We start from the raw sequence: 72,089 nt of genomic DNA on the forward strand, positions 1-72,089 counted from the left end.
CCTGCAATGGTATCTTCCAGCCTTTTCCCAGGCTGTGATATGTAACTGTCTCTAGGCTGCCATGGTGTCTTTCAGCCTTTGCCTAGGCCGAGATATGTAACTGTCCCTGCACTGCAATGGTATCTTCCAGCCTTTGACCAGGCTGAGATATGTAACTGTCTCTAGGCTGCAATGGTATCTTCCAGCCTTTTCCTAGGCTGAGATATGTAACTGTCCCTGCCCTGCAATGGTATCATCCATCCTTTTCCCATGCTTAGATATGTAACTGTCTCTAGGCTGCAATGGTATCTTCCAGCCTTTGCCTAGGCTGAGATATGTAACTGTCTCTGCACTGCAATGGAATCTTCCAGCCTTTGCCTAGGCTGAGATATGTAACCTGTCCCTGCACTGCAATGGTATCTTCCAGCCTTTGACCAGGCTGAGATATGTAACTGTCCCTGCACTGCAATGGTATCTTCCAGCCTTTGCCTAGGCTGAGATATGTAACTGTCCCTGCACTGCAATGGTATCTTCCAGCCTTTGCCTAGGCTGAGATATGTAACTGTCCCTGCACTGCAATGGTATCTTCCAGCCTTTGCCTAGGCTGAGATATGTAACTGTCCCTGCACTGCAATGGTATCTTCCAGCCTTTGCCTAGGCTGAGATATGTAACTGTCCCTGCACTGCAATGGTATCTTCCAGCCTTTGCCTAGGCTGAGATATGTAACTGTCCCTGCACTGCAATGGTATCTTCCAGCCTTTGCCTAGGCTGAGATATGTAACTGTCCCTGCACTGCAATGGAATCTTCCAGCCTTTGACCAGTCTGAGATATCAAAATACATATTTGACAGCTAGGGGGCCCAGTGGGGCATTGAACTAATAAGTGGTTTTAATATATAGCTATGAAAAATGTCAAATTGCTAAAATTTAGAGGGGCCTAAAATGACTTAGTGCCCAGAAATTTTATTCATAAACCAATAAATTTTTGACCACGTTGGGTAAGGACAGCAGCAGTCTAACAGAGTTAAAATGGGCCCAAGCAGAGACAGCTAAGATAGTGTCTGCACATAAAAGGGAAAGCTGCAGGCAGAATAATAATAATAATAATAATGAGTAGCAGGTCTGTACTATTAGCGGGGAGCCTAGGGCAGGGAGCCAGCGCACTGACCAGAGCAAGTAGCAGAATTAGCACCGCAGGAAAAGACCAACTCATTAGTAGAAGGGAGCGGAGAAGCCGCGATAAAGAGCAGTACATCGCAGGAGCCGCAGAGACACAGAGCCTGCCTCACAGCTGTCACATTGCGTCAGCGCGTACACCAGCTGAGCTATGGCTGCCCACATTGCACAACGCCTGACCGTGCAAGAGCAGGAGATCCGCCGGCTGAATGAGGAGATCGGACGCCTGTTGGAGCTGGGGCTGCAGGGCAGCGTGGAGCATAGTCCCAACCCCGTACTGGAACAGCTCCGGGCAGAGAACGAGAAGCTCAAATACCGCATCTCGCACCTACAGCGGAGCCTGAGGGAGGAGCAGGAGAGGGCTAGGCCCGGGCAGTACGGGGAGCCGGGACTGAAGGACGCGGCGCCGGTAGAGGAACCAAAGCAGCAGAACAATAAAGCGAAAGAGAAGGGTCAGGCCACTAAAGGGGAGGTAAGGCTGGGAAATAGCCGAGGGGAATGAAGTCCCTGTTACAAGGAAGCTGCTGCTCCGGTACTGGCTCAGTCTCTGGTAAAGCCTTCCCTAATGGGCACGCCATGCCTTTGTTACTGTCTATATAATCCCCCTGATAATGAAATAAACTACAGTATTAGCGGTTACTTGTAAGCCTGCTGTAAAGCTGATCATTCTATTTAGATATGTTTGCTGAATTACAATGCCATTGTACTACTTATTAATTATATTGTGTTATTTTACAATTAGCTACAAACCTATTTATAAGCAGCTACAAGTACTAACTGCTAAGAGAGTAGGAGGCGTGGCCTATTTGGCTGGGCCTGGCCTGGTATTGAGCTTCTGCTGCATTAAGTATTGCCCCTATTAATACATGTTAATCATTATAATACTAGCATAACGGATCATTTCTTTTGGGGGTGTTTTAGGGGCTGTTGCCTAAATACAGCCCCTTTTTACCCACCTACCTCTTTTGAATCAGAGTGGGCCTAGGGAGTGGGCATCGCTAGTGCAGTTGTGCTCTCTAAACTGGAAGAACTGAATTTCCATTTTAAAAAACAAAAATTTGCCTCTTAAAGTTATCAGAGGTGGCTTTATGCCACCCCCAGTTACTAGCCATCTGAAGCAAGGTTCTCATGAAACAAAAGGGGAGAAGGTTAGAGACAGTGGAGGAAAACACAATCTGAACAAAACTAGAATTCTGTAAATCAACACCTCACAATTACCATAATAATGTAAAAGAAGTCAAACCACATATCACATGCGATTACAGCAGCACGGAACAGACCTGCTATGCTATTTCACGCTGAGGAGAAGCTGTGCAACCCAGCATGCTTAAGGCCACATAAGAGGTTTTCACAGGAGATGTGTGAGAAGTTTGCTCTTTTTTTGCTGGCAAGGTGACTTCCATCCGAGCTGGAATTAAGTCTAAAAACTCTGTATCCCTCCAAAGTCCCAGCAGGGTAGATGTCAAATTTCCTTGACCTAGGCACTACAGAGCCATTACTAACAAATATGGACCACATTTCCCCATTAGTCCATAAAATTGTCTGCAAACAGGCATATTTCCAGAAAAACTTAAGGAAGCCATTATCAAGCCTTTATTGGAAAAAAAATCATCCCTGGACCCAGATAACCTGGTCAACTACAGACTAGTCTCAAACCATTCCTTTATCTGAAAAATTATATTAAAGGCGGTGCCACAGTCAAATGTAAAAAGACTTGGAGAGCAACACAAGCATCATAAAAGTTTATGGAGGTTGGATTGGCTATTAGGTAGCCTCTATGCCAGGGATCCCCAAACTTTTTTTTACCCACGAGCCACATTCAAATGTAATAAGAGTTGGTGAGCCACAGAAGCATGAAAAATGTCTCTGGGGGTGCCAAATAAGGGCTGTAGTTTGTTATTTGGTAGCCTCTATGTAGACTGGCAGACTACATTAGGCTTTGTTTGGCAGTACACCTGTTTTTATGCAACCAAAACTTGCCTCCAAGCCAGGAGCTTAAAAATAAACAACTCCATTAAGGCCCCTGGGAGCAACATCCAAGGGGTTGGTAAGCAACATGTTGCTCACGAGACACTTGTTGGGAATCATTGCTGTAGACCAGGGATCCCCAACCTTTTTCACCCCATGACAAAAGCCATAAATCATGGATTTTTTTTACTGCAGGCCCCTCAATCTTTTAACTGCCATTTTTAACCAAAATATTTATATCTGTATCGCAGAATTCGGTGGGAGGAAAACCGTCTGCTTGTGAAGGAAATAAAAAAAATGAGAAGAAAGCTGGAAAAGAAGTTGATGGGCATAAGCAAGAGGTATATATCATTTCGGCAATTTATCTTACCATTGATATCAGCATTAAATATTGACACTACATTCTCTTAATCCTTTAGAAACCAAACTCATTGGCTTCATCTAAAATACTTTGTTCTGAAAACTTAAATACCTCATATCCTAAAAATGAATGCAAACATTGGCAGCACTGTTGTTTAATTTTGCACTTTTCTCAAGTTTCTGTAGTTGGATACAATAAGCAATAAAATAAAATGCAAATAGAATGAAAGGCATTCTGTTATTCAAACAAGTGACTGGTACACATTAAAATGTAATACGCAAGTGTTGGTTCTATTATTCATACAGTGTACTTAACAAGAATGACTGATATACCACTTTCCATAATATTTTTTTTAAAAAAATGTCTTGCGAGTGCCCGGACTGGAACACTTTGTTAAACATTTGTTATGCTCAAAGGCTTTTTCACCTTTAATTTAACTTTTAGTATGATGTAGAGAGTGATATTCTAAAAATATGCAGTTGGTTTTCATTTCTTATTATATGTGTTTTTTTTTTAATTATTTTAATGTAGCAGCTTTGCAGTTTGGAATTTCAGCAGCTATGTAGTTGTTAGAGACCAAATTACCCTATCAACAAGGCATTCATTTAAATTAGATACTGGAATATAAATAGGACAGGTCCTGAATAGAAAAATAAGTAATAAAAAGCAGCAATGACAATAAAATTGTAGCCTCAGAGAGCGATTGTTTTTTTTGGCTTCTGAGGACAGTGACCTCCATTTGAAAGCTAAAGAGGCAGAAGAAGAAGGCAAATAATTAAAATTAAAAAACAAAGTATAAGAAGAAAAATTGAAGACCAGTTAAACTTAGAACTGACTATTCTATAATATACTAATTGTTAACTTAAAGGCAAATAACCCCTTTAGTCATGTGATTTCAGAACTAGTCCGCTATACTTTTGCTGCTTTTCTTTTAGCGCTAGATTTCTTACTGTTTACATACAGACTAAATGATACACAGTACAGTGTTGTACATAAATATTTTCCACCCAATTGGATTAAAGATGGCATTTTTGGGGGCATTTGTAAGTGCACCCATTAAACTGGTTTTGTGGTAATCTGTTATAGCTGCTATATTTTACCAGTTTGCCCAGCATTTTTGGCTGAGTAGATAGTAATCTGCATTTTTCCCAGCTTAATTGTATCTTTTAATTTTTTCAATAGTATTTAAAAAAAAAAAAAAAAGAAAGCATTTTGCCATTTTGTTACAAAAAAAAAAGCTCTATAAAAGTACTGTCCAACATCAGTAATTATACTGTTGGATTTTTTTTTTAAACAGTGCAAGATTGGGCATGGTTTAATTCTTTCTATAAAATATCCACCTTTATACAAAATTCTTTTCCTGTACCATAATTTTGCGTCTATATACGGTTCAGAGGTCTAGGCCAAATAAACAAGGGAAATAGATTTCCCCAAACTGACTCCTCATAGAGCAGCTCCAAAATGTAAGGAGGCTGTGCAACCAATTCTGCTCTTTTGCATCTTGGCTGCGAAGCAGGAAGAGGCGAGCACTACCCAAGACTTTAGAAGGCTAGCTCCAAAGGAGAGATGTCCAGCAGCAGAGACAGCAGAAAGTGGTCGAAAGACAGATTTTCTACAGCTCATTCACAGAAGGGAATACTGGGATACCTTGCGTCGTCCATGGAAGGTCATCTTTCCTCTCGAAGTATGTTATTTTCTTTTTCTTCTGTTTTTTTTTATCTGATACTGTGTGTTCTTCTATTTGTATTTACTATTTTCTTTATGCTTATGTGGTAGGACACATTGACAGAGCATGCTTCAGCCATAATTCTCGTTAGACTTGATGAGCATCGGGACATCGCCACACAGGAACAGCTGGAACATTTGAGTGACCCCAACATGCCAAGATGGCTGCATAAACACAACAGTATTATGTACCGATCACCAAGCAACACGTGGAAAATCCTATTTCAGAATCCGGTGAGAATACTGATATTTTATTTTCCAAATGCTCTTCTCTTGGATTATAATATAGCAGGTACCTATATGTCAGCGATGATCTGTTATCTGTATTTCAGTGCCTATGATGGATATGACTGCATTTAAGCATTTAATATCCTGGGCCATGCTGCATTTTCACTGTCCAGGTTGTAATTATTTGCCATACAAAGAAGTTTATTGTGGGCCAGGAAACCCTTATTTGGGGTTCACATCTAGCATGCTTATGTGTGGTTATCACTCATGTAGTTAGACTTACCACCAATGCCAGTAAGAACTGACGCATGTTAAGTAGGGAGCATCAAAATATTATGTAAACTTTTACCCTTTTTTAAAATTCAGATTTATAGAGAGTTTTCACTTTTAATGACAAACATGTTCAACGGCCAGTATTTTAGTTACCACCATAAAAAAACATATTTGAGAATAAACAAAAGCAGGAGAATGGAGTCAGTCCATTCTTTTATCTGGGGAGGGAGAGTGTGGAGAAGGGACTAACCAATTTATCAATTAAATGAAGAGCAAAGCAAGTGTCCTTGTATGCTTCTTTCAGTTAACTATGTATCCAGGTCTGCTTGTTTGGGTTAAATGCATAAGTACAAACTGCAGATTGCATATATGGCATTTGTCTAAGGCGTTAAGTTGTCCATATGCAGTCAGCAGATCATTGGCCCATGTATTGACCCTAACCATTGGCAGCCCAATTGTATACATTATGGCCAGTATCAGATATGTATTGGATAGATTTGAAAATCACATGAGGACCTCATTGGTGCGTTCATGTCGATGTGTGTGCTCAGGCCAATATTAGCATAGGGTGGCCAAATTGGGCAAAGATCCACTCGTTTGGTGCCAAAACAGTAGCTCTATTATTATATGTCCAGCTTTACTCATAATACAGGCTTTTGTGCAGCCTGGCCAGAACAGATTCATAGTGAAGAATTCCATAGTCTGATTGAAATTGATTAGCATTGCATGAAAAAGTTTTTGAGTATTGTTTGTAAATTGTACAGTTACATGGGTTAAGATGATGTATTAATGATGTGCTTAGTTTGTGCCATAAACACTTATGTGCCAAGTAAATACTGGTGTTGTATGTAGCAATCACACTGCATGAGAGCATTAAGATAATTAGGTGTTTTGTTTCTTCTTGTAGTTGCCAGATAACTATTTACTCTATCTGAAGAGAGACAACACTCCGGTAAAGTTTTTCAAAGACACGCCAACAGAACTGCATCCTCTGTGTGAGTTCCCAAGAGCTGATTGATTGTGTGCAGTGGATGCTCTGTCATGCTGTGACTATCAAATTAGGCATCTTGATTGGAATTAATGGGTGTTTCTTTGTTTTGCTTTCCAGCACATCATTTATTAAAATGAAGATGGATAAAAAGTCTACAGATAATTGACTGTATTTATTACTAAAAATGTTGAAAGAACAAGTGTGCTTATCAGTCCGTCTCATAAAGAACAGAACAGTCCTGTTGGGTCATTTGATATTTACCAATCTGCCACAAAAAACATTCTGAGATCTACTCGCCTATCATATTTAATCAATAATGCTTTTCATTATCTGTTGTTGGTACCACCATTACTATTCTGTAACATTTTCTTTATATAAAGTATATGAACAAATGTAAGGAGACTGATATAGTTTATGATTAAAGCTAAACAAAGGGGGTTATGTAATAAAAGGTATTAGATTAGGTGCAAAAGCCCCAGACCCTTAGCTCAGAAAGCAGTTAACCAACAGAAAGAAACCAGGGGGCATCCAGGCATTTAAAGATCCACAAGGTCCACAAAATTAAAGTAAAAAAGAATGTATTGGAAATTTCTTTTTAGAGTTCAGCATCTTCAGTGGTCCTATGCATTTTATGCCCCAAGGGCACTTAGTCATCGGGTGTCATGAGTGCCATTGTGGTGCAGAAAGTGTAGGGTCACTGGAGATACTAAACTTTTAAATGACATTTTCAATAAACACTATTTAACTTTGATTTTTGTGGCCCTCGTGGAATCCTTGAGTGCCTGGATACCCCCTGGTTTCTTGCTGCTATGTATTAAAAGGTGCCAAGTTTGGTACAGGTCTAGTCTCCTGTAGCAGCCAATCAGCAAGGAGCAATTACTGTCCCCCTGTTTGAAAGCAAACATATTGGTTGCTATTGCTTATGGCACTTAGGCAAACTTTGTGTCTTTTATTACATATGGATGGGTCTTAGTTTATTTTTACTCCCCCAATACATAACTGCTGCTACAATGATAGAACTATCAGTGTCAATAATCCTATAAAGTGTTTGTTGTTATAGGTGCAATGGCCTGGTTGTGCTTAGAAGATGTTTTATTGTGATTCACTAATGCATCCTTTGTGTCCAACAGAGTCTCATACATACATTATACAGAGTTGGGAACATGTTAAATTTCTCTCTTCATTTTGTAAAACTGTGCACATTATCCAGTTACCATTTCAGTAATAAAACATAAGATCTGTATGTACAGCCCAAGTCTCTAAAACTTTCTTTAACTATTTGTGCCTTGCTATCTTTACATTTTTGCTTTTTACTCAGAAACACCAACACAACCTGTCCTATTTGCTTTAAAAGCAACCAGCCTGTGGCACATTATGCCTGGTATTTACCACTAGGATTTGCTGTGAGTTATCTCACATTTAAGTACAAGGAAGGTGCATTAATGATTTTTTTTTGTAAACACACTGATGTGACAAAGGCTTTAATAGTCAGCCTGAGGCCACAATTACACCAGTTTTTATCAGGAACTATAATACTATAGGAAAAAACAGGACATAAAAGAGACAATCAGCGAGCTGAGACTTTGTTCTCCTATGAGAATGGGGATTAAGGCAGGGGGAAAGATACTTTAGCGCAATATGACAGTGGATTGGAATGGAGAAAGTGTGGAAACCGAAGGATAGGCATAGCTTCTTTTGATTACAGGTATGGGATCACATATTCAGAAAGCTCTGAAATACCGAAAGGCCATCAACCATTACTAGGGCACCTGTGAGACAAATCGCTCTTGTGTTTTATTTGAATGTTTTGGAGCAAAGTCAGCTTTTGTAAGAAAACATTACTTAAAAGAAAAATGAAATATTTATTGGCAAGATATTATCTTGAAGCCAGCACACACAGCAAATTGTGGTACACATAAAGAATTTTGTCTTGAAACACAATTTTGTATTAATTCTGACCTGAGCACTCCATTTTTAAAAATATATACACAAATTTAAAATGTGTGCACAAAATAATTTGTTTGTATACTTGGCCAAGAAGGAATTAGAGGGAACACTGACTGGACAAGGGTTTGTCCTTGTTTTATATCACAGAAAGATATCTAAAATAAGTGGACATTTGGGGCAGATTTGTGACAGAATACAGATATGACATTGGCGAGAGTCCAGTATCCTGAAAAGAACATTTGCTGCCCAAAATCTAGTTAAGTGAGTAACTTGTGAAAGATTGGTAAAAGGGAATAGAATCATTGAAAACAAATGTGGTTGCAAGAATGGGGAAGAAGAGCTGGCCTAGGAATGCATGCCCTTGATCTGCAGCTTAGGGAACAATGTAACAACCATTTTTACTTTTTATGTATCCATTAAGCAGAATTATATGATTTTAAGCAATCAACTCACTGACTTTGCATTTTATATAAGATGCAAACTGTGCAACACAGAACCTCTGAAAAACTCTGTTCTGCTTAACCAGAAAATTGTCCCACTGCAAGTTTTGTCCATGGAAGGGAATCAGAGCCCCGACATGTATGGAAAACCATTCCACCAAAATAATTTTCTAAATTGAAGAAACGGGTCTTCGTTTAATTATACATGTCCACAAATTCTCCAATAATTTACACTACACATTTTTATTAACAGCTTATTATCTACTATGGGTTCTAAATCCCCCAGTGCATATCCTTATATTTCATAAATATCATAATAAATATCATATGTGCCCTTCCACCACCCTCCAGCAGCAACAAGTTAAAAAGAATGGAAACCAAAAAGGAAAAAAAAAATGTTATTTTTCTAGCATTGGATATATTTATCTGTGTAAACAAAGTCCCTACTGGTCAATTGTGTTAAATTAAAGGGGTTCTGCCATGATTTTTAAGGTATACTTTTTAAAATATACTGTTGACATAGCAAATAATTCACTCTAGCATTTAACATTTTATTCTTAAAGGAGAAAGAAAGGCAAAGTCACTTGGGGGTGCCAAAACGTTAGGCACCCCCAAGTGACTTTAATCGCTTACCTTTTACCCCAGGCTGGTGCCCCTGTACGGAGAAAACCGCACCAGCCTGGGGTACCTGCAGCGATTCCTCCTTCCGGGTTCCCTGCGTGCGCTGCGCAGTAGAGTTAAAAGCCGAACTTTAACTGAAAAGTCGGCTTTTAACTCTACTACGCATGCGCCGACCGCTGGCATTTTCAGAAAGGAAGCAGGAAGGAGGAAGCACTGCGCTGCAGGTACCCCGGGCTGGTGCTGGTTTCTCCATACAGGGGCACCAGCCCGCGGTACGAGGTAAGCGATTAAAGTCACTTGGGGGTGCCTAACATGTTTTTGTTAAAAACCATAACACCTAAATTATCTATATTAATACTCATTGCTTTCAGTACATTTTGTTGAGTACAGAATTGCCATACAGTGGCAAAAATAGTAACATATAAGTTAGTGTTGATTAAAAAAATGATTGGGGAGTTCTGGAAATTACATGCCTTAAGTAATAAAAGGACATTTTTTCCTCAACATAGTATTCAACTCTCCATTTAGGCTTATGTATTTTTTCTAATTGTAATTCTATATAAATAACAAGACATTTGTCCTCTGCAGGGTCCTTGTGCTCCAGGGTTTATCAAGGACAGGCTAGCACTCTATGAAACCTTGAAAAACGAACACGATGCTTTGCTTGCTGCTCGGGCTGCACATCAGAGTAAACCTATTAAGATCACATTAGCCGATGGGAAGCAGGTTGATGGAGAATCTTGGAAAACAACACCATATCAAGTGGCTATTGGGATCAGGTAAGGTTTAGCAGAACTCAGCATCAACTTCAGTGGTTCAATACTTTTTAAGTCCAAATGTGAGATGTTAACACAAATACATTTACCCTATGATAGTGTGAATATGTAAAGAATGAATGGTGTTCATATATAATGCTACTAATAAAACTTTGGGGAAGGGATTTGCTGTATCTATATGTACAGTGCATCATACAAAAAGCAAGAACACGGATAATATAATTATTCTCTACAGGATGTGCCTGTTCATTAGCGCATATCAGCAGGACCCATGCTACAGGAACAGCAGAGTTATTGATTTCCAGAAACCATATATGTCCTTTCATATCAGTAATGTAATTTGGCATATCATAGTTCAGTACATAACATCCTATGCTGGAAGTGCATTACCATACAAGCACTTTCAATCAAGGTCAATTGCTTTGACTTTATAAGATTCATTTGTGTAAGCCTGGCTGCTTGCTTTGATTATGTCATTTCCCTAATATATGTAGCATTTGTGGCAGATGCAAGCTTTGGTCTAGAAAGATCAGCACTGTCATACTGACTGTCAAGCTGACATACTTACTAAGATGGTAGCGCTCTGTGGTCAAAACTGCTGACCAAATCTGGGAAGTGATTGCAGACAATACCATGCTTATCAATAATGTCAAGGGAACAAAGTCCTGACATCACCAATCCTTAGGTTTAAAATGACTTAACGGAACCCTAGTTAGCAAGCTGATGTACAGTATATTACACATTCTGTTTCTTTTATAGTAAAGGACTGGCTGACAATGTTGTCATTGCCAAAGTGAACAATGAGCTATGGGACCTGGATCGTCCGTTGGAGCAAGATTCCAATGTGGAACTGCTCAAATTTGATAGTGAAGAAGCACAAGCTGTAAGTAACATCAGTTAAAACAAGTACATTTTCTCTGAATATGACTTATGAACAGTAAAGAAGTGTTGTTTTTTTCCACAATATTAAAAGGAAAGTTGACCTTTAGGGTGTTATAAATTAGTGATGCAAGAGCTGGACTTGTTTGGATAGGTAGTGAAGGAGAATTGAAGCAGGGACAAACTGCGAACATCTAATGCCCCACAAAGAAGCCAGGGACAACCACAATTAAAAAATTGAACTGCAGTGAATGGTTTCAGAAACATGTTGCTTTAACTCTGGTGCATATAATGTGAATGTAATGTACATTTCTAGCCTAATGCTGATTCAGGCTTGTGCTGTACTATTTGACTATTTGAAAGCCCCTGCATTTGCAACCAAATTTTTAAATAAGATAAATGTTTTGTTTCCAGCGGAAAAAGATTAAAAATCTCTCTTGAAATAAAAATATAAATAATTTTCTAACTTCCTAGAAAGGACAGTTCATTTTGAAGTGCTTGACTGTTTGTTTTCCTGATTTTGAAAGGTTTACTGGCATTCAAGTGCTCACATCCTTGGAGAGACAATGGAGAATTTTTACGGAGGCTGCCTGTGTTATGGCCCACCCATTGAAAATGGATTCTATTATGACATGTACTTAGATGGAAGGTAAATCATTGCTTTTCTTTTCTTCAACACTCATTTTTTTTTAGATACAATGTAAATTAAGCAACAGGAAGAAAACAAAACTCATTTTTTGGAGTTTTAATAATAGAGGGAAATTCAAAACAAAGTTTACAGATGACCAATGCCAAAGGTGTTTCCTCAGAATTTTTTGATATTAAAAAAGATTTTGGCTCAGAGTAGTAACTTATTGGAGTCATTTCTGAGAAAACAATAGATTTTTCAATGACAAAAACATATTTTCTGTATATTCTATCCATTACTTTTAGTAAATCATGTAATGTTAAAGGACAGGTATTTTCTTACACAAAAATTGTCTAATTACAATTTTAATAATAATAAAAGTACAGGTATGGGACCTGATATTCAGAATGCTCAGGACCTGGGGTTGTCCGGATAAGGGATGTCTCCATAATTTGGATCTTCATAACTTAAGTCTGCTAAAAATCATTTAAATATTAAATAAACCCAATAGGCTTGTTTGCCTCCAATAAGGATTAATTATATGTTAGTTGGGATCAAGTACAAGGCACTGTTTATAATTACAGAGAAAAAGGAAATCAATTTTAAAAATGAGAATTATTTGCTTATAATGGAGTCTATGGGAGATGATCTTTCCGTAATTCTGAACTTTCTGGATAACGGGTTTCCAGATAATGGATCCCTTACCTGTAATAAATACTAAATAATACAAAACCAGATAAATAAAAAGGCGTACTCTTTAAAGATTACAATTAGAATGTGCTAGAAATTAACAAAGCCAGTATATTGCTTGATGTGTGTACTTTATCCTATATTTCTGTATTCTGCAGAGGGGTGTCCAGTAATGAATTCCCTTCTTTGGAGAACATGTGTAAAGCTATTATAAAGGAGAAACAGCCCTTCGAAAGGCTGGAAGTCAGCAAAGACCTGTTGTTAGAAATGTTTAAGGTATTGGAGCCTGACTTGAACTTGAAGCCTTGAGTATGCTGGGGGCATAAAATACCTGGGGTGAGCGGGGCAAATCCAGTCTGTTGAGTTGCAGATGGCAACCTTGCTATAGATTTATTTTTATACTTTTTCTTCTGCATACTAAATATCCCACCCACTAATATGATTTTCCTTCATGGCTTACAAAATATGCCTTTAATCTTTAGGGGTATCTCAATGTAGATTCAGAAATTATTGGATTTATAAAGTATTATGAGCGAATGTTTTCCTGGTAGTATAACCTTATAGCAACAAATTATATATTTACTTTTTTAACCGGTAAAAAAAACTTACTGCTGATGGGTTACTGGACTGTGCAGTCTTTGCTGATGTTACAAAAAAAATGATATTGCATTCACTTTTGTATACTTAAGTCTTATACCATGTGTGGTCCAAATAACATTTTTAAATTTCTATGGGGAATGTTTAAGTAAAATACATTGGTATTATGCAACCATCATAAAGTTCAGCCCTTAATTTATTAACTGTTTAATTGATATTATAAAATTATGAGCTGTTCCATTTTCTATACTTTGTAAATATTTTGTTTTGTTATGCTTTTTTAGTACAACAAATTCAAATGTCGAATCTTAAATGAGAAGGTTGACACACCAACTACAACAGTATACAGGTAAATAGATTATTTCTTTTAAATGACCAAATTTTTCCACTCATGCAGATTCACTGTGAAACTCACTAATCTGTGCTAAAATTTCCACATGACCATGTGTTTTGTTTGCTGGAAAAAAAAATTAGACTTTTTTGTCTGTGGGAAACACAAGAATAAATGCCCACTGACTACAATACATTCGGCACAAGAAAAAACATTAATTGACTATGGATTCAGTGTGGGAAAAAAATACATGAAAGAATGCCAACTTACTTTAACCCTTTCACTGCCAGCCGTTTTGAACAAAGCGGAACTTCTACTGCCAGACAGTTTTTGAACATTTTGCACTGTTTCACTTTAGGGGCCTTTCCTTGGGGGGACTTTTAGTTTACCCAGGAAAACAATATATTGTTTTTTTCAGGACAACCTAAGCTTTTAAAATATGGTAGAATTTTTGTGTAATTCCAATTTTGTAACAAGATATAGGCTTCTAAATGTTTAAAAAATGAAAAAAAATTATATTTTCCATAATATAAACACACATACCAGAAACAAAAATTATTTTATGCATGAAAATACACCTGATTTGGAAAGTCCCATGTCTCCTGAACGTGCCAATACCAAATATATATAGTTTTATGGAGATTTATAGGTCACAAACTCCCGGCAGTACACTACCAAATTTCCAAAGCACTGCTCCAGAAAGCTGCATACTTTAGATTTTAAGGCCAAAAATTCCGCTAACAGAAAGTTTATCCCAGAAAATTTTACATTTTTAGAAAGAAGAGATTCTGGGGAATCCGGAATAGGCGCACAACTGTCTGTCTACTCCAAACTATCAAGTTGCAATGCTTTCCTAAAGTTATTGGTTTTTATCAAAATTTGTGAAATTTTTTTAAAATCGCTTCAATGCTTCCAGTCTATAGTATCTTAACTCCTAAAGGTCATAAAGTAACCAAATAAAACACCCTAAATATGAACGCCAGGGGTCCACTGAACAGTTTGATGCCCAATATGTATAGGTTTAGCTAAGTATGTGGCATGTAAGGGCCCCAATGTGAACATACACCCATATGTACTGTCATTTCAGCTTCTGCAAAATCAACATTTACATCATTATATGTGGGATAAAGCTAGTAAAAAGTACATTCACCCCAGAAAGCCATATATTTTTGGAAAGTACACATTCCCCCGAATCTAAAATGGGTACCCATGTCTTTCTACTCCACAGTACCAAGCCGCAAAGCTTTCCTAAAGTTGGCAATTTTGATAAGATTTCCAAAAATCCACTCAAAGCTTCCAGTTTCCAGCATCTTATCTCCCACATAGCATTAGGTACCAAGATAAAACACCCTAAATATGAACGCCAGGGGCCCACTGAACAGTTTGAGGCCCAATATGTATAGTTTTACCTAAGTATGTGGCATGTAGGGGCCCCAATGAGAACATACCCCCATATGATCTATCATTTCTTTCATTTCAGCTTCTGCAAAATAAATACATTTACATCATTATATGTGGGATAATGCTAGTAAAAAGTACATTCACCCCAGAAAGTCATATATTTTTGGAAAGTACACATTCCCCCGAATCTAAAATGGGTACCCATGTCTTTCTACTCCACAGTACCAAGCCATAAAGCTTTCCTAAAGTTGGCAATTTTGATAACATTTCCAAAAATCCACTCAAAGCTTCCAGTTTCCAGCATCTTATCTCCCACATAGCATTAGGTACCAAGACAGAACACCCTAAATATGAACCCCAGAGGTCTACTGAACAGTTTGATGCCCAATATGTATAGGTTTACCTAAGTATGTGGCATGTAGGGGCCCCAATGTGAACATATACCCATATGTACTGTCATTTCTGTCATTTCAGCTTCTGCAAAATCAACATTTACATCATTACATGTGGGATAAAGCTAGTAAAAAGTACATTCACCCCAGAAAGCCATATATTTTTGGAAAGTACACATCCCCCCAAATCTAAAATGGGTACCCATGTCTTTCTACTCCAAAGTACCAAGCCATAAAGCTTTCCTAAGTTTGATGATTTTTATGGCATTTCCAAAAATCACCTCAAAACTTCCACTATACAGCATCTTATTTTCTACATGTCATTAGGTACCAAGATAAAACACCCTAAATATGAACCCCAGAAGTCTACTGAACAGTTTGATGCCCACTGTACATAGGTTTATCAAAGCACATGGCACTTAGAGACCCCCAAATATACCTTGTGCACACTAATTTCATGGTTTATCTTTACCTAATTCATAAACACATGGCAGTTTTATGAGGGGTAGAAGCTGCAGAAATGTAGGGTGACCCCTAAAAACCCTATATTTTTGGAAAGTACACATTCTGACAAATCCAACAAGGGTAAAGAGTCCTTTCTACACCAAAGTACCAATCTGCAAAGCTTTCCTAAAGTTAGTGGTTTTTATGACATTTCAGAAAATCACATAAAAATATTGCAGTTTGCCGCATTTATCTCACACAATTTCTTGCGTACAAAGGCAACTCACCCCAAATAGGAACACCAGAGGCCTACTGAACAGTTTGATGCCCAATATACATAGATATACCAAAGTCTGTGGTGTGTACTGAACCCAAAATGAAAATAGCGCATATGGATTTCTAGCCAACTTAGCTTTTGCACACAGAGCCCCCTGACAGCGTATTATGCACCGTAACCCCCCTAACTATACAGAGACCCCCAGAAAACCATATATTTTTGGAAAGTACACATTCTGACAAATCCAACAAGGGTAAAGAGTCCTTTCTACACCAAAGTACCAATCTGCAAAGCTTTCCTAAAGTTAGTGGTTTTTATAACATTTGAGAAAATCGCATAAAAATGTTGCAGTTTGCCGCATTTATCTCACACAATTTCTTGCGTACAAAGGCAACTCACCCCAAATAGGAACACCAGAGGCCTACTGAACAGTTTGATGCCCAATATGCATAGATATACCAAAGTCTGCAGTATGTACTGACCCCAAAATAAAAATAGCGCATAAGGATTTCTCGCCTGCCAACTCAGCTTTTGCACACAGAGCCCCCTGACAGCCTATTATATGCAGTAAGACCTCCAAACTACACAGGGACCCCCAGAAAACCATATATTTTTGGAAAGTACACATTCTGACAAATCCAACAAGGGTAAAGAGTCCTTTCTACACCAAAGTACCCATCTGCAAAGCTTTCTTAAAGTTAGTGGTTTTTATGACATTTGAGAAAATCGCATAAAAATGTTGCAGTTTGCCGCATTTATCTCACACAATTTCTTGCGTACAAAGGCAGCTCACCCCAAATAGGAACACCAGAGGCCTACTGAACAGTTTGATGCCCAATATGCATAGATATACCAAAGTCTGTGGTGTGTACTGACCCCAAAATGAAAATAGCGCATAAGGATTTCTCGCCTGCCAACTCAGCTTTTGCACACAGAGCCCCCTGACAGCATATTATATGCAGTAAGACCCCCAAACTACACAGGGACCCTCAGAAAACCATATATTTTTGCAAAGTACACATTCTGATGAATTCAAAATAGGTAAAGTTATTTTTGTACACCAAAGTTACACATGGCAAAGCTATGCTAAAACAGATCAGGAATACTAATATAGGGATAAAATGCAATAAAACCACAAAAATTGTGCAAATCAATGAAACAACAAAATAAGTCACATGACAGTAATTAATGGTCAGAATATTTGATCCAATAGTCACACTGTCAAAATAAACAGTTTTGGGGGGAAATAAAAAAAAAGAAGTAAAATGAAAAAAAAATAAAAAAAAATTTAAAAAGTTTTTGTGAGTTTGTGTATACATGTGCACATGTAAAAGTTGTGTGACAGTGTGTATATGAGTGTATATAAGTGTATATAAGTGTGCAAAGTGGGAAAAAAACTGTGCTAAATTGTGTTGTATGTGTGTATAAATGTATATAAATGTATGTAAGTGTGTGTAAAAGTGTGTATAAACAAAAATAAACTCACACTTACCTGTCCTGAAGATCAGATCGGTTCCCTGCTCCTCCATGTTGCACTCGTCGGAAGGAAGTAGGTGGGAGGCGGCTCTGAGGGGGAAGCGGGAAGCAGTACAAGCAGAAGATGCAATGCGATCGCATCTGCTGCTTGTAGGATGGTCCTGCGACAATCGCATTGCAGGACCATCCCCCCCAACCCCCTCGGCTCGTTGCCGAAGGGGTTTGAGGCACATCTGTCTCTCTGCACCGGCGGCTTTTGCCGCAGATGCAGAGAGAATGACCTAGGGAAAGAAAACGTAGGTACTACGGCGTTGGCAGGAAACTGCCTTTTTTAAAACACCGTAGTACCTACGTGCTTGGCAGGGAAAGGGTTAACACATTTGTTGCAAGAACAATAATACCAATTGAGGTAACAAATAAACAAAGCCCAGAGATGCCAAATTATCTCTGTTGTGTTCAGAGTGATTTCCATAATTTTCTGTAGGAAGTGCTGACAGGAAATGAAAAGGCTTTAGACCACACCAATTCTCTCCTGGTGAAAATACCTTGTGTGCCATAGCCCTTAGGGGGCTAGGTTGTAATTTTTATTTTAAGAACCTTGTACCTGGTATATTGTTGCCTTTGAACACTATAAATTCAGTAATCAATTCCTTCAAAGGACATGTAAAGCCTACATTTTCCTACAATGTATATCAGTTGAGCATATCTACCACACCCATATGGCATCATTTGTACTGCATATATCCCCTCCATTTGCGAGCACCATCACATTTTTCTAATGCAAAAAGCAGCTTTCACCCGGCAGCCGTTATTCACAGATCATCAGTTACATTTACATCTGCAAACAGTATACACGCACAAAGACCCTTATTCAGCATAAATTTCATCAAGAATACAAGCAGAACTGTCTTTGATAAACATTCTACTTTATTTGAGCACTGTAATGGTTAAGCTAAGCTCAGGAGAGGAGGTTAGGAGAAAAATTACAACTAGGGGAACTATCAATGCCATCTCTGCATTGGCTGCTAGAATGAAGGGTGTGTTTAGTAATCTGAGTATGACCAGGAGGAAACAGCCAAAGTTAATTCCTGAGGGAGGGGGCCAGTTGGGTTACAGGAGAGAAGGAATCCTAAGTGATTGAGGGGATGCTGCAGCCTTACTATTAAAGGAACAGTAACACCAAAAAATGAAAGTGTATAAAAATAATTAATATATTACGTAGTATTGCCCTGCACTGGTAAAAGTTGTGTGTTTGCTTCATAAACACTACTACAGTTTATATAAACACCCTGCTGTGTAGCCATGGGGGCAGCCATTTAAATTGAAAAAAGGAGAAAAGGCACAGGTTACTAAGCAGATAACAGATAAGTAGCATAGATTCCCATTGTATTCTACACAGTTTCTGTTATCTTCTTATGTAACCTGTGCCTTTTCTCCTTTTTTCAATTTAAATGGCTGCCCCCATGGCTACACAACAGCTATTTCTATTAACTACAGTAGTCTTTCTGAAGCAAACGCACAACTTTTACCAGTGCAGGGCAGCAGTACATTATATTTTAATTATTTTAAAACATTTTTATTTTTTAGTGTTACTGTTCCTTTAACCTTTGAACAACAGGAGTGGCAGGTATTCAAAGATTTCAAAAAGACTGTTCACCGATTACATTTTTGTGTAGGGGGTTTACATGCCCTTTAAATTCAATTATGTTAAAATAAAATCCTTGGAGCTATAAGTGAATCTTTAAATACCAATACAGCAATAAATTTTCTTCTCAAAGTGGTTAAAAGCAAGTACTTCTGACATCATTCTTACAATGGTGATTTACTCAGTGGGGTACTCTCTTAGGTAGGTTGTCTCACTTGAGATCTCAGCCAGCTTTACGTGTGGTGATCTGATATAATCTGACAAAATTTTTCCTGCGTTTACTGCAGATCACCAAATTTAAGTTTTTCAGATGCTGCAATCCCCATTCTTCTGACCTGAAAGTTATTTTGGGCACTTTGTCAACTGCAGGAAAGAGAGACCAAACCCCTACTCTGTCGTACCCTAGGTTGAAGCTTTTCTGCAGTCTGAGCTTAGCAGAGACAGCTTTTTTTTTGGATAGCATCCTTCAGATGAGTGGTGCTGTGGGGCATTTTGAAGGCTCTTGCTCCCCCCTATTTCTTTACAATTATGCAGGACTCCTCTTCTCTTAACAGTGTTATAATACAATCAGGTCTCTATGTGTCAGACTGGCCCATTAGCTAGCTGGTTCTGCCAAAGCGCCAGCATACTATTAGGAACTACTTACTAATCCTCTACATTGTTATTTTTTAAAATTCTGCTTACATTTTGGAAATGGTGCTCTTCAAAAGCCAATACTTTGGACCAGAGGAGCCCTGATTGACCCAATAATTTGACTACAAAGATGTTCTTGTATCAGGATCTTCAATCTCAAATGTTTCGGCTTCATGGGATAATGCTACATTAATTAAAATACAAAGAGAGAAAACATATTTTTATATTTAAATGAGCAAGATCCATTTGGCAGTCACAGCTGGAGACGAGGGGTGTTTGGCTTGCTTCTGTTTTCTGCCTGACTGCAGCATCTGTCAAAATGGCCCGTGTAACATTAACCTGAAGATTTAAAGTTTTAAGTAAACATGCACACATGTAAACTCCAAAAATCATATCCCCCTAATTGTTTTTGTATAAAAAAGATATTAATGGACATAAATCAGTCCCTCAGTATTTCACAGTTAGAATGTATGTTACTTGCAGGTGTGGCCCACTTATCGATCTGTGTAGAGGACCACATGTGAGACACACAGGGAAAATAAAGACCTTAAAAATATACAAGGTGAGCAAAATGATAGATTGCAATGTTAAATTACAGAGCTAACAACTGGTGAGTTTTTGGGCTCACTTAATTGGGAAACTATAGACAAAATATAAAATATATTATGTTCTTTAAAATATTAAATGATAATGTAAGATATTGCAAAACCTCTAAGTGTATGTATAGAAATGATGAGGAAGTGATATACATTTCTCTTCCCTTGTTAACTTAAACTTGAGGAACTAAGCTTTTATTTACAGAGAAGGTGGTTCTTCACGGTGAGGGCAGTGAGGTTCAGGAATGCCCTTCCTAGTGATGCCATAATGGCAGATTCTGTTAATGTCTTTAAGAGGGGCATGGATGAGTTCTTGAACAAGCATAGTATATCCAAGGCTATTGTGATTCCAAAATCTACACTATTATATATATTGTTATATATAACTTATTTATGGAAATGTATAGATCGGTCTGTATGAGTATGTGTATATATTTGTATTTGGGTTTATTTGGAGGGGTTAAACTTGATGGACTTTTGTCTTGTTTAACCCAAATTGACCGTGTAGCTATATATCTTGCATAAAGAAAAAAAATGTTCTACTTGCTGAAACATGTATTGCATAAATGATACCTTGCTCAGTTTTTAACTTGTACAGTTATTGAGATGTACCAGGGCCTTCATTCTGAATTGTTAAAACATATAAAAGGAATATTGCTGAAATATACTGAAATAAATATTGTATTGGAATCTCTAAGAACCTAATAAATAGTAACGTTTGACAAACAAGTACCAGTTAGCTAAGAGCAAACCTAAACAGCGAACTTCCTATCTAGTGTACGGCCTCTGTAACATCACTAGGTACTCTAACTTAATAAAGAAAAATTACATTAATAAATGGCTGTATGGTATCTATGTAATTTTAGAATTCTTCAACATACTGGGAGGGGAGGGCAGATATGGAGACACTGCAGAGGATCTATGGAATATCCTTCCCTGATTCAAAGTTGATGAAAGAATGGGAACAGTTCCAGGAAGAAGCTAAAAACAGAGATCACAGGAAGATCGGAAGGGTATGGAATTGTTTTTTTTTTTTGTATTAAACTTGAAAGGGTATGGAATTGTTAAATAGTAAATACCTTAATCTATCAAGGAGCTTTACTAGTATTGTATATTTTGTGATTTAACAATGCTTACTGTTGTTAATGCCTAAAAACAGGTGTCTGCTGACTGGCACCATGCAAATCAGACACTAATTCCATTTTTGACACCACGGGGAAAGGCAAGCAATCCCAGCTCTGGAGCAGCAGATGCTACTTAGTCTGATTCCTTGGCCTACATGGGCATCCATATTTGACTTTTGTTACAATTCAAAACATCGAAATGCTTGGTGTTAGCGTAACTGAGGAAACACTAATTATGACTATTCTATTTATTATTTTAGGATCAAGAACTTTTTTTTTTCCATGATCTAAGTCCAGGGAGCTGTTTTTTTCTACCACGAGGTGCCCATATTTATAACACACTGACTGACTTCATTAAGGTAAATACAAGTTTTTTTCATACAGCACAGAATTAAAGTACATATTGGGGTCAAGTACTGATTGTTATAAGTTAATTGTTGCTTCACAGGATATCTACTCTAGGCCTGTAGGCAGAAGAGATAGTAGGTGCCAATATGCATATTATTTGAATTATTTGGGAGTGCAAGGCAGGATTGCAGAGGGTCACAAAGCTGGCTCTCAATTCACCAACTCATCCTCAGTACATACTCCCCATGGGTCCTGATTTCAGTGGGACAGTCTAGCCCAAAAGTAGGTGAACTGGGTCCATAACTGGGTTTAGCTAGCTAAATTTGGGGTATGGCCTAAACATTTTACTTACTAGGCATTAGTCATTAGCATGATCAACTGAACTATACTATACTGTAATGTACTGTAGTTATGCCACTATGCTGCATATGCTATTTTGTGGTGCCCCTGTCATTTCACTGGAATTTTGTCTAAAATACACACCACATTTTATTGCATGTGTTTTTGCTCCTTGCTCTTTGAACTTCCATTTTGTAAACAGACTCTTGTTTGCACTATAACCCTTACAGTGGTTACAATCTCTGTATTTCAACTCTTTCAGGGGGAATACCAAATCCGGAATTTTACAGAAGTAGCATCTCCTAATATTTACAATAGCAAACTGTGGGAAATGTCTGGCCACTGGCAGCACTACAGTGAGAACATGTTCTCTTTTGAGGTTGAAAAGGAAACCTTTGCTCTAAAGCCTATGAACTGTCCTGGACATTGGTATGTATAAAACCCAAGAATCAAAGCAACGCCTTGCTGAAATAGGTTGGCAGTTGATCTGACATTGCCTAAGTAATCTAGTTGCTGGGGAACATGCAGGGCCTATATTTTCGCATTGGTTGATGGGGTTCTTTCAGTCAGTGCTGTCCAACTGGCGGCCCGCATCCCCCTCTGTGTGCCCCCCCAGTTGTCTGGCTGCTGTGACTGCTTACCTTTGTGTAAGCCTTTAATTGGTATCAGTCCTGAGATTAACTGTCCCCCTGCATTGTTCACACCTCAGATTCAGGCTGTAATACCCCACATTGTTTACAAGTTCATTGTCTGGGATTTTGTTAGCAGTTGGAAATAGTCATTATATGGTCCCTAAGGTGTGCTATCCACAGGCGAGGAGGAGGAGGCGGCATATGGATTTAAGGGTGTGTCTTAATATGACATAATATAATTCTTTCACATATGAATGAAGGGTGATATCCCTACAGTGAGCACCAACCATGTAGATTTTTTCTTCACTACTACCATTAATGTGGGGATGGTCTTAAAAGCTCTGATAACATTGGTGTGGTTTGAAGTGGGTGCAGTGTAAAAAAGGGCGGTGGTCAAAACTGGCTTCCATTAGCGGCCCTCCACCATGTAGGCCAGAAAAATTCCTGCCCTCGGTACCACAGACGTTGGATATACTTATTCTTATTAGACCGGACATATGTAATTCAGACTGATTGACTGAATGAGGTCCCCAGGAATGGAAAACCATCAGATCGGAAACTCAACTCCAATTTTTTATATTTGCATAATGACAGAAAATACCGTATTTTCCGGCGTATAAGACGACTTTTTATCCCCGAAAAATCTGTGCCAAAGTCGGGGGTCGTCTTATACGCCGGGTACTTGCTTCCTGGTGCGGCCTGCACAATCACATTTTCGTTGCCACAGTAACGGGAGACGCGATACGCAGGGAGTCGCTACTGCAACGCCGGGGATACACAGTGCAGGGGAGGCTTTTCCAGGTGTGGGCTCATGAGCGACATTAGGCCCGTACCTGGAATTGTAGTCTCCTGAGAATCCGCAGGCCCTTGTTCTTTAGGTCAAATTGAGAGCGGAGATCCTACTACTCCCAGGGTCCGCATCTGTAAGGCAGGGTTACGAATGTTTGTCTGTCGCCATGGTAATCGGAGAAGAAGGGAGCGCTGATTGGATGTTTTGAGAGTCCTGTTGACAGGTTGAAAGGATGCATGATTGTGATATAACGGAGTCCTTTCTGGCAGCCTGAGCACCGCTGGCATTTAGGGACTCATAAAGGCAGCTGCCATGCTTCATGTTCTGCTTAGTTAACACAAGGTACAGTGGACAGACGTAAGAAAAGAAAGGCTGTCTTTACTAAGGGAAATAATACATCTCCAGTACTAATAGTGTAATGCCTAATGCAGGGCTGTATTTTCTGTATAGGCTCTGTGGGTCAGTAGCTAGGGTAACAGATATAGGGGTACATTTTTGTGTGCCTGTGTTAAAAAATATTTTATAAAAAAAAACACAACCTGCTGCTAAACACTTGTGGCTAAATCCCATGCCCTGGCAATCTGTGGATTCTGGCAAATGCCATAGGGGCCGCTGTAAGCAGGGGGGGTTTTAGCCCTTTTTGGCAGGTAGCTGTACCCATTAGTGGCATGCTTACGCTGGACGCAATAGCTCAGCGCTGGATGCCAGAGGCGTGGGGCTGAATTTTGTAGTTTTTTTTAGATTCTGGTGCCTGGATCGCGGGAGCCCAGGAGGAGTGGAGGGTTCAGTTCTGAGAGCCACAGGGTGGTAGTATATTCTAAACTCTATATTTTAACTGGAAAAGTTGGGGGTCGTCTTATACGCCGGAAAATACAGCGTATAAGACGAGGAAATTTTCTAGGTGCATTAATTAAAAATGTTGATTTTAAATCTATTTGTTATTGCAGTTGGATGCAATGTTTGTGTGTTTCTGCTTTGCTAGTTCTTACTCTTTAAAGAATGTAGCATTCCTGCGATGCCTTGCAGTCACCAGCGTCTGCTATATTTTTCAGCATGCAGAACCAGCAGTGTAGAGGCTAAAAAGGGACAGCCAATACTATGTTAATAGCAGTTACAATTAATACTAATAATTAATTTGTTTGCTTAGCAAAGTTAAAATGTTTGCTAGATTTGAAACTGACCAAAAGTTTGTTTTTGCCCATAGATATATATAAGATGATCCACAGGCATAGAAAACACATCATGGTGTTACAGTGTATTGTGTATACTTGATGTTATCTTTTTATATAGGGAGCCCTTTGAATTAAATAGTAACATAGTAAGTTGGGTTGAAAAAAGACATACGTCCATCACGTTCAACCATAATGCCTATATATAACCTGCCTAACTACTAGTTGATCCAGAGGAAGGCAAAATACCCCATCTGAAGCCTCTCTAATTTGCTGCAGAGGGGAAAAAATTCCTTCCTGACTCCAAGATGGCAATCGGACCAGTCCCTGGATCAACTTGTATTAAGAGCTATCTCCCATAACCCTGTATTCCCTCACTTGCTAAGAATCCATCCAGCCCCCTCTTAAAGTTATATAATGTATCAGCCAGCACAACTGATTCGGGGAGGGAATTCCACAACCTCACAGCTCTCACTGTAAAAAATCCTTTCTGAATATTTAAACGGAACCTCCCTTCTTCTAAACGGAGTGGGTGCCCTTGTGTCCGTTGGAAGGACCTACTGGTAAATAAAATTAGGTCTGTGTAACAAAATAATGTCTACTTTAATTTTTTCAAATGCTTGTGTGAAATTGGTTAATATTAACCCCTTACTTAATGGAGCCATTGATCTTGATACATTGTGTATTGTTAGACAACATATGACATGGTGTAGATAAAAGAGCAGAAATATTGACATGGGTAACCACTGATTACATATAATATAGAACATCACACACAACTCATGGCAACTAATCAAAGTATTGCTTTTATAGTTCTACCTGCAGCTGGCTGAAAAAAAATACTGATTGGTTGCAGCGGGTTACTGTTCAGGTACAAATTTGCCCAGTGTTGATAAATGAGTATAATGCATAAGAGATTCTGAGGTCATTACTGTGTAGATGCCAAATTACACACAGTATACCAAGTATCATATACTGTACATAGTGCTGGTGATATGGTACTGTAAAGGGTGACACAAGCCCTATTGCATCAACCTTTGTGCATTTCCAGTACTTGAACATTTTGTGCATTTCTTGGATTGGCACATTGTGTGCAAGATGCAACAGACACTACTTAGCATAAGCTAATTATGCTGGAATTCAGGGGAAAAAAAAGCTGCTTTATGGTTAAAGAACATGGTGCTCGGTGTCCATGAATTGCACTTTGCATTTGTAAATGATTTCTCTAGTTTCTGTATATGATACAGAGCCCTAGTCACTGTATCTGGGCAGGGATTCTGCCTCTATGTTTCAGCACCCTTTTTTGTCTCTTGCAGTTTAATGTTTGGTCATCGGCCACGGTCCTGGAGAGAGTTGCCCTTACGCTTTGCAGATTTTGGGGTCCTTCATCGCAATGAACTTTCGGGAACATTAAGTGGCTTGACCAGAGTCAGGCGCTTTCAGCAGGATGATGCTCATATATTTTGCACTATGGATCAGGTAAAAAGAAACAGTAAAAATACTAGGGAGCCAGGTTTGAACATGGACACCAGTAAACACAATAAAACAAACTAATTTGTGGGAATTGCCCTATTTATTGGTAGTGCCCTTACATTGACAAATTCAATTTTTGGTCATTTTCTTCATAGGTTGTAAATACATGTGGGCACCCCCTTGCAACTAAGTGAATAGATTCTTTTATACGTTATGAAAGTTTTCAACAAACTTTGATTTTTTTGTGTAGATAATAGGTGTGTAGGTATTTTGGTACAGCAAAACATTATGTAGATGTTGGGTAAAACTTGCCATTACTATGGCATACATTTAATTGACACAGCACTCGTGCAATCACTATATGGCTACAGAGAGCAATTAGTTAGTTCATGGATTTATGCACTTTATCATTGTAGCACAAGTCTGTTCTTGCGACATGTTTATAATAAATCACTTTACAAGGAAATGCCATGGAACAGTCTAATTTAAGTAACTACGGTACTTATATATTGGTTCAATTAATTTAATCAGCAATAGTCCCCCATTAATCATACTTGCTGTTTGATTTGGGTTTTTCAAAAGTGAATCAGTTTCATTAGACTTTTAAAACATAGAAAAGGATGTTATCATAAATGGTCTGTTTTTTTTTTTCAAGGATTCCTGTGTATGGAAGTTTTTTTTTTAATTCTATCTACAGATACAGGAGGAGATGAATGGGTGTCTGCAGTTCCTTCAGTCTGTATACAAGGTGTTTGGATTCACCTTTCAGCTTCACCTTTCAACCAGACCAGAGAATTACTTGGGAGAAATAGAAATCTGGAATGAAGCAGAAAAGGTAATGTGAGAACAGGTTTTTCCATAGAACATGTAGCACATATAGACCATATTTAAAAGTAGAGTTTCTTTCTATGCACTTTGTCTTATGGACATTAAAGTGAAATTTTACCTTTTTCACAATAATGAAAATAATGAAGCCATTCTATTTCTACTGCGGGTTTCCAGATAGGAAATGCTGGTAGGGTTGTGTTTCAGGGAGCGTGAAAAAAAGATTCTCTGTTTCCCTTCCCCCTCCTTGGATAGCATAACTTTTGGTTTTATGATGGTATCATTATGGAGGCCAGTGGCTGATGGGTTGGGATATAAATAAACCTCTTGTGTATCAGATCAGGTAGTACATTTGTAGCAGGTAAAAATGCAGGTTGCAGATCTGGATGCAATCCTATGGTTTTTTGTTGCAGTAATTCTGGGTGTTTTTGCCCCTTACTTCATTTATGCAAGTGAAAGTAAACGTAGGGAGCACTCACCGGATAGATTCCGCGTCCCCAGTGTCCCGTGCTAGCACGTCCAGATACGCCCCCGATCCAGGCAAGAGAACAGCAAAAAGAAAAATGTAGTAGGACGGAGCACGCTAGGACTACTGAGTTAAAAAATATATCAATCTTTATTAGTAGCTTCCATTAAAAACATAGTGCAAAGTTAGCAAAACTAGAACTCCCTAGCTAGTTCTAGTTTTGCTAACTTTGCACTATGTTTTTAATGGAAGCTACTAATAAAGATTGATATATTTTTTAACTCAGTAGTCCTAGCGTGCTCCGTCCTACTACATTTTTCATTTATGCAAGTGAATAGATAACTATGGAGTGTTTCTGTGGTGAGATCTATTTTCACTCTTTAATAAATATGCCCCAGAAAGTCCATGTAAAAATTTAGCTTCCCCTTTAAGCTGTTCTGCCTCACCGCACTCGCTAAGTGTCATTTTCCATTTATTCTTGGTACATGCTCACTTATACTGTCACCTTAGCAGTAATGTGTCCTTTGTAAGAGCCCCACAGGATGCTGTATATGTATATGTTAAAGTTCTGTACAATGTGAGCCTTAGGGATTGTAACTGAAAATTATCTTTTGCTTTAATTTGCCCCTGTAGCAACTTGAAAGTAGTTTGAATCAGTTTGGAGAACCATGGAAGCTGAACCCAGGAGATGGAGCTTTTTATGGTCCTAAGGTAAGTACATTTTTATTGTTTGCTTGTTTGTTTTATATAAGAGAGTGCAGAGGTGGATTTATGTGTACTGCGGTGTATTCACTGGTAAAATTAAATATCAAAACTCTGTAGTGCATTGATCCATAACCAGTGGCTTGTAAACAACATGTTGATCACTTTGGATGTTGCAGGTGCTTATTTTTAAATTCCAGGTTTCCAAGTTTTGGTTGCTTAAAAATCAGGTGGCCTGACATACAGAGCCTCCTGTAGGCTGCCATTCCATATATGGGGGCTACATATATTCCAGTCCATATAGGGGCTACCAGAAAGCCTATCACAGTCCTTGGCACCACCAGGAACTTTTATTATGATTGTATTGCTCCTTAACTTTTTTTACATGTGAATATGGCTCACGGGTAAAAAGGGTTGGGGACCCCTGCTCTAGTGTGTTCCAGAGTGGGCAAGACTGCTGTGCTTCAGAGAGTACTGGCATGCACAGCAGGGCAGTAACTTGCTTTATAAAAGAGTAACTTGCTTTAAGTTCTCTCACTTAGAAATCATGGAGGGGTCTGAAATTCACATTGTAGGTGCATTCCCACTGTGAGAGACAGCATTTAAAAAAAAAAATTCAGGAAATCACATTGTATGATTTTTAAAGAATGTACTGTATTTGTATTGTATTTGTGAATTTCAGACCCCTCCATGATTTCTAAGTGGGAGAACTTGCAGAATCGCAGGGTGTTCAAATACTTCTGTTTCTCATTGTAAAAGACTCAGGAGTGCCTATTGCATGAAACTTTACCCTAAAGTACTACTAAAATACAAACCCCAATCAAAAGCTGTTGGGAACAGCGGTTTATTAACTGTTAGAAATCTATGGGTGAGATCTTTGGCTTCTTATTTTTACAGAATAATTCAAGGAGGCATTACAGTGTTGAATGGAAAAGGGAACTGTAAGGCTGTCCTGTGTACTGTAGATGGCAGCACTGTGCAGGGAAATCAGCATTGCACTACTTTCTACAAGATTTTCAACAAGATTTTGTTGTATAAATTGGAAATGTTCTGTAATTATGTAACAAAGGATCATGCAAAGCAGGAAAAATGCTTAGTCTTCCAGTATGGTGTAATTAAAAATGCGCACACCACATAAAATTCTCAGTACAGGGCTGATGTAAGCCTTTTTTCCCTACAAAGTAGTGGTTTTAGGGCTGATTTAATTTGTTTTTAATAGTTTTGCCTTCACTGAAAATATTCCATTTACAAAAGCATGTAGATCATTGTCAATACAATAAAAGTATGCATAATAATATTCTCTAGTATGTCTCTTTTTTAAAAAAAAATAATATATATATATATATATATATATATATATATTAATTAATAATAAAGCAGACTATATCAAAGGATCAAATGTTCTTAAATAAAAATGAGGCTAGTATGTGTGGGATTAAATGTATTTAAACTCCCAGAATTCTATATATATAGTGTATTATGACTATAAATTGCAGAAAATTGTTGGCTTAACTAGTTCTTTCATTTGTTATTTTAGTTAAGAAAAAAATTATTCAATTAATGATGCCTTCCTAAACACCCTCTTGTCCACTCTTTATTGTTGTTTGTAGGTTTAATGACTTCTAGTGTGATTATGTAATTTATTTTATACAATTGCCATTGGCTTATAAAATACCTCCTGACGTAAATGAATCAATTAAGTGGAGAGAACGGGGGGGGGGTCTATATTTTATTTAGAATCCAGGGGGGGGGGGGGCATGTTTAAAAACACATGTTTGATATCATTGCAGACTTGTCAAGCCCTGTAGGAGACAGTAACGAGAGTCAATGCAGTAATTATGGAAATGTGAAAGGATGCATGAATAAGGCACTGAACTATGATACTATAGGAGCACTCAGTGTTGTTATAACCAGGCCATTTCTTTTTGTAGATTGATATAAAAATTAAAGATGCCATTGGGCGGTACCATCAGTGTGCAACCATTCAGCTAGATTTCCAACTGCCGATTCGTTTTAACTTGACATATGTCAGGTAAGTAGACACTTTACCAGTGAGAACAAGGCTAGAAATGCACCAAGATGTTTATTAAAGGGATACTGACACCAAAAATCATAATGCTTTTTAAACCTCTCATTGCTATATTATTGTATTAGCTTTCTCATTTCAGTGTAAAACTACTTGGCTATTACACTTATATTTCCTGTACTATCCCCTATTTAACTGCCTGAGGGCGCCGCCATGTTTGTGCTGCAAAAGTCGGTTGGTGTTTAAAGCAAGACTTTTTTCTGTCAAATATCTACAGCAGGTCGCAAAATTGACCTCTTACAGCAAAGAGTTAGAGGCAGTGGTTTCTCAGAGCAGCGTGCAGGACATTTTTTCTGGGCTGTGTCTGGCATGAAAGTATGCCGGTGCGGGGGAGACGACGCAGGTCGCACAGGCAAACAGCATGATTAATAGACAGCAAACTCACAGTTCAGATGTGAGGAGGAACAGATCACTTGTTTAGGTAATGCACGGACTGCCTAGAAGTAAGGGGGGGAAAAAAAAAGCAGGTCCCGTCTATGTCATGTGATGTCAGTGAAGAGATAGATAACAGACAGGGAAAGAAGTGGCAGTCGGGCTGTAAAACAGTCGGGATCAATCTTCAAGGTACTGGCAAAAGCAAAAGTTTAAACAAAAAATGGTCAGCATGACCTATAGCTAACTTTTGATGCACATTATTATTTTGAAAAGTAATTTTTTTGTGTCAGTATCACTTTAATGATATCCCTGCCTTCATGATGCAGTTTTGTCTTTACAGCAAGGATGGGGATGACAAGAAAAGACCTGTTATCATTCACAGAGCAATCCTGGGCTCTGTAGAGAGAATGATTGCCATCCTCTGTGAAAACTATGGAGGGAAGTGGTAAGTACTAATCCTGGTGGATCCTGATGGGCAAGCACATCACAACAGACTTCAGTGCTAGACACAATTTATACTTTAGTGTGCAACTTAAGCTGGCCACACACGTGGTGATTTTCGATCCTTCCATGGCGCTTTCAATGGCACCCAATCAAAATCTTTTAACCCGCCTGATCGGCGAGTCGACCGATATCCGCAGCCTTCTGCGATATCGGTCACCTCGCCGAGTTGCCATACATGCACCGAATATCGTACAAAATTATGTTTTGTACGATATTATTGGTGCGTGTATGGCCAGCTTTAGGAATACTTCATGCATGCTTTGTAAAATTGTTTTCACCCAGAACCAAGATAACGCTGCAAGTTAAAGACTAGTTAAATACACTCCACCTGCAGCTACATTTTATATCAGCAGCTATGTTTTAAATGTATTCAGGCTGGACTGACTTCTGTGAATAATTGCATTTTTAATTTATTTTGTTCCACAGCAACCTGGCTATTGTATCATGACAGACTGGATGACGTATAGGAAAGACCTTAATAAAAAAAAAATATGTCATAAAACAACAAAAAAAAATCTAGCCACACAGTCATCCTGCTTTCTAAATGACAATTAAAAGGCCTAAATCATTCCTGTATTGGTTGGGTTAAGCTTTACTTTGACAAATTAGCAATGCCTTCTGTATCATCTGTTTTTCCTACTAGGCCATTTTGGCTTTCACCACGTCAGGTGATGGTTATTCCTGTAGGACCAAGCTGTGATGAGTATGCACAACAGGTAAGTGATATGAAACATACTAATTGACCTGATTCTGGGACCTTACTATAGTTTGAGCCTTCCTTATTCAACCTCTTACAAGGCAGCTTACATTATCAGAGGTGTCATTGTTTTTTCAGGTGTCATTTGCTTGCTTGGTGAGGTCAGAGAGGTTAACTTTGCAGCTTATATCAACCTGTAAGTTGTGGTCCACATTCTGTGGAAGACCTGATCACTCTTCACTTTATACAAAATTAGAAGCCAGACAGCACTCACTAATATTTGTATTAATCTGTATTAATAGCAAAACATTATACATCACCATTTCTGTGCTCTTAAAGCCAATGCACCATTATTTACACAAGCGCACAGTTTGTGTGTGATCCTAAATACAGTGAGTGGCAGAGGGTAATGACACCCCAAATAAATACAGCGAGAGACAGTGAGAACTTTAGCCTCAAAAACATTACGTATAGTGAGAGCCAATGTGTCCTGACTGGTCCCATTATGTAGTCGAAAAAAGCATATCTGATTGATTGCTATGGGTAAAGGTGGCCATACACGTTGACGAACTCACCAAGCAAGCAGATCTTCTCCCCATATGACCACCTATGGTGGGCATTATTGGGCTAATTCCCTAGGGTCAAATGATCAAATTAAAATGGCAAATATAGGCGCCGTTGGACAGAGGACCGCACCAACGAGCTGATGCAGTTCCTGATCCAATGGAAAAGCAAACTTGTTACATTCAGATCTGCCCAATTTTAGGCCAGATGTCGGTGAGCTAAGCCTGTCAGGGATGCCCATACACAGGTAGATACGGGCAGTGGCACACAGGGTGATCAGTTGCCTGCGATAAATCTTTGCTATTGTGGGCGACTAATCTCCCCGAAATACCATCCCACCGGCAAGTATGTAAATCGCCAGTGGGATGGCATACGCGTTGCTTCAGTTTTTTGAAGTTGCCCACGGTAGCAAAGATTTATCGCTGGTGACTAATTTCCCTGTGTGCCACTGTGCTAAAGGACTCAAATCGACAGCTGAAATCTGCCTCTGTATGGCCACCTTTACTGCCCAGGTGCAGATTTGTCCTGTGATTATAAATGAGCCCCAGACCACAAGTTATGTTAGATATGTTTGTACTGGTTAACACCATAAGCAGGGGTTTCCTAATGGTTGATTATGAAACTGTGTCATTTTCCTTTTAAATTGCAATCTATAATTAAAGATTGAGAACTGCTCATCAAAGGAAAAAGCAGTTTCTGTTCTTTATGAACTGCTGTGTTTTAGGTATGCAAGGATGTCTTTGAAGCTGGTTTTATGGCTGAAGTGGACCTGGATCATAGCTGTACACTGAATAAGAAAATCCGAAATGCACAACTGGCTCAGTGCAATTTTATATTAGGTAATTACAGAAATAAATATGGTATTTTGCATGCTTAACGTCTATCCAAGCTTTCCCTAGCTTTTATCATCAATTAGCTTCTACCACTTTTGTTTGGAACAGTTTATTTTATAAAATCCTGAATACGTGATTCATGTAAATGCCGGCAAAAATAGGGCATCTGCTTAAGGGTCACACTGAGCTACTTGTCACAGCTCCTAAAATAGACAATTATGATTATTTACTGATAATGGTCTCTCTGTGTTTTAGCAGAGGCAATTCTCAGTATTGTCTATGGCAGGGTGTTTTCTGAAGTTTAGTAGCTGTGAAAAAGTAGCTGTTACTAGTAGCTTTGTGTGTCTTTGCCCTTAGAAATGGTGAGCCCTCTCTCCAGTAGACAAGTTCCAGATTATTTACCAACAACCTTCTAGTCTCTCGTAAAAGTGTCATTGGTAGTAATCCCTGCCTTTAAATATAGGTACATCATTGAAATAGTATAGTGTAAGTTATATTTTCACATATTGAAAATGAGCCATCTATATATCATCTCTTGTAACTAAGGAACCCCAAAGTCTCTACATGAAATTCTATACACATGATACTAGCAAATTTGCATTTGTTAGTGGAAATGTTAAGTTTTTCATCTTTTCAGCACTGTAGTTTCTGTCATTATTCTCCTGGCAGACTGTTATCATCCAAATGCAATTTACACTTACTTTCTTCATTCATCATCATGTAAAATATATAGCTAAGAATCCAATGGTACTCCGAAGCATATGGATGGACCCATAAACTTTTAAAGGATCTTACTATCTTTGTGGCTTTGGATTAAAGGTTCATTATCATGAACACTTTTATTGATACTGTTTGCCTATTTAAATTAGTGTAGTGCATATTCATGGTCCCTTGGTTCAAATTGTGGTAATGAGAATAGTCTACAGTCCTGTTCTTGCTGTTGGTTAATCATTTTATGTACCCACTAAAATCTCTCTGGGGTATGGGAAATCCCTTAAAAAATTGAATCTGTACAGAAGTCTGAATAGGTATGACATCTACCAGTTGCTCCTGTTTATAATCACATATTGAAGGACTGATGTAGATGGATATCCAAGTGAGTTCCTGTGGGCCAGTTTTCACCAACTACCCTAGCATCTTGCTATAACCATCTTACTACCTTCCATTTTGAAGGTATGGACAATTTACACTATTTTTGGAACGTTACCAAAAGCTTTTTTATTTTAGATAGATGATTTGCAACCTCTAGTCTTCCAGCTATTGCTAAAATAAAGCTCCCATCAGTTGTCACTGAGCACAGGAGGACAGCAGGTTGGCCATTCCTGTTTTAGAGCAATTAACAATTGGTTCTGAAGTCCTTTCATAGCCATCCAGATATGTCCATGGCATTCCATTTCTAAGTTGTGCTTAAATAACCGGGGCAACAGGTTGAACATCCTTGTTTTATAGGAATATTTATATAAATAATTTGAATTGTTTTTATCTGGGTCTTTTTTTTTTTTTTTTACTTTGTTTTGGTAACACTCATAAAAATGCTTGTTATTACAGTGGTTGGAGAAAAAGAAAAGACAGACAGCGCGGTCAATGTGAGAACAAGAGATAACAAGGTGCATGGAGAGATTTTGCTGACATCAGCAATAGAAAAACTGAAAACCCTTAAGAAGCTGCGCAGTAAAAATGCAGAAGAGGAGTTCTGAATATTCTGCTGATTGCTCACTATTATAAGCATAAATTTCCAATAAATACATTTTGGGAGATTAACATCAGTTGTAAAATTTGTGATTGCTTGAAACACTTTCGTACAGTACGTTACAACCCTGGTCACTGGTATGTATTCTAGGAAGACTAGTGTTACCAGTTGCTTGTAAAAAAAACAACACGGGGAAAGGGCTATTTTGTGTGATTATTGTATCTTAATACATCCGTTAAAGCTGGGGCAACTTTGTATGAGTCCCCATATAAAGGTAACATTGTTTCTAAGCCTTTGCATCCACTATAATTGATTAGCAAAAATCGGGCGAACTGGGACATCCTGATGTTCATTAATCACATGGCAATTACCTGACCCCTTAGCTACATTGTATTCTATTGGGCTTTCTGCATCTCGATTGCCTGCCCTGCATTTGTGAATGCCAGGCCCTTCTGCCCTGACATAGGGGAAGCCAGATAATTTTCTTTTTAAGTTGTAATGTTATTTGTCTCTATTACATTCCATCCTTGGAATAGCCTAAATGTCACTGACAGACGGACAAAAGGATACTGTAAGATCAGGGATCCCCAACCTTTCTTACTCGTGAGCCACAGTCAGATGTAAAAAGACTTGGAGAGCAACACAAGCATCATAAAGGTTCATGGAGGTGCCAAATAAGGGCTAAGATTGGCTATTACGTACTCTCTATGCACACTATCATCTTAAAGGAGGCTTTATTTGGTAGTAAATCTTGTTTTTGTTCAATCAAAACTTGCCACCAAGTCAGGAATTCAAAAATAACTACCTGGTTTGGGGGCACTGAGAGCAGCATTCAAGGGGTGGTTGAGCAACATGTTGCTCACAAGCCACTGCTTGGGGATCACTGCTGTAAGATGATAAGGTATATATGATGTCAACTTAGGCTCTGAACTCTGCTTGGGTTAAGGTGACAGTCCTGCTTTTAAGCATTGTTCTCTGTCCTGTGCCACCTGAAGCAGAGCATTAATTTGTCCTTTTTAGTTCCTGTCTATAAAGAATTATATTGATTAACTTTATACTAAAACCTATACGTCTCAGAAGAGTTTTCAGCCATATACCAAAAATTCCTGGCCAACAGAAAACCCTTGGAGATGGCAGGAAAAGGGCAAAAATACAAAATATAGACATGCATGGTATATGGAATACTTACTTTAGTTTGTGAAGTTAATTTGGTTAGCATACGCTGTTCCAGCAAAAGTAAAAATGAATATTAATTTCTTCCATTTTTTTTAATATTACTGTATAAATGTATATAAATGTAAAAATTAATTTTGGAGGAAATACCACAAAATAACATTCATCACAATATTGTGATACTTGACAAATAAATAAAGCTAAGTATATAGTGTTTAGTTTTTACAACTTCTTTTCATATTTCAACACATCATCTCCTGATTTAGGATAAATCTTCAGCCTTAAGACCTAGTTAATTTTATATAACTAGTTACCTAAGTGTTAAGGCTGAAGATTTCTCCTCCTTCTTGGTGATATGCAAATGGCCACCCTAGCTTAGCTTGCAATTAAACATGTTAATAAAGAATTTTAAAAAAATGGTAGATGAATAAAAGAATTCCAAGAATTCAGCCTAAAATACTATCTGCTTTAAAACATAAAAACAACGATTATTACAGGTTACATCTGTATACCATGCTATAAACTCTTATTAACTAAAGAAAACATAATCACGTAGATTTGGGTGAGTACTACTGTACTACAGAAAGTCACATCTTCTGCTGTGACAACAAATCAGTTCCCTCCAAGCGGCAGGACGGACACAGGCAGCCTATAAGGAGGAAGATCTCAGTAACCAATAAGAATACACGTTGTTTCCAGTGGAACGCAAGAGGCAGAGTGAGCTGGAAGGAAGGCTTCAGTATGTGAGAGACACAGGGGAATAGCGCTGTAAGCAGCACCATGGCTGGAGAGGATGCGCTGCAGTTTTACCGAGACCTCCCTAAAGTGGTGAGAATTAAGTTCTTATTGCTCCATCCTAACTTTTCTCCCCTACAATTCTACAGGTTTAGTGCAAGACTCACATGCCCCCTACTTCTGTTGCCGGTTAATGCTCATGCCATATATTTCTAGGAACATGGGATTTTGCCTGTATTGCCTGCAGGGAGTTTGTGTTCCAGGGACTTTGCATATGAATGTGGCACTAGGCTAGTTAGACTTCTGTTTTACAATGATATCTACTTTAAAGGGCAACTAAAGCCTCCAGAAAAGCTGTGTGTCAGACTATTGTGTGCCCACCAGCAACTAAATGCAGGGCTGTGAACACTGGCATCAACATGGTCTTGCACATTTGTGCTGTAATACTGTAGAAGCTCTGCACTTACCATTATCAAATGTGTATAGGCTGTGGTAATTTCTGGGTAATTGTAATGCTCATCCATTCACAGATTAGAGCAGTGTTTATCTCTAAAGCAGGGCAAGCTGTCTTGCTGCACTGTGCATACTTCTGATGGGAGCTTCTTGCGTATTTTATATTATACAATGATAATCCACTCTAAGGTAATGGAAACATCTCCTTCCCTGGTGTACTGGTAAACAGAGCTACTTCTGCACAAATGAACTTGCCCTCAAGAGACTGCTTACTAAAGATAGCTTATCTGCATACATGCAGACATGACTAAGAATGAAAGGTTTATGGAAACAACAAGAAATTGTGAAGATGCTGCAGATCCATTGTTTTCTTCATTTCAAATAGAATGACCTAGAATAAAGTAATAGGTTGCAGAAATGATACATGACAGCCTAAGGGCAATACAGGGTGTTTTGTCAGCTGACAGAAAATTCCTTGCTGTATTAAGCGCTGCAGGTAAAATACTCAAACTGCGTGATTGTGCAAAAATGCATTTGTAATTATTTTTGTATGATTTGAGTGTTTACCTGCAGCGATTCTCAGCACCCACTGTGGCACAACAAAACAGAGGAAACAAAATGCTACATGTGTCATTGCCCTTAAGCTGGCCATACACATACAGATACTGTTGCTACATAAAAGGTTCAGTACAATTTATTGTAGGTGTGTTGGACGTGTAAATTATCAGAACAGACTTGTACTATGAACTGTTTTATTTTTCTTTGATTGGATAGGATTGAAAATTTCAGATGGTTTTGCTCACACAAAAATTAATATATCTGTTTGTGTTCCAACAATAGAGGCAAAGGGTGATGTTCCTGACTGGTTTCCAGCTGTCACCTTTGCATGCATGGCCAGTCTGCCAACTGATCTTTCCTAAGAATGCTCAATAGAGCATTCTTTTTATAACCATTCGCCAGTTATAAGATAATATATCTCTGCATGTTTGGCCACCCTAAGACCATGTACAGAATACAAAAGCTTCCTTACAGATATTTTAATTGGAGACAGTGTGTGATGTGCATGCATCCTCATGAATTAGATCATAAAGGGCAGTGGATTAAATCATTAAAGGCACATTTCTTCACTTAGCTGACTGAAATGAGCTTTTGAAGAGAAAGTACTTTACAAATAAGTGTATTGTTTACATTAATATATGTGGACATAGCTAGTTTTGGTGCATGTTGATTTCTTATTTGAATATTTGTTCTTTCACATAAATAGCCATTGCTTCCATATTATCAAATGCAGAATAAATTGTGCTCTGTCTGTATGTATTGCCTGAGTAGCCAGAGAATCTAAAAAATAAGTTTTAGACCAGGAATCTCTCAGACATGATAGAAAGTTAGTTTTTCTCAGCAGCAGTATTTGTAAATTGTGGGGTATACCCTATAAATGGACTATTCATCAGAGTCATAAACATTATACTTCACAACCCAACATCTGTACAAATTTTTGCAGCATTTGGATAAATACTTTTCCAAAATATTAAGTAAAGAGAATTTTTGTTGGAGCTTTTGACATAATAACTGTGGTTGCAATAACATATTCCTGAAATTGAGTTTAGGAGCTTCATGCACATCTGAATGGTTCTATAAGTACAGCTACTATGAAGAAACTGATGGCCCGCAAACCACATCTAGATATCCAGCATGGAATGACTATGATTGACAAAGGGCAGAAAAGGACACTTGAAGAGTAAGTTTCAGGATCCTACTATAATGCTATATTGTGTTTTAGTAGCCTTTAAAAAATACTGATGTACTTCTATAAATTAACAAATACTGATGTACTTCAATGAAATATTTGTACGTGGTTTGGCTTTCCCTCAAACCCTGGGGTACCTATCACATCTAACTAAAAATAGTTTAAATATGCTATGCTGATATTATGTTTTGCTCTCGCTCTCCATTTATCCAAGCTTACACTCAAGGGCTGACCCAGGACCACTGGGGAAAAGCTGTGGTTACTGCTTACAGCTTCTTTATCGCCATACAGGATATACTCATACAGTATAAAATGTTGCATCAACTATATATAACCCCACTCAAGCTCAAGGGAATGGATATGAGACAAAATGACCTCTGTCCTTGATGTGGTGTGATAGAGGCAGTGTTTCTCCACCTATTTCCCAATTTAGGTCAGATGTGTTGAAAGTTTTTTGGATGGGCAATGCCCTTCCAGTTGGGGGACCTCTGGCGACAACTACTGATTTACCCTTAGCTAAATAACATAAAAGACATGAGCAAAATTCAACTAAATTGGGGGGGGGGGGCATGGACTGGAGATTTTGAAAATGTGTTTTAATACCATTCACTTTTTATGCTGTATCCAGTACTGCTGCTAAGAAGTTACATATTTTATTTCATTGTGTACTTTGGGAATGTACCATTTATTCTTCTGTAAGGCAGTATGTTGTAACAACCAAATAAAAATTGCCTTAAAAAAATGGTTTAAGCACAATAGATGAGAATTATGGCTGATTTTGAATGTTCTGCTTCAAGGTAATTAACAGAATTCAATCAAGCAGTCAATAAAAATTGACCCCCATACAGGCCTGTTGCAGGGTACTGTGATTATAAGCATAGACCATATTATTAGATGTAACCAGGAATGTAGCCCCACTTTGTAGGTTAATCACTGTACTGTACATATGGTGGTACTTTGTCTGACAAAACTGTCATATACCTGATCTATTTAGAATTATCACATCCACAGCTCAAATCCTCCCCATGCATGCTTAAAGGACAATTTTTTTTTTGCAAGGATAAGCTTGGAATTGAAACTGCTACCTGGTAGTTAACTTAATGACTTAATAAGCAGCAATTATTAACTCGGGATGAAAAATGTAAATCTGATAGGGCTATAAATTAAAATAAAATAACATTGAAGCCTCTTAGACAATCAGATTTTTAGTTGCCAAGGTTGGGTGACCCCAACAAACAAACAGCCTTTTCAGCTGAAGGCCAGAAAGAGGTGGAATAGGCTAATAGTTTAAAATGAAGAAAAACTGACTGAAGAATAGGCCCATCTATAATGTATTAAAAGTTTAAAGGTAAACTTCCCTCTTAAATTGACCAACCCTTTTAAAATTTGTGGGAAACATTAGTCTTTTTAAATCACCTTTGAGGTGCAGCTGAGAGGGTAGCAATATACTAGGTTACATTTTTCTCAGTGTAAAAATATATAGGTGAAAAAAGAAGACCTATATATTACATATTAAATTGAATTAAATGTAAAGTCACATTCTAATCACTTTTTTAAAGTACAGTCTAAACAATTTATAAGTCACCTGAGAAGCCCTTTTACTTCCCCTTACTTTTCCTTTTCCAACTGCGGCCTGTTTGACTGTGAAATAAAGAGCAGTGTTAATTCAGTGTTAAGACACAGGGTTGTAAATTATTTTTATTTATTCTGTTTATACCTTTGTCACTGCTAACACTGCTCACACAAATGTTAGTGATTCTTTTTTTATTACAACCACAGAAAGTACTTTCTATGGCAAGCTGGTACTTACATGGGGTATTGCCTGTCCATTTGTGCCCTCTTTTGAGAAGAAATCATTCATTAACTAAATTATCCTTGCAGATGTTTTCAGATGTTTCGAATAATACACCAAATCACAGATACTGCTGAAGATATTTTATTGGTAAGTTGCTCATGTTTGTATGTTACAGAGACAGCAACCTGCAAAATTTGTTCAAAGAAATGTATGTACTGTAGTACATTGTTGCTAGGATGTCGGCTAACCCCATGCCATTAAGGCTACTGCCGCACGTGGTTGATTCTTGGCCTGCGTATAAATATACGCAAAAATCAGTTGATCCACGGCTCCTATGTCTGCACTCACAAATGTTGGCCTGGGTGCATACATACAAAGTGGATTTTGGTAAGGATATCTGTCAGCATTCATATTTTGCAGCAAATTCTACATTGTGTGTTTGTAACCAGGCTGACCTAGTGCAGACACGGGCCAGTAGAGGTCAGCTGATTCTCCTTCTGCATTTATACACTGGCCAAAAATCAGCCCTGTGTGACAGTAGTCCAAGGAGATAATGATACAGTGCAGGCATTTTTATAAAAGCTTTATTCCAACTGTAAGACTCAGACAAGTGCATTTACAAAAGCATGTACTTAACCCAGGGTGTTGCTGAAGTGTAGATAACTTTACCATGCACCTGGGTGAAAGATTTTTGGTTTATTAATGCTGGTGACATTAGTTGCTTTTATAATGTGATACTGTAGATGAGAAAGGCTCAAAATTATGCTACCATATTAGGCATTATTTCTAGAATCCCAGTATCCATTTAAAATGCTCATGGGTTCTGGGAACAGAATGAGCAATAGTGAATGGTGACCTTGTGAAGAACCCCGGCTACAATAGCATAGTGCAATGTTTTCAGTTTCTCACTCTTTATAGTGTGCTGTCTGATACATGTTTGGGTTCCTGCAGGAAAAAAGATAATAAATTTCCAAAATATACTGTATTGTCTGACCTTGATTAAGGTCTATCCACTCTCTTTGGAATCCTAGTGTTGCGCTGCACAGTAACATGCAGAACTAGAATATCAGTCATGTTCTGACTGCCTCAGCCCTTGTTTAGGTAAAACTAATTACTGCCTGAAGCAGATACTGTACAATAACAACCTTAAGGCTGTTTGTTACCTTTAACATACACAAATATGCACTTTGATATTTTATCCCAGAATGTTCAAACATCATGTGCAGCAATTTTTTTTTACTAAACAAGCAAACGGTTACAGTCATTTACATGAGGGGTAAAGAAAATGATCTGATGTAGAATGTAGCAGTGTAATGCTGGGATTTGTTAGGCATATATCCATAATAATGCATGCGTGTGGTGGGGAGGAATAGTTGAACTTGATTGTCATTGAAGGAATACTGTCAAAACGCATCAGTTAATAGAGCTTCTCCATTGAATTTCAAAGCAGAAACAGTTTTTTTATATTTAATATTGAAATTTCACATGGCTAGCCTCAGCCATATGATCTGTGCTCTGATAAACTTCAGCCTGACACCTGTATAGTGCAAGTGATAGATATCAGAATAGCACTCAAAGGTTAAAAATCCAAGTCTGGCTCCTGACTCCTTCAGTTACACTGAGCAGGAGAAGCAATAGGTTACCTGAAAGCAGTTCTAAGATCATGGCTCAGGATCAGGCACAATGCACTGAGATGGCTGCGTACACACCAATATTACAACTTTAGGTTTAAGAATAAAATTTTAAATGGGAGTGAATTATTTGCTACGTAAACATTATCATTTAGAAATGAAAAGTACACCTAAAAAACCATGACAGAATCCCTTAAATCTTGTTTCAATCTCACTGCTCTCTGCCTAGAGCTGTGGTTGTTCAGCTCATTTTGACAATGGTGTTATTTTAATAATTACCTGCATGAATACTTTATATAAGTGTTATTTTTGTATTTCCAAGGTAACAAAGGATGTCATTAAAGAATTTGCTACTGACGGCGTGAAGTATTTAGAACTGCGAAGTACACCTAGAGATACTCCTGCTGGTACAGAATTCACTTTGTTCCCTCGACTTTTCCAAGCATTTCTTATTACTGTCTGCATTTACCTATATAAATATAAAGAGTTCATATACATCTGCAAGCACAGTTGCTGTCCCCCACAGTCAGTTGTGCATAAGATCACTTTTATTAAAGGTACTTTGCACTCGTATATTTGCCCTTGGCACCACTCAGTCTTTCCTGTCTTCCGTTCTGAATCGAGTGCTGCTGCACCTATTGATGCATGGGGAACCCTGGAGCTACCACCAAATGCAAATACAGGTATAGGACCAGTTATGCAGAATGCTCGGGACCAAGGGTATTACGGATAAGGGGTCTTTCTGTAATTTAGAACTCCATACCTTAAGTCTACTAAAAAATCAATAAAACATTAATTAAACCCAATAGGATTGTTTTGCATTCAATAAGGATTATTTATATCTTAGTTGGGATCAATTACAAGGTACTGTTTTATTTCTGCAGAGAAAAAGGAAATCGGTTTTAAAATTCTGAATTATTTGATTAATATGAAGTCTATGGGAGACAGGCTTTCTGTAATTCTGAGCTTTCTGGATAACGGGTTTCTGGATAAGGGATCCCATACCTGTAATGCCAGACAGACTTTCATGCAGTTATGTCTGATTTGCAATGAAATGCGTTAATTTTGCCAAACTGGATGCAGTTGGATTAGGCTCAGCAGAGTTGTGCCCTCAATGATGCTGGAATTCTGGGAAAAAAACTATTGCAGGAAACTACATGGTGATTGCACTCATAATTGCTTTTTGCTCACTGCACATGCGGATGTAAATGAGCCCTGGCTATAATGGTGAAAAAAAGTAGCCCTTAAATGCCTATGTTAAAAGGATAGTGTACTCTTTGCTGTAACTGAGGTAGTAACAGTATTGTACTTACAATAGTTATAATGCATTGTGCTGCTGTGACTTCATGGTGTAGCATATAAGCAGTATGTCAGGCCGATGCCAGGCTGCAGTGAACCAGGTGCCCCCACACCAGTGACATATTTCCGGCAGATTAGTGCATGTATAACTGTAGTGAACACTTAGGGAATGACTTATAACATGCTGAAGGCATATCTACAAATGGGAGAATAACTTTATATGTTTTGCTTTTAGGTTTAACAAAACGGGCCTATGTGGAGACTGTACTTGAGGGCATAAAGCAGTGTAAGGAAGAGGAAGTGGATATAGATGTTAGGTATGATACTAACCTTTTTCCTTTTCTACCATTCCTGTGGCATTGAATCCCATTTTCCTGCATTATTGAGTCAATATTTTTGTTACCAAAATAAATATCTTACTTGTAGCTGAAACCAGTCTCTAATAATAATAATATGTAAAAGTCATTCACTTTCATTTGGGGGTTAAAAGGGGGGGCAGAGAGTAGCAACCCTGTTTCTGCTCTGACTGTCTAACTTCCTTCTGTAAAAAGTGGCAATTGAAGGTTTGAGTGAGGGTGGTTTTTATGGCAAAGTCATAATATACCAAAAGCCACATGCCTGGTTCTGTTGCTACAGTACTTTTTTTTGGCACTACCTACATTTTAAAGCATATTTCTATTGCTATTTGACTTCTAGATTCTTGTTGGCTATCGACAGAAGGGGGGGACCCTCAGCTGCAAAGGAAACTGTTAAGCTTGCTGAAGATTTCTTCTGTTCAAGCAATGAACTGGTTCTAGGTTTGGATCTCAGTGGTGACCCAACTGTAAGTTATATCAACTGCTATCAAGTTATTTCTCAGCTTCAATACTGGCCCATGCCTTAACTTTGCTGTGTACAGCAGTTGAATATGTTTAACCTTCTACCCTTAGTACTTTAGTTCTCTAAAATGCGGAAGGTGGTGATTTTAGAGCAGAAGATGTATCTTGTGTGTCTGGAGGTTAAGCAGCCCAATAATAGCCCAAAGAACTTTGCATAATTTAATTTTAATATTTACCTACCCTTTAAATGAATTCATTTATGTAGGAGCAATCATGGCTGGTTTCAGAATCCAAGCATTTACATATTTATTATATGACAGCAACTCCTATACAGGAGGTAAAGAAAGCAGAACATCTGTAAGAATTTCAGTCCCTGTCCAAATGTGTATAATTATATAAAATATAATGTATTTATTTAAATGGAAAAATCATTTTTATTTTACAGTGTAAAGACATGCCAAATAACATTTGGAAACTGCATTTTTTAGTCACTTATAAAATTACTTGTCATGTGAATCCTGTTGCCATCTGTATACATTGTAGACTCTTACAATAAAGAAATTTGAAACAAATGTGCCATCTAGTGGCTGATACAATACACTGCCTTGTTCCTGCATATTGTAAGACAAAGCTGGGGAGAAGTTCTGCTGTAGGGCTGCCTGTGGGAAGCAAATGGTGGTGTTTAGTTTTGTTTGCCTAATCATACCTTCATGACAGCAAACCCTGCTTACTTAATAATAAGCCACATCGACAAGTAGCTTCTTGAACTGCTAGAAGTCCTGAGAAAGATAATATGGACGTTTGTGGACAAACAGCCAGTAAACATAAGCTTAATGGTGTTATGTAATTAAAGACACTCAGGCTCATTTATCAACGCTGGTCAGTAACACACAGTAAAACATTGATTAGCTTTACCAAGCTGTATGTAGAACAGTGAAAACAAACCTTTGATTGGTCTCTCTGGGCTACTGCCCCAGGGCAAATGGAGGAAAAATAGTGGTGCTTCCTGCCTTCTTAACATAACCCAACTCTACTGCTATATGGAGTTTGTAAAATATAACAGCAAATAAAAATGAAAAACTACTGAACCATGGCCCTTCATTAGGTTAAATTCCTTATTGTAGCCCCAAATCTATAAATACTAATTGTACTTGTTACAGCCCCTTCCATGTAGTCAGCTGAAGCACTTGATAATTTCTGCCTAAAAAAGACATAATGAATTTAATAATAGGCCATAAGTCTGTAACAAAACTTTGTATTTGGCCTGCTGAAGGCAAGACAAAATCACACAGTGTTTTATAAACACAGCTTTAGTCTGAAGTAAGTTGAATTTCTCTACTATGATTGGTTGCAAATATATTTGAATTTGAGACACAGAGGTAATTTGGTAGGTTTACTTTTATGTATTATCCTTTTTTTACACTGCTCAAAAAAATAAAGGGAACACTTAAACAACACAATGTAACGCCAAGTCAGTCACACTTCTGTGCAATCAAACTGTCCACTTAGGTAGCAACACTGATTGACAATAAATTTCACATGCTGTTGTGCAAATGGCATAGACAACAGGTGGAAATTATAGGCAATTAGCAAGACATCCCCAATAAAGGAGTGGTTGTGCAGGTGGTGACCACAGACCTCTTCTCAGTTCCTATGCTTTCTGGTTGAAGTTTTGGTCACTTTTGAATGCTGGCGGTGCTTTCACTCTAGTGGTAGCATGAGTTGGAGTCTACAACCCACACAAATGGCTCAGGTAGTGCAGCGCATCCAGGATGGCTCATCAATGCGAGCTGTGGCAAGAAGGTTTGCTGTGTCTGTCAGCGTAGTGTCCATAGCATGGAGGCGCTACCAGGAGACAGGCCAGTACATCAGGAGACGAGGAGGCCGTAGGAGGGCAACAACCCAGCAGCAGGACTGCTACCTCCGCCTTTGTGCAAGAAGGAACAGGAGGAGCACTGCCAGAGCCCTGCAAAATGACCTCCAGCGGGCCACAAATGTGCATGTGCCTGCTAAAACGGTCAGAAACAGACTCCATGAGGGTGGTATGAGGGCCTGATGTCCACAGGTGGGGGTTGTGCTTACAGCCCAACACCGTGCAGGACGTTTGGCATTTGCCAGAGAACACCAAGATTGGCAAATTCGCCACTGGCGCCCTGTGCTCTTCATAGATGAAAGCTCACACTGAGCACATGTAACAGAGTCTGGAGACGCCGTGGAGAATGTTCTGCTGCCTGCAACATCCTCCAGCATGACCGGTTTGGCAGTGGGTCAGTAATGGTGTGGGGCGGCATTTCTTTGTGGGGCCGCACAGCCCGCCATCTGCTCGCCAGAGGTAGCCTGACTGCCATTAGGTACCGAGATGAGATCCTCAGACCCCTTGTGAGACCATATGCTGGTGTGGTTGGCCCTGCGTTCCTCCTAATGCAAGACAATGCTAGACCTCATATGGCTGGAGTGTGTCAGCAGTTCCTGCAAGACGAAGGCATTGATGCTATGGACTGGCCCGCCCCCTCCCCAGACCTGAATCCAATTGAGCCCATCTGGGGCATCATGTCTTGCTCCATCCACCAACGCCACGTTGCACCACAGACTGTCCAGGAGTTGGTGGATGCTTAAGTCCAGGTCTGGGAGGAGATCCCTCAGGAGACCATCCGCCACCTCATCAGGAGCATGCCCAGGCGTTGTAGGGAGGTCATACAGGCACATGGAGGCCACACACACTACTGAGCCTCATTTTGACTTGTTTTAAGGACATTGCATCAAAGTTGGATTTGTAGTGTTTTTTTCCACTTTAATTTTGAGTGTGACCCCAAATCCAGACCTCCATGGGTTGATAAATTTGATTTCCATTGATAATTTTTGTGTGATTTTTTTGTCAGCACATATAACTATGTAAAGAACGAAGTATTTAATAAGAATATTTCGTTCATTCAGATCTAGGATGTCTTCTTTTTGTGTTCACTTTATTTTTTTTAGCAATGTATATCGTGCTAAAATATTCTGCTGTCCTGTACAGAGATTATACATCATTCCCTTTCCCAGTGGAGTCCAAGGAAAACCACAAAGACAAGAGGAGAATATACTGACTCCTTGCAGATTAGTGCCCTGGTTGGAATCCTTTCTTGGATGCCAGCACTAAATAAATGCTAAGCAAATAAAAACAATGTATAATTCTTTGTTTTCAAATCATAGACATGTTTCAACCCAGACTGACCCAGATAAAATGAAAGTATTCTAACTGAAGGACATTTGTTTTTTTAGGTGGGACATGGAAGAGACTTCATGGAACCTTTAAACAAAGCTAGACAATCCGGCCTGAAATTGGCTCTACATTTATCAGAGGTATCTAGCATCAACTTTGAAGCTGTCTTTCTTATTTCTGACTGAACAATAATTGTCTGAAAGGTCTGAGCAGTATGTAGTAGCAATCTCAGTCTTGTCAATAAGCCAGTCCCTTGTATGGCAGGGACTGAAGGTGTTCTTTCCCTAGAAGTTCTCATACATTAAGACAACTGCTAAACGCTACAGTGCCATTATTTTAATTTGCTGTCATAAAATCTTAATACTCCTAAGTTTTGCATTTTAGTTTTGATCTTCTCTGTATATCACAGAAGACATACTGGAGATGGCTTCCTGAAAAAACAGAGGTTACCACAGACCTTTTGGTTCTGACACCTAGTGGTCAATGAGAGCATCACCTCAGATTGCACTCCTGTTTCTTGAAAGACTAACCCTAACTAAGTTTCCCTTGATAATGTACAGAGAAACACCTGCTGTTGCGGCTGTTCCCTTCATTAGATGATTTTGTTCCAGATTCCCAGTCAAGCAGAAGAGACAGAACTCCTTCTTGGACTCCCCCCGGATCGGATTGGGCATGGCACGTTTCTTTCTACCTCAGATCACATTGTTGAGATCGTGAAAAAACAGCATATACCTCTAGGTATATAAATATATTGCATGGTGCCTTTTTGCTGCCTCATAACTCTGTAGTAATAACACACAGTGTGTAGCTGCTGCAGTTTCATTCTTGCTTTAGCTTGGTTTACTGATTTTATTAGTCCAGGGGACTAGATAAAGCTGGTATATTCAAACTGTGTTCAGAGAAAAAACTTTGCTGTAAATGCAATGCAAGTGATGCCCTTATAACCTGAGGCGTGTTTCTCCCGTTAAAGGTTTGGCAAGGTGCAGGTTTTTTTGTGAAAATACTAATCAGTAGCTGCTTGGGGTACCTACCCATTTGCCTGGTAGTGCATAGAGCCACATTCTATCAGTGCTGCCCTGCTTGCTGGATTTTCTAGATGTCCTTGATTTCAGACATTCTGGTAACCTTAGCCTGACATATCCCACCGAAATACTTGGGCTGTGTTCTAATAACACATTTTATGTTTCCCTTTCTTTCCTTTTTAGAACTCTGCATTACCTCAAACATCAAAGGACAAACAGTTTCCACATACAACGAGCACCATTTTGGATTTTGGTATAATCTCCATCATCCATTTGCGCTATGTGTAAGGACTTACTCTTGTATTATTTCCCAAAATAAAAATGTACTGGCCAATAAACAATGTAGGAAGCCAGTAAAGAATTAGGGTAGGGTATCCATGTTTGATGTAATTCTCATTCTTCTTATTAAATGCTTTTAAACTCAGGCTGCAAATTATGTACCTCATCTCTAAGGTAGTAAAGAGTGTTAAAAGAAAAAATAGAGATCCAAATTACAGAAAAATCCCTTATCCAGAAGATCCCAGTTTCCAAACATTCAGGATAACAGGCCCCATGTTTGTTCTATACATATATGTATATATTAATATATTGTACCTTCAGAGAAGACAGTAATAAGACTGGGCTTTTATGTTTTGCAGACAGATGATAAAGGAGTCTTTGCGACAGATCTTTCAGTGGAATATGAAATTGCTGCTAAGGCATTTAACTTGAGTCCACACCACGTATGGGATCTGTCCTATCAAGCCATTGATTATACCTTTGCATCAGCAGGCGTCAAAGAGAACTTGAAGGAGAAGTGGATGCTGCTAAAGCCAGATGTGTTCAGACATGCACTTTAAAAGCTGGATAATTAGAGAATTTACTAATGATTGCTATCCATATGGCAGAAAGGGGGTATGGGTGAATATGTGTTGAATATTGGGCTGAGGTTCATGCGAACAAATTGTTTGTTTTTATTCTGGTTTTAGTAAGCTAATATAAACCAAACATTTATTTTAATGTTTCTATTTGTTTAATATATGTGTGTACTTACCATTCACAGAGCTTATAGCAGTGTGTTAAAATCAATATTTATTATTATAGCTTTTGCCATTACTTCTGCAGATTGCTCACTAATTTTGTGTGTCCAAGACACTTCTTGCAGGGGGGGAAGGGGATTCATGCAAGTGATAGCTTCTACATAAATGAGTGCTGTTTTTCATAGCACAGAGTAAAATAACCCAATTGCAAATATAGTAAATAATGTACCCCATTATTATAAATATAATGATAATAGACGTCCCCAAGGAGCTCCATGACCAAATATAAAAGCACGAGGACAATGGGGGTTAATTATTTACTGTATAATTGCAGTCTGTTCTATGAACAACAGCACTCATTTCTCCAGAAGCCATTGCTTTGTATGAATCCACCCTCCTTAAATTAGTAAGGGAGTAGAGAGCAAGAGAATATGTCCATGTATTGGACTCACAAAATTAGGGGACTTTAATGGAATCAAATGCCACTCTTGTAAATTCCCCTCTTGCAGAGCCACTGGTTGGTTGCCCATCCCTAAAACAAACCCAGCACTTAACAAGCCTGTAGAAGGTGGCTGTTCCTTGTGAGTTAAATTCCAGGCAGATTTGAGAAAATTGGCTGAATACATTCCTGTGAACTGTGTCCAGTTAGCAGCCTTGTCCTTATCCATAATAATGAGCAGCGGCTGGGATCTCTCCCACACAGTTGTTGGCATTAGCAAGAGTAGGTGATATACTGGGGGAAGCACAGGAGGAATCAGCAGCTGTACTGCTTACTGCTGCCAAACATTACACACTGCTGGACGCTAGGGGCCTCTTATGGGTTTGAGTCCTTCTTGGCAGGTAACAGTTTGACATCTGGGACTGCCTCTTTGCCAGTAAAAATAATATATTTATTTGTATTAGAAGAGTTATTTTTACCAAAAGTTCCTATAATATTTGAGCTCTTTTCACCTCAATTGATGATTGCTACATGCGTCAATTAAGCGCTATGCAGGTTGCACTTTTTGGGGAGGCCACAACGTCCTAGACCTGGGATGGCAAAATTTTAGGGGTGGTATGCCACTACGCTCCCTATTGCTAGTGAAAGAGTAACTGCCCACCCAGTCCTTTCTCCCTTCTTAACTAAATGGGGGTGGCGGGGTCGGTGGCAAAGCAAGCTACGGTCAGAGGAGATGCAATCTGAGGGAGTGGGGGTTGTATGCAGTCACAAGCTGGCTGGGTAGGCTGTCGCTTCTGGTTTTCTTTACTGGTTTAACTTAAAGGGATACTGTCATGATTTTTATGGTATAATTTGTATTCTTAAATTACACTGTTTACATAGCAAATAACATTTAAAATTTTATTCTTGAACCCTGTGAAATGAAGAATATGGCTAGCCCCATGTAAAAAAAAAATTAGAATGTTAAAAGGGTCTGACATTCATATTTAATTGAATCAATTGCTTATTTTGCTTGCCAGTTTTTTCTAACTTCTGTGCAGGTGGTGGTGTCTTCATTTGTTTCATGTTTTTATAAAACCCCATTTTTCCAAAATAAGGGCTGCACACTTTTATCACCATATCAAATAAAAGGGCACAAAGTTTTCCCAGGTGCAGTAACCCATAGCAAACAATAAGATGGTTGCTTTTAAACAGGTGGCCAGTAAATGCTACATGCTGATTGGTTGCTATAGATGACTAGATCTGTAGCAAACTTTGCACTATTCTAACATAAGCCCCCGTCCCCACTTAGTTGTCCTTCTCCCCCCATTTTTAGGGGCTTCCCAATGGTCATGAATTTTTTTATAAACAGCTGGAATAGACCAAACCCACTCTGCCTATTATAAAGATGTTGGGGGTCATCTAATTTTAAAGGTTCCCAGTTATGCTGGGTGGTACTTACAAATGGCGCTTACTGTCATAAAATAGTGCAGCTGTGGAAGAGTGGTATGGACAATGAGTATGCTGTGCACTAATAAGGGTTTGGAACCAGGGTATCCATAATCAGGTAAAAGGTTGGCAGAGGTGGTCATCTGAATCAGTATATATGCCAAGGGTTGGAGCAGGCAAGTCCATTAAAACCCAAAAGCCCAAAAACTATGACATGATAAGGCAAGAGAAGCACCCCCCAGATATGATGTTCAGGTATCTGCAGCTGTGACATGCCTTCAGTGTAAAATTTCCCCAGGCCAATAACCTTAACTGAAACAACCCTAGACATCTAGACACAGGTAAGACCTGACTAAGCCACTATCCTGGCTGTATGCTATATTGCCCACATCAGGCCCATCACCTCTAGAGAAGATGATGAATAAATGGCACATGGATATTCCAGAACTAGATGTAGAGATGTGGACAGATGCTCTTCAATTGGTTCCAGAACTGTCTATATCTATGAGGGACAGGTATGTACAAATAACATTTCTAAATAGAGCATATCTAACTCCGCTTGGCTAAAATATACAATGTTGTCTCGGACCAATGCCCTAAGTGTAAGTAAGAGTTAGGGTCCTTATTTCATGTTTTTTGGTCTTGCCCTGTAATCCAAAGATTCTGCAGTGAGGTTCTTCAATACATTAATGAAAAACTAGCTATCCCAAATATCTGCTCCCCTGATTTATGCTTATTAGGAATAACAGGGGTAAAGGGGTTGAAGATTTAAGCTATGAGGTTAGACTGTCGAGGTTGGGGTTGTTTTCTCTGGAAAAGAGGTGCTTGCGAGGGGACATGATTACTCTGTACAAGTACATTAGAGGGGATTATAGGCAGATGGGGGATGTTCTTTTTTCCCATAAAACGATCAACGCACCAGAGGTCACCCCTATAGAGTAGAGGAACGGAGCTTCCATTTGAAGCAGTGTAGGTGGTTTTTCACGGTGAGGGCAGTGAGGTTGGGGAATGCCCTTCCTAGTGATGTAGTAATGGCAGATTCTGTTAATGCCTTTAAGAGGGGCCTGGATGAATTTTTGAACAAGCAGAATATTCAAGGCTATTGTGATACTAATATCTACAGTTAGTATTAGTGGTTGCATATATAGTTCATGTATGTGAGTGTATAGATTGGTAAGTATAGGTTGTGTGTGCTGGGTTTACTTGGATGGGTTGAACTTGATGGACTATGGTCTTTTTTCAACCCTGTGTAACTATGTAACTACAGCTCCAGTCTTACTCCAGGATGTGCTACCTGCAATTGTTAGATTATGCTGAAAAGGCAATTCTAATGCACTGGAAATCTCTTGACGTACCTATCTAGCAAGAGGTTTCCCCCGGAAAATGTGATGCTATATGGGACACTTGGTTTTACATATAGAATGTTTGGTTATATATAATCCCTATTCTGTCAAAGCACACTTTAGTTTTCCCTTCTAGCTTCTCTTCTCTTTCTGTTTGTCTGTAACTGTTAAAATAGCTATTTGAAAAATTCAAAATAAAATCTTATAAAAAAAAAAAAACCCTAAATCCCAAACCTAAGCATTAGGCAGTGAGGAGAGGGCCTTTAAGGAACTTAAAGAAGAAGCTAATTTGGGCATTGTCCCTTATTACTAGGGATTTGGACCCAACGCCAGGTTACTGAAAATGTAACTGGTATGTACAAGGCTCAAGGAGATGGTTTGTTACGCAATATCAATTTTATTGGACAGATTGTGTTATGGAAAACTAGGTCTGTCACTTTCAAATCCTGAGTAATAAAATGTAATTCCATAACTTTACTTTTTTTTTTTTTTTAAAATATGGTTGCAGTTACAGCCGGTGCTGTTACACTTAATAGCACAAACAATTCTTGGCCTTGTCCATCCTTCCAAGTACAATAAGACCAGCTATAATACAAGACAAAGCTGAAAATGACTGGTAACCAAGTTTCCTGATTCTGCGCTAGCAGCATTGCATGAGGCATTATAATCCCCTATGAAACGCCACATGAGGCGGATTGGCTCAATTTTGCTTAAGGGATCACCCAGTAGACCACATGAGAGGGATTTGGGATACAAGTATTTATCCCAGGTCTAGTAACTTATAGCAACAAATCATTAATTGGTCTGCTGTCCTTAACTGGTCTAACCTTTGCCCACATCTAGTAATCAACCTGATGTTTGTTTTGAAACAGCTGACCATAAATGCTACCTGCTGATTGGTTACTAGACAAGTAGCAAACAATACATAAGGCATCACCCAGTCAATGTAATTAACTAGGGAATGCCTTGGCCCAGATCTCCTTTTAGAAAAAAATGAACTGGTCTAGGGGAAAAACTTACAGGAACATGATTAAACAGACCCTCTAATATCCCACGTGTGAATCACATTAAAATACCAATCCGACTGCTTGAAAGCTCTCTTTATTTATGACTAGATCCAATGAGCATGTACAGTACAAACAGTACCAGAAAATGTATTTACACATTACAGGAATACACTACAATATGTTTCCCAGGAAGTTTATTGGATGGTCCACCAAGTGAATATTCTGAGGCACTGAAAGTGACCTGTGTTACATTACCACCCCACTACCTGGCAATAAATTGGAGCGTATGGCCCTTCACATTAAATGCCTTTAGATTGCTGATGAAATACTTGCCACATCCTCCATTACAAATTTTGATGTCAAGTTCATTATGACTTTCCCCTCCCCTAGCACTGTGGATTATGCCACCCTCTTTACATATACCAGTACCTACAGTTTGGATTGCAAGAGCCAGTTGTGAAATGGGATTTACAACATCATTTGCAATGTAACATTTTCTTACAGTACGAAAAGTGTGACAATCAGACTTACATGAAAACAAGTTTTGTACAATAAATTGACCAGACTTCAACAAACAAGTGCCCATAAATTCATATGGAACAGTACGTTTACACTGATTGATGATTTGTTTCTTAAAGAATGTTGAGGCACCAATAAACATTGCCTGTTGTTATATTATGCATACTGTGCCATGCTGGCCCCTATATTCTGCATTCTATATAGACCAGCTATAGAGGCGGAGACAGCAAATATATCCTATTTACCAATGATGCTGATATTTTTCTTTCAACTAGACTGAAAAGTCTAATGCCATGTCTTAGTGCTGGTATGAGGCATAACATTTCCATCTAATGGTTAATAACCTTATGCATTATGGCAGATGTGGAAATGCAAATATACCCTTATGTTCTGCACTTACCATAACCTATGCCCTTTACATTCTACTATGGGGAAACATAGGTTTTGGACTTTGAATAATTTGCCAAGCAATAATTCCCTCTGGAGGAACAGGAAAGTGGAATAATTATAAATATAGAAAGAAGGCTTGTGTTCAATGTACAGAATAACATAGGGATGTCAGCTCTGCAGGCCCCTGGCTACTGGGTGTTTCATCTCCTACCTGGCTAGCTCAGTGATGGGAATTTGTTTTATTCCAATCCATACAACCTGTTCTCTTCCTACCAAGAATAGCCAACCCCTGTTTCATCTGTTCATGAACCACAATTCACAGCTTGCTGGCATTCAGGAAGTGGTTGGACTATAGTTAAACAGGACACGGCTGCTTTATAAGCTGTTACTAATGTGAATTTCCTACATTCTCAAAACAGGACACTAGTCCTAAGGAAGCCATTGACAAGTAACAAAACACTCTGAACAGATCTTTAAAAAACTGGTGTAGTTGGGAGTGCCTCCCTAAAGGTGGCCATACACATAGCAATAACGATCTTTCGTGTGACCATTGGTTCCCACCCTCCACTGACGTTCAGGGCCGAATTGTCACATATGGGGATAGAAACAATAAGAATTCTATCTTCACCTGCTGCCTTCAATGGCACCCCATCAAAATCTTTAACCTGGCCGATCGACAAGTTTTGTGCGATAATATCGGTGCGTGTATGTCCAGCTTTGTTTTTCTGGCTGCAAACAACCCCCCCAAGCCATAAGTTACCAATTTCACCTGTCCCAGCAGTGTGGTTCCGGCACTATTAAAAGGCCACAAACAGCATGGCTGAGTTGGTTTCAGCAGGACAAAAACAGATTTAGAAAGTACACAACCCATTTATAGCTCAAAAACCATAAGACAAATACAGTATATTTGTGAATAAGAATGATTAAACATCCACTGCAATTTTGGCGCTCGTGATTTCCCTTTAATTATCCACTTTATGAGAATTTTACATAAATATAAGCAAAATGAACTTGCAGTGAATTTTCCCTTTAGCCATGACAAAAAGTTTGACACCACATTACACTGGCACCACGCGTCCATGACTCAGTCAGGAAACTGTTCAAAGGGCACGGTTTTAGGCACTTTTTAAGGAATTCCTTCTTTCCTAAAATATTTTGGTAAATTAAACTGATTAAAAATTAAAATTAAATAATTCTTTAGACAAAACAGGACTGATAAACCTAGCGTCTATGTATCAACATGAATTGTGATTTTTTTTTTTTTTTTTTTTTTCATTACTTGGTTTGAACTTGAATGCCCCAGAGGAAAATATTTCTAGGGACCTACCCCTGATACAGTTCCACCTTTACTTGTAATTCCCGTGGCAAGGGCACAGGTCTATGGGGTGATATCTGCCATAGGACATTATTGCATTTGGAAGCCAAAACACATGCCTGCTATTTTATTAGTGAGTCTGTTGCTCAAGACCAGTGATCCCCAACCAATAGAAACATGTTGCTTCCCCACCCCTTGGCTGTTGCTCCCAGGCCTCAAAGCAGGTGTTTATTTTTGAATTCCTGGCTTGGGGGCAAGAAAAACCAAGTGTCCTCTTAAACAGAACCTTCAGTAGGCTGCCAATCCACACAGGGGCTACCAAATAACCAATGACAGCCCCACAAAGCTTTTCTATACTTCTGTTTCTCCCTAACTCTTTACATTTAAATGTGGTTCAAGGTTGGGGACCCCTCCTTTAAGACACTATCTGGATGCATTATAGCATAAAGAATGTGGATTTTTTAAAATAATTACAAAATATTCAGATATGTACTGTAGCAAACTGAGTATATTTCTCATATTTGCAAAAGGTAGGCAAATAACACTTATTAAAGGGGCTTCTCCTTTTGCCTTTGGTTTTTATATGTGTTTCCTGTCAAGCCATGGCTGGAAGTTTAGTAAGCACATGGAACGGAGCTAATTGTGTAGCTCACTAAGTCCGGTACCCGGACTGGCTGACTAGTCCAATATGAGAATTGAAGAGTTAGCACTGAAATAATACTCTCTCATAAACAGACTCAACTATATGACAAGGCTGCAGGGAAGAATCTGCACCCACTAAAACTGGAGAAGGCAGTTTTATTGTGAAGCAATACTGATGCCTTAATCAGGTTTCCTTTTTAGTAGTTTTTAGATTAAGACTGACACCTCAATCTATTAGTTGCAGATGTGAGACATTATGCACCCTCCAAGGTTCTGCACTCAAAAGCCTATATAAATATATCACAACCTTTTATGTCCTAAATTACGGTAAAATCTGTAATGTTGGCTAAGTAAAGTAGCCAAAAGGGAAATAAAAATATTGGTTTGGTTATGATACACAGAAATCAGTGTTCATGGCATGCATGATTGAAAGAATAAAATGTTTAAAATGTATAATCAATGACAACCTAAGGAAAGATTAATTAGGGAATCAAATGCTGACACTGGTTGGTTCAGAGTCCCTATTACTTTATATGATACTGGATCAATGACGTTAGCAATACATACCACTTAAAAAAAGATCCATCCACCTCAGCCTGCCTGAATAGGAGGAACATTGCTTGGCATACAGCTGCATGCTATACCAGCTGAGATGTCCATACAGAAGTATCATGGGATTTAATAACCCTGAGGCATCTTAGGTCATGTGTCATCCTAACTTATAGCCATGAAAAGTGCTATCAGTGCAGTGTGCTAGGACAGGTGCCTTTGCCACAGGCAGGGAAGCAATTTGAAGAAAATGTCAACCCCCAAAATTTTTTTTTGCCTAATAAAAGAAAACATAATTCTAAGCAACTTTCCAATATCAATTTATTAAACATTAGTTGCAAAAGGTAGGCAAATAACACTTATTAAAGGGGCTTCTCCTTTTGCCTTTGCTTTAAAAGTTATGTGTAAATGTTATTGCTATTGAAAGCAGCATTTGCTGAACTCCTGGTTATTACTTTTTAAACAATGTTGCAAGTGCCAGACTCCTGCAGCAAAGCAGGTCTGTCAGTCTGCTGCCTTGTGTTACATTGTTTCAAACAGAGCCACCAGGGCAGAGAATAGAAAGGACAGACAGACACTGCTTTTAACAGCAATTATATATACAAATAACTAAAAACCCATTACAAATATGTAATGAATGTATATTGCAAAGTTGCTTAGAATTAAGTTGACATGTTCTTTAATAGCCACATCAACTTGGGGTAGTGAATTCCACAAGTTTCTTGAATCAGACCACGTCTGAGTGTCGGAGGTTACGTGTATGTGCAAGTGTGCATGTTACATGACTGCAGGGGCAAGGGTCACATGCATGTGGTTAGGATTTTTCAAAAGTCCATATTGCGGTAAAACACTATGGAACCTCTTAGATAATTGTTTATAGTGCATCAAATTGTGGCCTGGAATATATCTTTTCCTTTTTTGCATACTGATGAAGAAAACAAGTCATGATATTACATGGTCATTACACAGTTATATATGCAGACAGATTCTTAAAGGGGTAGTTCACCTTTAAGATACCTTTTAGTATGTTATAGAAGGACCAACTTTTCATTTGATACTCATTATTTATTGTTTTTGAATTATTTGCCTTTTTCTAACTACTTTTAGCTTTCAAGAGGGGGTCACTGACCCCAGCAGCCAGAAAAATATTGCTCTGTGAGGCTACAGTTGTATTGTTGCTTTTTAGTACTTATTTTTCTATTCAAGTCCTCTACTATTTATATACCAGTCTCTCATTCAAACCACTCCCTGGTTGCTAAGGTAATTTGGACCCTAGCAACCAGAGAGCTGCTGAACAAGAATTTAAATAACTAAAATATTACAAACAATAAAAAATTAAGACCAATTGCAAACTTCCTCTACATTATACCAGAAGTAAACAAAAGGTGAACAACCCCTTTAAGTCCTCATTAGCAGGACCCTAATGGGGTTATGTAAGAGAAGGCACTGAGCAGTAACCCAAAACAACCAGTCAGCAGGCATGTACTGATCACCTGTTTAAATGCACAATTATTGGTTGCTACGGATCACTGCTCCTGGGCAAACAGAGCTTTTTATTACATATGGGGGATAAGAGTCCAACAACCATTGTGGATTTCTAAACTGTATATCACCAATTCATGATAGCACATTACTTGACTTTACTTTTACTTTAGATGTCACTTAATAAAATGAAAATTAAACCCATTTTTAGTATTAAAGGGCAGCAACATCTCCAGGTTCCCAAGTGTTTGTTAGAAGAGATTCACAGAACATCATAAACAGCAGTGATTTTGCGGTTATATTATGGCCTCAGCCTTCCAGATCCCTATGGCACTGTGTTAGCATAAGTGTTCATCCTATGCTAAGGGAAGAAAGAGGGGCCAGATCAAATGATACAGAAGGACTAATTTAGCGAGTAGATGGCATAAAAGATCTGTACCTGGGAAGTGGTACAGTATATATATATATATATATATATATGGCTACAAATTCATTAGGTTCTGGGGTATTTGACGCAAAACTTCTTATGAGTCTACTTTTCCATCTCATGCTGTTGAACAAGTTGTGTTATGTATCGGATTTCTAGATATACTGCACTAAACTGGGGGCATTATGTATATGTGGCCGGTAATGCTGCAAGCCAGGCATCCACATTCAGTCTGACTGTGTAGAACATGCCTACAGTCTCATTTCATATATGAAGCTCCTCAAACCTCCCAACCTGGTAGAGTTGTTAGAAACTAACATGGCAGGTAAAAATCCTTGCACATTACAGATTCATTGTCCAGGCAGGTCTGTTCACTGACTGCCATGTTATCTCTAGCAGGTTGGTTTTTTAATAGTTCAGGGATGTTGTAGATATTGTTAAACTAAAATGCAGTCCCCTGGCCTGACCAGGAGTACAACAAGCCTTCTGAGCTGTCAGAGGGATGCTGAGGCATGCAATTAAATGTCTGGAGAACCACAGGCTGCCAAACCCAAATTATATCCTGTGAAGTCCAAGACTTAAGCACAGGCATGGATCCTCACAGCAGGTTTGTGGTGTAGGTTTTTATATTGCTATTGTTCAGAAGTGCAGTTAGTTTAGATCACATAGAAACAAAAGGTTCGCCAACACTATTTTGAAGCCAATACTGTGTATTTCTTCTATAAGGGAACCAGTTTCCAGAATGAAAGCTCACAGGCTCTCCAAGGGGTCCCTTCTACCAAATAAAGATGTTCACATTACCTTTTTAATGCTTAGGATATTTCATTTTAATTGATATGAGAGAACATTGACAATCGTGATGCACAGCAGTGTTGTATGAGGTTGCAGGGGTCCTGCCATTTTGTCCTGTTTCCATGAGCTACAGGAAGCCACTATACATATATTGCCATTAGATCGTGGAAAAACGCAACACATTCCTTTTCTCTGGCATTACATCTTAGATACATTTGGATTGAACAGTTACAGCTCCAGGTGCCTGATAAAATTAAACATGTTTAGAACAAAAAACTAAAATAAAAATAAAAATGCAGCTTATGCTTTGCCAATATACAACAAATTTAACATATAAAATAAAAAAATAATAAATAAATACAGACTTCATTTCAGTCAATTTAAATCAATTTCCTTTCAGGCAGAAGCAGCAATGTGCAGCCCTGGACTTATGGATGGTCCCGAGGCATTGTCTTGCATTACAGGACCTGGCAGTATAGAAGGGGCTGTTACAGCCAGTTCCATAATGTTGCATAGCATTCATAAACAATGAACAGGCTTATTTCTTTCACCTCCATTGTGGAAACCCTTTGTACCATCAGGACCTCTTGGAAGCCTTAGAACACCAGGCGGCAATCCATCTGCATTTTGTATTTTCCGTCCTAACATTGGGCTGCCAACTGGGCTTTTTTCTTGGGTGACAGTTTGAGCTTGTCTTCTTCTCTGAACCCAGGGACTACTGGATGGAGTGATACTGCTATCGGAGGAATATTCTGTGCATTTTCGAGAAATCTCTGGGCTCATACTATCTGCCAGCGGGGAATGTTTTACTCCTTTACGCTGTCCACAAGGGCTACTCCATGGGCTATTTCTAGGAGAAGCATTGGGGCTCAGATGGTTGTTTGGGTAAGCAGATGGGCTTAGCTTGTTGGTTGACTGGATTTTACGACCTACCATAGGTGAAGTGGGATTGCTGTCAGGTTCTGAAGAACTATACACTGTGGACTCATCCCCAATGTACTGTAGTTCCTCTACTCGCTTATTGAGAGACTTGTTTTTGCGCACATTCTTTGAGTCTTCCTCTTTGCTTTTGTCTTTCTGTATTTTCTTTTTTGGAGGCTTCATACCAATCAAAACTACCTTAAGGCCATCTTCTGTATCACTTTCTACATTAAATGTGTCGTGTGCCTTAATAGCAGCCTCCACCTCTTCAAATTCTACAATTGCACAGTCTTTGGTTCCAACCTGGGAATATCTACTACTAAATCTCTTTACATCTGATGGAAGATCTCTGCCTGGTTTTAGGATACGAATGGATGAAATAACACCAAAAGTCCCAAAGCTTTTCAAAAGGTGCTCCATGACCTTTTCTTGCATGCCCCCATTCTCCTGCTCCTTGCCTAAACAGTTCAGCTCTGGGATGAAGTGAAGATCATAAACCAGAAGCATCTTACTAGGAAGGTTCTCACTTGGAAAAACAGGAACTGGGGTCTTTCGTCTAATTTTTCTGTTGTCTTCATTTAGTTCAAGTAGGTTGGAATATCTCAAAGCATATGCAGTGGTTCTCCAGTCCCGAGTGAGGTGTTTAACCTTAACAAAAACACATTTGCTCACATTAATGTTTCTTCAGTATTTTGCATACATCTTAAAGCAAATAATTCAGTAAAGGGCTTAAAGGAGAAGGAAAGGCAAAGTCACTTGGGGGTGCCAAAATGTTAGGCACCCCCAAGTGACTTTAATGGCTTACCTTGTACCCCGGGCTGGTGCACCTGTTAGGAGAAAACAGCACCTGCCCGGGATACCTGTAGCGGAGCACTTCCTCCTTCCTGCTTAGTTTTCCGGCAAATGCCAGTGGTAGGCACATGCACAGTAGAGTGAAAAGCCAACTTTTCTGTTAAAGTTCAGCTTTTCATGCATGCACACGCGAGCGATACAGGAAGGAGGAAGCAATGCAGCTACCCCGGGCTGGTGCTGTTCTCTCCGAACAGGGGCACCAGTCCGGGGTACAAGGTAGGTGATTTAAAGGAACAGTAACACTAAAAAATAAAAATGTTTTAAAATAATTGAACTATAATGTACTGTTGCCCTGCACTGGTAAAAGTTGCGTGTTTGCTTCAGAAAGACTACTATAGTTAATATAAATAGCTGCTGTGTAGCCATGGGGGCAGCCATTTAAATTGAAAAAAGGAGAAAAGGCACAGGTTACATAAGAAGATACTAGATAAACTGTGTAGAATACTATGGGAATCTGCTACTTATCTGTTATCTGCTTAGTAACCTGTGCCTTTTCTCCTTTTTTCAATTTAAATGGCTGCCCCCATGGCTACACAGCAGGGTATTTATATAAACTGCAGTAGTGTTTATAAAGAAAACACACAACTTTTACCAGTGCAGAGCGATAGTATATAATATATTAATTATTTTGATACACTTTCATTTTTTGGTGTTACTGTTCCTTTAAGTCACTTGGGGGTGCCTAACATTTTGGCACCCCCAGTGACTCTGCCTTTCCTTCTCCTTTAAGAAATAAAGGGAAAAGCAACCTATGAAATGATTAAGAGATGTATTCTATATGTACGATACTTGCTAGCTTGCCAACTATGCCATATTTTCAGAACTATAATGTACTTGTTACCTCTGCTCTACACTACAATACTCAAAGTCCTCTGGTAAACATAGTATCCACCTTTAATTACCTACAACTGCTCTAAAGGGACCCTCTGTGTAATGGGTCAGAACAGATTCCTCTTTTCATGCTACCTAAAGACCTCTGGGGACAGTATATACATGGCCACCCTTAACTAAGGCACATATGGTCTGGCAGAATCCTCTTCCAATCTTCTCCCCTTTAAATGAACAGCAACACCAAAAAATGAAAGTTGATAAAATATATGAAATATAATTTACTGTTGCCCTGCAATGGTAAAACTGGTGTGTTTGCTACAGAAACGCTAATATAGTTTATAAAAATAAGCTGCTCTGTAGCCATGGGGGAGCCATTCAAGGGAAAAGGGAGAAAAGGCACAGAGGTTACATAGCAGATAACCTCTGTAGAATACAATGGCGTTTTATCAGTTATCTGCTATGTGCCTGTGCCTTTTCTCCTTTCAGTAGCTGCCCCCATGGCTACACAGCAGCATTCTGTTTAAAAACTATAGTAGTCTGAGGGAAACACACCAGTTGTATTAGTGCATGGCAGCAGTACATTATATTGGAATTACTTTTATATACTTTAATTTTTTGGTGTCACTGTTCCTTTAGTTTATGTGCCCCCTGAAAAGGTCTATAGTTTGGTTGCTACTGATAACAGTACGCTAGATTGAAAAACTGGTCAGTTATGGACCACATCAACCCATGTACAGGTATACACTCCACTGGAAACATCACCTCACTGGTTAACTTGTAAACTGAATATTGGCTCAATGATTGAACACTCATACCATCGTATTGTATTATGTGACCCAGCATTTTCACTTTCTTTCTAGTACGCTCATGTGGTGACTTGGCCAGACAACTTAAATCCAGACTTTAGTTATAAGTCTAGTTTCCTTTTTAGCTATGGATTAGAAATGGCAGACCTTGAGTTACTGACCTTTTTAAAGGAGGTGAGTAGTTTAACACTGACAAATCCCATTTTGTTTCTTCTCACGTGTTTTAGAAGGAAGGCATCTTTCTCTAGGTTTTCATCAGAAAGGTAATACTCTATTTGCGTAATGAGTTTCTGTATCAGCTCAGCATCAGGAGGCTTCCAGTCTTGGTCTAATTCATCTCCATCATTCTCTCCTCCACTAGTAGCTGCCCCGCTGAAGACAAGAAAACATATAGACATATCATTGGAAGCAATTCTCACTTTAATGGGCAGATTCATTAACCAATTTGAATGAAAAGCATAAGTTTAATGAATGAATCCTGGATAGTACACCAAAGAGCTTCACTGTTCATAAGTATGGGTTTTTTATTCACTTCTAAACAAAACATCTAAATCATTCTATAACATCTTATGTTAACGCTAAATATTGAGTGTCCTGCAATGCAATCAACATGAACTACCACAGAACTCACCATGTAGCTACCTCAGTAATGCATTCCAGTGTAATGACTAGCAAGCTTAGAGTTATCTGAAAAAGGTGTAAAAAGCCTATAAAAGAACTATCCCTTGAGGCTGTATTGCAAGTTTCCTACCTGCCCACATTTTCTGTAAATATAAGATGATTGAAGTCAGGTAGGAAAAATACAAGGGGGATAGTTTATCAACACCGGGCAAACTTGCAACTGTAACCTATAGCAATGAATCATGTATTATCTTTTTTTTTCAGTGAGCCTCAAAAAAAGCAAAAATGCTATATTTTGCCATGTGTGACTGCCCAGGTGGTAATTTTCACAGTTTTAACAGATAAGAGCCAAGGACTCCAGCTTAAGTATACAGGTATAGAACCCATTATCCAGAATGCTCGGGATCAAGGGTATTAATTATAACCAATAGGATTGTTTTACCCCCAATAAGGATTCATTATAGTAGTTGGGATCAAATACAAGGTACTGCTTTACTATTACAGAGAAAAAGGAAATCAATTTTATATATATTAATTATTTGATTAAAATGGAGTCTATGGGAGACGGGCTTTCCGTAATGCGGAGCCTTCTGGATAATGGGTTTCTGGATAACTGATCCCATATCTGTACGAACACTCCTGTCAAGCACATTGGGAGAGTGGGCAGAACTAGGTTCCTGGTACTAAAATTTGCAATACTGTGAGCTAAGGGGGAGTTAAAGACAAATGCATAAACAAATGTTGCTATTTGGAAGGAGTGCACAACAGCAGATTCACTTTCCTAGTCCTGGGAGAAAAACGCAGGCAGAGAAAAGCGGACAATCCACTTCATGTTCACTGCCCTTAGGGCTCTGCCTCATGGACAGATTCATGGCCTGTGAATAAACGCAGCCAAAGAATCCGCCCATACACACCAAAAATCTTATTGATGTGCCTGCACCCAGAGCCATTGCACCAGCCTGGGAGCACAGAATCTGCTCCATGTGCCTGCACCCAGGCCAATGCAATGGCTTTGGGTGCAGGCACATCAATAAGATTTTTGGTGTGTATGGGCGGATTCTCACCCTGTGCACAACTTTGAACACTCACATGTTCAGTGTGCCCTAGGCAAAATGCTGAAAATCTAAGCTTAGGGACCAGCGCAAAATTAGGTTCTCCTGTCATAAAAGCCGATGCTACAGGGCTGATTATTAAATTATAAAATTCTGATGCAAACTGCACTGTTTTTTGAGCTGCCATGCAATGAGAATCAATTACTGAGAATATTGTGACCTGACCCTAAGCCCAGGTAAGTGCCAGCAGTACATAAGATGTTCTGGGAATTATTAACATGTATTTATAAAGCACAAACATATTTCACAGTGCTGTACAATAAATAAGTTTATACATAGGACAACACATCATTCTGTGTGTAATTAGCATTCAAGGCCCAAAGAACACTTACATATCACAGAAAATTCTCCCTGGAAGTAAATGGTCAGAGATCCTTATAGCCAAAGGCACAGCAATCTAGTTTTTGCAGTGTGTAAAAAGGCATCTCTCAACTTGAGCAATATCAAGGAATATAATTAAGTCTTGGTCATACGTAGCACTGGGTAATAACTAAGAAATTATATTCTACGGTACCAGCATTCTGAAATAGTTCTACTGAAAGGCAAAAGTTGTGTTTTTAACCCTCATCTACAGCAAGCAGCCCAACAGGCCCAGTTGCAGGAAGAAGTTGAATAGTGTAAAGCAACAGGACCCCCAACACACTGGGTCCAAATGGACTCGGCTACATGCAGGCAAGCAAGCAAGCAGGATTCCACATACGCAAGGATTGGGCATAAGGAAATCAATAAAGAATTAAGCGACTCCCCATCACCTTATTAGGCAAAGTAACCTATGAATGACAAAGCAGCAACTCTACGTGTAGCCGAACTAAACAAAAGTAGACCGTGGCGACAATGCAAATGCTGGATGGACGGAAAGCAGTGTAAAGTCCCTGTCTTTGGGATATTGGTACAGTAGCTTCAGTTTGGCTACTGTTAATCCAGCTACCCTGCCAGGGAAACCATTATTTCATACACATGTGGAGTCGACATTCATTTTCAAACAAATCAACAAACAAATCACAGCCAACTGCTACAGGAGGTACATGCTGGCAGTTATAAACCAGGCATCAGGATAACTTGGCTTATGAAGCTAATTAAAAGCGATCTGCACTCAAAAACGGTTAATAAGGAAAGAAAATGGAAATCTAAGCAACTATCTAAAATACATTTATTAACAGTTTTTAGAGGTTTTACGGTTATTTATAAATGTTGCTGCAATAGAAATCCGTATTTATCTCTAGTTTCTGGTTCTGATCCTAAAACAATGTTAAGTACATCTGTTAGGGCTCTTACACAAGCATTTTTCCTGCAGTCCCTTGCGTTGAATCTTTCATGAGTTCCACAGCAAGGGAATGTGTAAAGAAATGCAGCCTGTATATTTATATATTAGTCTGTACTCAGTGCGGCAGGCAAGTATCAAAAGTAGAAAGAATGCAACCGGATGTGTTTCACTTGCACCACAGTAAGTACAATCTAATAGGAAATACAGGACAGTTTTTTTTGTGTTCCCCAGTGAGGGATAGGGTTGCCACCTTTTCTAGAACAAAATACTGGCCTTTCTATATATTTTTGCCTTTTTCCCCCCAATTAATAACATTGGCATCATGCATAATTTTCACCAGCCATGTGGCAACCATAGTGATGGAACACACCAAAGATCCAGGGCAGGGGAACATACAAAAAGCTTGTGTGTAAGAGCCCTGATCAGCTGGCTTCTGCTACACTCAGAACCAGTAATGTGTGGAAACAGCCAGCCAGATACTGCTTTACATAGCAATAACATTCACAAATATCTTTAAAACCACTGCAGATGTTTAATGAATGTATACTGAAAATCTGCTTAGACTAGCATTCCTTTATTATGCAACCCACCATTGCATAATCCACAAAGGAGCAGAGAAGGATTTTTAGAAAGATGTCAATAGAAGCAGGCCCAGCAGATGGATATTACAGTAAAAATGGTTGTAGTTCACCTTTACGTAAACTATTACTACTGGTCGCAAGAAAGATCATTAGTTTCCTCCATTGATGTTAAGGACAGAGCTAGGTTAAAATAAAAAAAAATAAAAAAAATGATGCCCAACTACAGATTGTACAATATCACTATCTACACCATGCAAAAGTTAATTTAAAGGTGAACCGGGCCTTTAAGGCAAATAATGGTGACAGATCCACCTGTGGTGCTAAGTGGATATCGAGAAACCATTTACAGAGTTAAAAGGCACAAGAGCAGGATTGTAATTGACAACTAGAAATCAAAAGGTTTGTTTTTTTTATTTAGTTTACAAATAAAATTAAATAAAAAAAGCTTCTTTGCTTGCATAAGACCTGTTGAGTGCTGTAATTCATAGGACTAATTATATATATATATATATATATATATAGATACAGAAAAGAACTGAGCACACCCTAATAGTAATCAAATGCCCCAGGTGCTTGCAAAAACCATGTATATAGCAAGACAATGAGCCGCACACGCAGGGACTTTGTTAGAAAACAAAAAATCGTTTTCATTAAATTTTTGTTTTCTAACAAAGTCCCTGCGTGTGCGGCTCATTGTCTTGCTATATATTATATATATATATATATATATATATATATATATATATATATAGAGATATATAGAGATATATAGAGATATATAGAGATATATAGAGATATATAGAGATATATAGAGATATATAGAGATATATAGAGATATATAGAGATATATAGAGATATATAGAGATATAGATATACACACACACACACAGTACATAAAGTCACAAGGGCTTTTGTTTTCTGGTTGTCAATTACAAAATTACGTTTATTGGAGTTTCCCTTTCATTGTGAAGGAGAGAGGGCAAGGTTTATCTGGTTAAGTCACTAGCAAGGTGGGGTTCCCCAGATGCTGTTGAACTACAACTACTAAAAACAGCCAAAGCCAGTGAGAGTTGTAGTTCAGCATACCGATATTGCACTTATTAATCTCACACATATCAACCTGTAGGCCAAATGTAGTAGTTGACTTGAGATAACATAATTATCCACATATAATACACTGCCCAACCTTCCAGCAAGAAATGAGTACAAACACTTAAAAAAACCGCTGAGCTTCTATCTGACTGCCAGCAAGAAGAAAAGGCATACAGACCTTCATAGCATTACCTGTATTTATCTTGTCTGGCAGAATCATCCTCACTGCAGTCTCCTGCTTCCATTAGGCCTTTTTCTTGATCCTCATTTTCAGCACTTTCAGGATTTATAATAATTTGCCCCAAATGATTCCCAATGCCATAGCACTCAATTCCTGGAAATGTCCCAAATCCCAAATCGATTTGTAAGGGCATTCTTTCTGCAAGATCTAGATTTGGCCAATCCATTGAGAAGGACTCCATTTTGTCAGTGGGTTGTAATGGAACCCAGCCATTTCCTTCTGTAGGCTGGCATGATTCTGCCATGATAGCAGGCATCAAGTCACCTAGGTATCCACAGAGAGTGCTCAAATCCTCATCAGACTGGCATTCATCTACTACATAAAGGGCACTGGTATCCCCACCATCTTCTAGCACAGTAAGCAAACTGTCCTCCAGGATCTGGTCAAACTCTGTTCCTGAGGACACCACAGGTTTAGAGACCATTCTGGAAATCTGCTCACACACATCAATCTGATTTGCTGGTGTCAGACTGCTAAACTCTTCCCCTGGGCTGGCCTCCAGAACACTGGCCTTGTTTATCCCAAATAGGGATGGAAGAGTGGGTCCCTCCACTGCTGCGCCAGATGTATGGGTGCCAGGGGACTCCAGACTAGTAGACTCTAGTTGGGTATTATGCCAGTCCTCATTGGTGATCAGCTTTACATTTAGCTGTCGCATTGCTTCCATTTTGTTTGGCTTTGAAAAGCCCAGGCTTTTCCTTATAGTCTGCAGCATAAACGGAGAACACAGATGCCAGTTCCCAGCTTGGCAGACTGACCAGAACCTCTTTACAGCCCATCTCCAAAAATCAGAAGCCGGAACAGCCAAAGGCTTTAATGTAGTCTCCTGACCCCTTACCTCTTTGCCATCATGCCTACCACAATATAAATGCCTCTTTTTTCCGCATGGATAACTAACCCTCATATCTTCATACCTATACCCCAGCCAAAGGAAATCTGGCACTGGAACAGGCAGCAGGATTAAAAAGCAATGGAAAAACGCACTCATTAAGTGATACATGATCAGCAGGGCCCTTTCTACCACTACCGGCTCTCACTTAAAACTGCAAAGTTGTAATAATAACAAAGGGCCGGTACCTCCCACTTCAGCTTCTTTATAAAAATTATGCTATTAACCCATCCACGGCTGGTCTTAATTCCACACCAGCACAGAGAGACAACAATCAGGCAATCCCACCTGCCACAGCAAAGTGCTGATACTAATCAGACAACTGCCTAACAGTCTGCAATGGGAGGTAATTCATAGCAACTAATCAGCTCTGATCTGTCAAGCTTTGCAACTGTGGCCATTTCAGCTTTCGTGTTTGCCATGAAAAGTATTTTATGTGTGCTATGGTAACATAAGTGTTAACTGATTCTCTTCTGCACAGTAGGTAAGGATATAAACACAAAATAATGTCTTACAGTATGCAAGTTTTTATGTGTTACACTACATGGCAAGAGCCATGTTTTTCAAGAAAGCAAAAGTCTCTTTGGCTGATATATGCTACTGTATATTACACTAACTTATGAATTCCTCCCTAGCCCTTGGGCATATACCACACCTGCAAAGTAGCTGCTTGTAGGAAAGCAAGAATGGTTTTCATTGTTTTGTATGGCGCAAGCCACATGAACAAGTATACATGCACAGGTATTTGTAACTACAGTGCTGTTTTCTAAGATGTGGCAGACGCAGCGCCTGCAACTTGAATATGGGTTCAGCTGCAAAACAAACATGTACCTGTGTCTGATTTACTCAACATAGTGCATCCTTAGTGTGTCCTACACAGCTTTCATGTTTATGCTGCAGCAATATTCTGGCTAGTCAGTTTCAGATACAGGCCCAGTACGGCAAACATTTATGTAACATCTGTGATTGTGTGCCTACAGGCATTCTGCTCCCACAAAGCTCATGTCATATATAATGATTGATAACTGCTGGAGAGTCTAGTGTTCTACATTTTCACCTGAATTAAATAACAAATGTATTTCATACAGCAACAAATAGCAGCAAATGTTCCTGTGTGGGTTAAACCACTCTTTGCTAATTAGTTATAAGGCTGCTAGAGCATGGCGTTACAATGAAACAACTATAATATAGATATTAGAAGTGCTAATCTAACAAGAAGTGACCAAGCCTCCCTATTATTGCCTAGCTGAACTCCCATGCAGTCCTGCATTTTATATAAACTGAGGTCCTGAGTTAATGGGGTTGTTCACTTTTTAATTAACCTTTAGAGTATGATGTAGAAAGTAAAATTTTGAGACAAATTGCAATAGGTTTTCAGTGTTTTATTAACTGTGTTTTTTTAATTATTTAGCTTTTTGTCCAGCAACTCACCAGTTTGATATTTCAGTAGCTGGTTGCTAGGGTCCAAATTACCCTAGCTACTAGGCAGTGGTTTGAATTAGAGACTAGAATATGAATAGGAAAGGGTATGACTTAAATGATAAGTAATAAAAATAACCATAAAATAAAAATATTGTAGCTCCACAGAGCAATAGTTTTTGCTGCAGGGGTAAATAATTGAAAAATGATAAAAAGTAAACACTGAAGACTATTTGAAAAGAACTTGCCATTCTATAACATACTAAAAGTAAACTTGAAGGTGAACCACAATTTTAAGACAATATTCTACATTAGCATAAGTCATACAGTCCTGGCATTTGAGTACTTTATAGAAGATTATATAGACAGAGATTAAATCACGGGGTGGTTGAATCCTGGTGGGAATACAAATTAAAACTTTGAACAGGCTGAAATAACTGGGACCGGCTGCAGATGCCATGGCTTGAGCTAGAACCATGGAAAGTATGAACCATTCCAGATTATTAAGAACTCACATGGGCCAGAAAGAAACTGGCCAATGCAGATATAAGAAAAGCCATATGAGAGAAAAGGTCAGCATTTTCCTCTGTTTGTACATTCATTTACCAAATTTATACTTTCCCCAAGGAGGGAATTCACAAAAGTGGAGTAAACTGAAATTGCAGTGAGAAATATTATTGTAGTTATAAGAAAGCTTTACACCATTTCATGAATATGAGGCTTTTGTGCTCACTAATCATTGTTCTAGAACACAACTGATTCACTGTAACCACGGAGATAGTGAACCAGTCCAGGCAGTTTTCAGACCGGATTCTGCTTTGTGCCAGATGGTGACCTTTAGAGATGTCAACTAACCCCATGTCATTAGAAAGATAATGATCCATCTTGCGCTACTTCCGGTCCTCTTTTGTTTAATCTGCAACGCAGAGTATGTACTGTACAATTCAAGCCAGGTCCAGGTCAGCTTCAACTACGCATACTCTTGCAGCGATCTCCAGAAGAGTACCTGAGTTCTGGTATTGCTCTACTTTTACTCCATATTCATGCCTAAACTTGTCACCTCAACCTTTCAAATCCAGACAAAATCCATATAAAATCCCGATGCTGAATGCATGCTGCAAAACTGAGCAGGAAGTAGTAT

At 38.7% G+C, this 72,089-nt stretch overlaps 3 protein-coding genes across 5 annotated transcripts in view; 2 read left to right on the forward strand and 1 right to left on the reverse strand.

The window, feature by feature from the left end:
- Window positions 1-1,208: 1,208 nt before the first annotated feature.
- On the forward strand, window positions 1,209-35,163 carry tars3 (threonyl-tRNA synthetase 3). Its single transcript, NM_001102753.1, is given in 19 exon segments — window positions 1,209-1,628; window positions 3,376-3,465; window positions 10,299-10,489; window positions 11,246-11,369; window positions 11,893-12,014; window positions 12,842-12,959; window positions 13,565-13,629; window positions 20,363-20,441; window positions 21,342-21,488; window positions 21,860-21,958; window positions 22,549-22,715; window positions 26,194-26,356; window positions 27,048-27,185; window positions 28,275-28,352; window positions 30,275-30,375; window positions 31,145-31,249; window positions 31,952-32,024; window positions 33,294-33,408; window positions 34,951-35,163. Coding segments are annotated over 19 exon segments (2,445 nt in total). The 5' UTR covers window positions 1,209-1,307; the 3' UTR covers window positions 35,100-35,163.
- A 1,857-nt stretch (window positions 35,164-37,020) lies between these two features.
- On the forward strand, window positions 37,021-49,966 carry adal (adenosine deaminase-like). The gene is made up of 10 exons (NM_001103035.1): window positions 37,021-37,093; window positions 39,061-39,191; window positions 41,082-41,142; window positions 42,949-43,033; window positions 44,161-44,242; window positions 44,622-44,748; window positions 48,005-48,085; window positions 48,557-48,683; window positions 49,151-49,251; window positions 49,606-49,966. The coding sequence occupies exons 1-10, from the start codon at window positions 37,046-37,048 to the stop codon at window positions 49,804-49,806; spliced, it is 1,044 nt and encodes a 347-aa protein (NP_001096505.1). The 5' UTR covers window positions 37,021-37,045; the 3' UTR covers window positions 49,807-49,966.
- Window positions 49,967-60,326: 10,360 nt separating this feature from the next.
- larp6 (La ribonucleoprotein domain family member 6) overlaps window positions 60,327-72,089 on the reverse strand; it is a 24,935-nt gene continuing 13,172 nt past the window's right edge. The window contains exons 1-3 of one of the 3 annotated variants that reach the window (XM_012970348.3): window positions 68,592-69,783; window positions 63,891-64,101; window positions 60,330-61,888 (exon numbers count right to left, since the gene is read on the reverse strand). In XM_012970348.3, the coding sequence (XP_012825802.1) occupies window positions 60,839-61,888; window positions 63,891-64,101; window positions 68,592-69,640 (2,310 nt within the window). In that variant the 5' untranslated portion in view covers window positions 69,641-69,783 and the 3' untranslated portion in view covers window positions 60,330-60,838. 3 annotated transcript variants of the gene reach the window in all.

This window comes from Xenopus tropicalis, chromosome 3 (assembly GCF_000004195.4).
Source record: "Xenopus tropicalis strain Nigerian chromosome 3, UCB_Xtro_10.0, whole genome shotgun sequence".
Taxonomy (NCBI): domain Eukaryota; kingdom Metazoa; phylum Chordata; class Amphibia; order Anura; family Pipidae; genus Xenopus; species Xenopus tropicalis.

Coding starts and splice junctions, on each gene's coding strand:
- adal (NM_001103035.1), top strand. CDS start 37,046: ATGGCTGGAGAGGATGCGCTGCAGTTTTACCGAGACCTCCCTAAAGTG. Junction 43,034..44,160: donor ACCTAGAGATACTCCTGCTG/GTACAGAATTCA, acceptor TTTTGCTTTTAG/GTTTAACAAAACGGGCCTAT. Junction 48,086..48,556: donor TGGCTCTACATTTATCAGAG/GTATCTAGCATC, acceptor ATTTTGTTCCAG/ATTCCCAGTCAAGCAGAAGA.